Source organism: Mustela nivalis (assembly GCF_964662115.1).
Source record: "Mustela nivalis genome assembly, chromosome: 13".
NCBI lineage: Eukaryota > Metazoa > Chordata > Mammalia > Carnivora > Mustelidae > Mustela > Mustela nivalis.
Window position 1 is genome coordinate 18572859 of NC_139032.1, and position 70851 is coordinate 18643709.

Consider the following 70851-nt stretch of genomic DNA (forward strand, 5'->3'; position numbering starts at 1 on the left):
AGAAACCCAAATGTTAGAAACACTGGGGACGTCAGGAGAGAGACGTTTTCCCCCTCCCTTCTTGGGTCAGCTGAAGTCCGTAAAGCTGAGTGTCTGATTTCTCAGAACTTCTAGGCTCTCAGCGTTCATTCTCCTTGTCAGGCGCCCTTCCTTCTCCCAAGATGGAGGGCCTTATTCTGCCTGTTTGAGGTCAGCAGGGGGGTTGTTCATCACACAGCTCAGCTTCCTCCTTCTGGATATCTTCTGGATCCTGCCTGTCCCCATAGCCTGCCATTGCCTGGTAAGTCCATTCCATCCCGTGAAGGAAGAAGGCGCTATCCAAAGATAGTTTGGATTTGGCCCTCCTTCCTAGGCTGCAGCTCCCCTTGAAAAGTACTCAAGTGGCTACTTTAATCCCCTTTAGGGCCTATTGGGATTCCGTGAATAGGTTTCAGCTGGGTTCAGAACTTGGAAGAACAGTAGAATTAATTAGCATCCCCGAAACAACAGAGGCTGTGTTCCTTCATGTGTCAAGAAAATATAATACTTAACTCTGGAGTCCCACCACCATGGCTTCTGTCCTTGGAGAGAATGACCATCTTCCTCAGTTCCAGTTAGAAATCCTAGGGAAACCACCTCACACCCATTAGGATGGCTACTCTAACAAACCAACAAACTCCAGAAAGTACCAACGGTTGGTCAGGACGTGGAGAAAGAGGAAGCCTTGTGCCCTGTTCGTGGGAATATGACATGGTACAGCCACTACTAAAAACAGTATGGAGTTTGCCCCAAAATTACAAATAGAACTATTATATGACCCAGCAACTCCACTTCTGAATATATACCTCAAAGAACTGAAAGCTGGGTCTCAAATATGTACTTGCACACCCATGTTCATGGCAATATTAGTCACAGTAGCCAAAATGTGGAAGGCACCCAAGCATCCACTGATGGGTGAATGGATAAACAGAATGTGGTATATACATATATGAGGTAATAGAAAATAGATATATTAGTCTTTAAAATACATATATTTAAAATCTGTATACATGGGCTCCTGAATCTTGGCATCGGGCTCCTAAAACCCTTGTGATTTTCTAAGTGATAAGAGCACTAGAAGCATCTCTTGTTCTGATGAGGTGTCTCTGGGGGTGGGCTTCCAGATGGCTCCTGGTTGGGGGCTGGTCACCAAAGAAACAAGACATAATTAGTAGCTTGGAGTTTTCAGCTCGGCTCCTCCTTCTCTAAAGAGAAGAGAGGGGCTGGAAATGGAGTTAATAATTGATCATGCCTACGTGAGAAAACCTCAAAATAAGTTCCAGTAGTATAGGCTTCTGAGAACTTCCAGGTCGATGAACACATCCATGTACCAGGAGGGTGTCGTGGGCCATACAGGGGACAGGATCTCCTGCCCTTAGAACCCTCCCAGACCTCGCCCTATGTATTTTTTTAATCTGGCTGTTCTTCCATATCCTTTGTTATATCCTGGTAGATAGAAGTAAGTGTCCCTGAGTTCTGTGAGCTGTTCCAGCAAACCATTGAATCCAGTGGGGGAGAAGGTCATGCAAACCTCTAGCTATAGCCAAGTCAGACAGAAGACGTGGGTAAACTGGGGACCTACTTCTTGCTGTTGGCATCGAAAGTCTTGAGGGACTGAGCCCTTGCCCTGTGGGATCTGACGCTAACATGAGGCAGAGAGGTCAGAAGCAAGTTAAATTGCAGGATCCTCAGCTGGTGTAGCAGAATTGCTTGGTGGGGGAAAGCGCTCACCCCTCCCGTGTCAGAAGTGTGGTGAGCGTGTTAGTCCTGTGGGAGTAAATACTGGTTTTTTTCTTATGCGATGTACAAGAGAGTAGTCACATGCACAGAGACAGGAAGTAGAATGACAGCAGCCAGAGCTGGGAGGAGGGGAAGTTGTTTAACGGGGTAAAGAGTTGCAGTTTTGCAAGCTGGACACCTTCTGGTGGTTGGTTGCACAACAGTATGAATGTACTTAATACTACTGAACTGTCCATATAAAAATGAGTAAGATGGTAGAGTTTTTGGTTATTTGTATTTTACCACAATTTTTTTTAAGATTGTGATGAACGCCCCTTGCATCGGGGGCTAACTCTCGAAGCCATCAATTGTGGCCAGTGGGCAGTGTCCGCGCAGAACATCTGAGCCTCCACTCCTATGAAGAAAGGAGCCCTGAGTGTCCGCTGCTGCTGCCGCCGGCCTTCATATAATTTGAGACCAGTGAGATTCTGGAAAGCTCTGGAATCCTGTGGCTGAAAAATGTCTGTGGTAAAGAAAATCATAAATGAAACTGAAGAGTCATTGGAATTTTTGCAGAAGAAACAATTCTGTATTTTTTTTTTTTTTAACCAGTAAAAGAAAGAGGTGTCAACTCTCTGAGTTGTCTAAGCCGAGAAGAATGAAATTAATAAATCTCCGAAGTTCAATCTGAGATGCCAGGACAGGAAGGGCAAGAGAGATAGAGTCTTTATTTTTTTTTCTTTTTTTGCTGAAGCCCTAGGATACAGTGTTCTTACATGATCAGTATTTCCCAATGATATATGATCTTCTGAGCTCATTTAAGGTCATGTGCAATTTGCAGCAGTAAGGATTTAGTGATTTTAAAATAAAAATGTCTTTCTTTTGTAATGTCACCTAGCACATTGGTTCAGGATAAAAATGTTAATCATTGATTTTCTGTTGAAACTTGGTTTTCCACTGGGCCAATACCTCATACTGAGTAGTCTTACCTGCATAGGTGATGAACTGGAATGTCTGACAGACAGTGTACATCAGCAAAACAGCTAAGAGTTCTGATTATTGACAGAATTTGAATGAGGTCATCAAGCCAAACTATGCAAAGGAGGGGAAGGAGAGGGGATATATAGTGTTCGCTTTCTCAGCCCTCTGCCTTTCCTCTGTGAAGACTGTCCCACTGTGGGATTAAGCTGATCCTACCTCACTTCAGTATTGGGGTGCTGCCAGTTCTACTGCTCCACACCCCTGGGTGCAGGAGTAGGTGTGTGACCCAAAGGCCCCAGAGTCCTTTCAAGGTGATTTTGAACTAGAAGCAAGGGAAGACAGTCCCTTCTCTCATGGCAAAGACGGGACAGTCCCTGGCCATGGTTTCAGGCCTGAGGAGAAAGCCAGTCTGAGAGAACAAAATGGTGTGAAAAGAAAAACAAAAATGGGGGACAAAAACATGTGCAAAATCACAGCTTACAGTGCGTGGGGGTTTTGTCCAGGTTGTCCTTGAAGCAAAGCCTCACCCTTGCCCACCGCCTTGGGGTTTGGCTCCCAGTTCCATGAAAGGATTCATTTCTCCTCTGCCTGAGTTGGTCAGAGTTGAGTTTCTGTCATTTTCAGTGGAGAGTCCAGGGATGCAGCCCAGCACATATCTGCATGGGACACCCAGCACCACAGGACAAGGAGAGTCCCTCGAAGATAAATCAGTGCAACGTTAGGCTACTGACTTCCCTTCCTGAGAAAACAGGGAGTCGCAGGAAGTAGGCTTGAACACTGGACTCTGCCTTCTGCTCCATCATTAACTGCACCATCTAAATGATTTATCTTCTAGAATTCCATAAAACGAGGGAGCTAGACAATACCATCCAAAGGGCATTTCAGCTTATATTCTTTCAACTATCGAAATGTCAGTTTGATTTATGCTACTGAGTCTTCTCTTGGTTTTGACCCCAACTCTGCCTTTAACTCTTTGCCTAAGTCTTGCTCATTTTTAAAAAAGATTTTATTTATTTGTCAGCAAGAAGGAGAGAGAGAGAGAGCATACAAGCAGGCAGAGAGGCAAGCAGAGGCGGAGAGAGAAGCAAGCTCCCTGTCGAGCAAGGAGCCCAATGTGGGACTCAATCTCGCAGGACCCTGGGATCATAACCTGAGCCGAAGGCAGCGGCTTAACCCACTGAGCCACCCAGGCATCCCAAGTCTTGCTCATTTTAACAGGGTTTAAACGTTAGTCCTTCCTGTGTTGGCTAGAGGGAGTAAGACACGAAGAGATGGTGTACCCTGTATCTCCCCAGCTGAAATATCAGATATTTAATAAAGAGAGGATACCTGTTATTGACATTATAGGGCATAAAAAGAAGGCAGAAGAAAGAAGAATCACCAACTGTCCTTGGCATTTTCTGCTCCTGAGGCTCAATGCTACTATGCACGGGCTCATGTTTTCTTGCAGGACAGAAGTGGTTGAAAATGCAGGGGATATGCAGATAGAGTTGAGTTCTGCTGTTTGGGCAGTGGTTGGAGTTGCTACTTTGGAAGGCTTGGAAAAACTCCTGGTGTAGGTGTGATTTCCCCCAACCTAACTATGTAAGAGCCTCTCAACAGCCTGGGATTGTTGTTCTTAAACAAAACACTTTGGGATTTCTCTGTTCTTTTCAGGAAATATCTCGTCTGTGTGGTGAGGAAGGGGAGTAGTGTCGTGTCTCTTGAATAGGATATGTCCCTCTGCAAAATATGCTTGCTTGTTCCTTTGAAGCATGTGTGTGTGCGCGCGCGTGTGTGTGTGCGCGCGCGCTCAAAAAGTCAAAGATTATCATTGGTTGACCCATTAACTTTCAGTTTTTGTTTGTGCTGGGAGAAATTAAAAAATGGGTCAGAGGATTCCTTACAATAATTCTGCTTTCAGAGAGTTGGCTGAACTTCATAGCAAAAAGCCTTTGTTGGCTGCCTGCTAAGGAGTGAGCTCTACCAGTTCCGGGCCTGAGGCTACCTGGACTGTGGGGACGTCTTATTCTCAGACAGATGGGGGAGGTCTGCATTTATGTTGACATTGTATTTAGTAAAGAGTAGAGAAGAAGAAGCCCATTCTCTACTTTCTCTCTCTTGGTGTACTCTCATTTTCCTTTTCTGGTGATAGAATCAAAGGGTGGAATGGTTCCAAGTAGAGAGACAGCTACAAATTTGGTTGTCCCTAAAGTAGCTGATCTCACAGTTTCTTCTGAGCAAGCCAGACAGGAACTTGAGCAGTTCTGGCCCCTCCATGGGCTCACCTACTCCCACCTTCTGCTACAACCCATCAAATAGAATCTTCTCGTCAGATCTTATCCCTGGTATATTTCTTCCTCTGGCCCATGGAGAGGAGTAGGTTGAACAATCATCAGCTTAATTCGTTTATCTTGCTTAGTTATACAAAAGAAAGAAAGAAAAGGAGAACAAAAGTGTGTGTGTTTGTTTGTGTGTGTGTGTGTGTGTGTGTATGCGCGTGCACGCACGCACGCACGTGTGCATGCCCAGGCACACACACAGACCCGTGTGTATGCATGTGCACATATATTCATATGGCTTTTATTTCTGTTTGTTTTTTTTTACATTCTTAATCAAAATTTGCTTAATATCTATTATGTACAATAAAAAAGCAAGATGTAAAACAGTGCTTATGTTACCTTATGTGTAATAGGGAGAAAGGGAATAATTATATATTTCTATTTGCCTGTATTTGCTGAAGAAACTTGAAAAGACACAAAAGGAAATGACAAAGGTATCTACTAGTGGAGTTGAGATAGGAGCTAGCTGGGTGGAGGATGAGGAACTGTTCACTGTACATCTTTTATATGTTTGATTTTGAACCATCTGAATGTATTACCAATTCAAAAAATAGACTCAGTACCTAAAGTAAAAGTGTCTCAAAGTTGGACATTCTCTGCCTGTGCTCTGAATTTCTATAATGTTTGAACACTTTATTTTTATTTTTAAAAATATTTTATTTTTTTATTTGAGAGAAACAGAGAGCATGAGCAGGGGTAGGGGCAGAGGGAGAAGCAGGCTCCTCGCTGGACAGGGAACCCAACAAGGGGTCGATCCCAGGATCTTGGGATCCTGACCTGAGCATAAGGCAGATTCTTAACTGACTGAGCCACTCAGGTGCCCATGTTTGAACATTTTAAAAGCAATCATGTTTAAATATGCCTCGGGAAAATTTCACATGCTGTTAACATTTTTCCTAGGTACAGAGATCCAAGAAGACAAAGGCAAAGTGCCAGATATTTCCCTGAGGACCAAGACTGTGTATAAATGCACCGAGTTCAAAAAGTAGGGAAGAAGAGGGACTCTTCCAGCCACTGGGTTTCTAACACAAACGTCTCTACATTTAGATCACCGGTGCTTCTCCTCTGAGTCAACCTCTGCCACCCTGCTCCTATACTCGCAATTCCAGAAGGACTGAAGACCAGCCTAACGGCAGCAGCTAACTTGCTGGTAAGTGGATGAAAGCAGGTGATAATGAGCTTGGGATGGAAAGGGACCACAGATCTACAGAAAAAAATGAGGGAAGGGTAACCAAGGCTGTCGGAGGTACCTTGGATCAGTTCCGCAGAACAGAGCTGGCAGAACAGGGGAGCAATGCCTGTCAAAAGGCACGGGAACACTCTATGAAGTTCTTGCCTGCACTTTGGAGAGGAGCCTGCACTTTCCTGGAGGAGCAGAGATGGAGCTGTGGGGCGAGCGCAACTCCCTCCCCAGCCCATGCCCTTTCCTTTCTAGATCTCAGATTGCCCAGGGTTCAGTTTGTATTTTCTGAGCTCGTGCTCTTCTGGGAGAATTTAAATAATCTTGCTGACACCTCGAAGTGATCTTTATTTATTTATTTTTAATTTTAATTTTTAAAAATTTACTTCTATTATCGTATAATGTATTCTTTCAAGAATACATCAGATTCAAGAATCAAGATTCATCAGTCTTCTGTAATACCCAGTGCTCGTTAGAACACCTACCCTCCCCAATGTCCATCACCCAGTATTTTTGAAGTTTTTCTTTATTTATTTGCGAGAGAGGGAGAGAGTGCACAAACAGGAGCAGCAGGAGGCAGAGGCAGAGGGAGAAGCAGACTCCCTGCTGAACAGGGAGCCCAAAGTGAGGCTTGATCCCAGGAGCCTGAGATCATGACCCTAACTGAAGTCAGACATTTCACCAACTGAGCCACCCAGGTGCCTCCTGAAGTCATTTTTGAAAGCAAGGAAGTGTGTATAAGACAAAGGGTATGTTCTGGGGACTCAGAACGCAATGGTCTGTTATCTTCTTGGCTTGATTGACCAGATTCTTGGTGACCCTAAACAAATCCTTGATCTGGGTTTCGGTTCTCCTTCTGCCAGGTGGGACCAGGTGTTAGTCCTCAGCAAGAGGTAGCAGCCGTGGAGCCATGAGGGCAGGACCAGCCCTAACCATCCCTTTTCCTCATCACAAGCTGGAGGCGTTGCAATAAATGCCTGAGATCTATGATGTGAATGCTGTAAACAGTCCAGGACAGATGTAAGACACACCAGAAGTAGTTCAGTTTAATACCTGAGAAGCATCCTTTGGTGTTTGAAAGAGGACAGGTGCTTTTCATTTTATTCTTCAGAAGCACACTTGGGGGGCGCCTGGGTGGCTCAGTGGGTTAAGCCGCTGCCTTCGGCTCGGGTCATGATCTCAGGGTCCTGGGATCGAGTTCTGCATCGGGCTCTCTGCTCAGCAGGGAGCCTGCTTCCTCCTCTCTCTCTCTCTCTGCCTGCCTCTCTGCCTACTTGTGATCTCTGTCTGTCAAATAAATAAATAAAATCTTTAAAAAAAAAAAAAAAAAAGAATCACACTTGGTCATTTTCTTCCATCTGTAACCTTGGCGTTTAGAGTGCAGACAGTTTCCTGCGACCCCTGAGTTCCAAAGGGTCAGTCTACCTGGTTAGTAATGCAAGGAAGTTTAGTCATGTTTAGAGATTTGAGACTCGGGGCCAGCCTGGCACCAGGTCATCCCGTGTAACCTGAGGATTTTTGGCGATATGAGTTACAGGGATGCCAGGACCAACATCATCAATATAAAGATGGTTATCAATGAAAAAGTCTTCAATCTTTCATCCGCTTCCTCAGTTCTGTAAACTTCCACTCCAATCCTCAGGCAGTCAAAGGGGAGGGACTTCATGGGATTATATGGGATTTCCTCCCTGCTGCCCCAGGACAATGCTGGGAGAGGCCAGCTCTGAGAATGTGTAGGTGGATGATTCCAGATGACGTTCCAAGATTCCTTGTGGCTCTACAGGCACTCTGTCTCCACCCCCTGCCCCCTGCTCCTCTATCGACCCCTTCTTCCCTGACAAAATGCATCATTTCCACAACCTGCAACTCACCGAGGGCTGCCGTGAACTCTGGGGGTTGCACCAGGTCAGGGTAGTGCGGACAGGTCCAGTGCCAGTGAGAGGTTTGCTGAATCCCCCTTGCAGCCTCCCTTACCAGTGAAAACATGTGCCTAGAATTCTAATTGCACGGCGACGTGTTCATACTTGATGCAGAAGGAAGCCTTCCAGTCTCGGCACATGCCCTGGGCAGGACGGGCCCCAGCAGTCCCCATGTGGCAAAGTGGTAGGCCAGGATCACCAGACTTTCTCAGGGTCGAATGCCAGTCCCCACCTACTCTTTAAAAATAATCAACTTTAAAAAAAATTAATTTATCTATTTGAGAGAGAGAGAGCGTACATATGAGCATTCGGGAGGGGTGGGGGAGGGGCAGAGGCCAAAGCAGACTCCCTGCTGAGCAAGGAGCCCGATGTAGGACTCGATCCCAGGACCCTGAGATCATGACCTGAGCCAAAGGCAGATGCTTAACCAACTGAGCCACCCAGATACCCCTAAAAATAACCGACTTTTAAAAAATGATTATTGTTTTTAATATTCACTATAGAAAATGCTGGAGCATTAGGAGATGCAAGTTCTTTTTCCTAGCAACAAAGACTGTCAGCCTTGTTAATTCCTTCTTCCTGCCCTGGACATTCGCTCAAAAAGTATTACCAAGCGCGTACGGTGCTGATGCTCGGGGGACAGCGTGAATAGGGCAGGTGTGGTCTCAGTTCTCAGAGCACGTGTGTTCTAGTGAGAGGGTGGACAGTGACTAAGTATACGAGTATTTCAGAGACTGGCAAGTTCTGAGAGAAATAGCGTAGGAAATATGGTAAGGGGCCGAAGGGTCTGCTGGGGCCACTGTGGCTGAGGTAACCAGGCAAGACGTGGGAGGTGGTGTGAACTGTGGGATGGGCAGGGCCAGCCTTTGGGAGGCCAGAGAATGCCAGGAAGGGAAAGAGCTTGAGAGGCTTCCAGGACTGATGGAGTAAAAAGGAGCCAAGAGGGGGACCAAGGGCCAGGCCAGGTATTATCCTGTGGGCCTATTAGGAATTTGGGTCTTTTTCTAAAGGTAGTGGCCCAATGTTAAAGGCTTTAAGCAGCAGTTATAAGATCTAATTCATGTGTGTTTTTTCCTGTGTGTTTTTTCAACTGTTGCTCTGTTTGAAGAATGGATTCTAAGAGGGCAAAGTGAAAGCAAGGGGGCCAGGTCTAGGAGTCTGGGAAGAGAGAGACCATGGGAACTTGGCTAGGCAAGCAGAGACAGAGAGAAGTGATGGGGTGGAGAAAAGTTCTGAGGTTTAATAGACTTGCTAAGAGATTAAATAGGATGGTGAGGGAAGTTGTGGTGTACCCTCCTCTGAAACCTTGCAGAATGGGGTGGGGAATCATTTATTACTAAAGGCAAGCAGCAAGACACCTGTGTGGTTCAGTCATTCGAGTGTCTGACTCTTGATTTCAGCTCAGGTCATGATCTCAGGGTCATGAGATCGAGTCTCTCATCAGGCTCCGCTCTCGGGGAGAGTCTGCTTGAGATTCTCCTGCTCCCTCTGCCCCTCCCCCATGCTTGCACGCCTGGGCACGGGCTCTGTCTGTCTCTCAAATAAATAAATAAACCTTAAAAAAAAAATAAAGGCAAGCAGCTTTCTGTCCCTAGAGGAAGAGAGTTCAACATTGGGACAGACCTCTTTGGTATAGGAAAATTATCATAGTAGATCTAGTATTTATTTATTAATTAAAAGATTTTTATTTATCTATTTGAGAGACAGAGTGTGAGAGAGAGCGTGAGAGGAGAGAAGGTCAGAGGGAGAAGCAGACTCCCCGTGGAGCTGGGAGCCCAATGCGGGATTTGATCCTGAGACTCCGGGATCATGATCTGAGCCGAAGGTAGTTGTTTAACCAACTACCACGCCTGGCGCCTGGGAGCCACCCAGGCGCCCAGATCTAGTATTTATAATCTCAGTCTTTCTCAGTCAACAGATCCTTGTGAGCTTACCCTGGACTAGACATTCATCTAGGTGTACCAGCAAATCCACAGACTCTGAATTCTACCACACAGGTGGAGGGGCCAAGGACAGGCTTCCCTGAAATGTTCCACTTTGGCATATTGATTATTAAAAATAAAATTTTCTTGTGCAAGAAGGACACTCAGCCCCTCCCCCATCCCCCTGAAAGCAGGAAATAACACTCTCCTCTGAAAAGTCCCCTCCCCTACCAGGCCGTAAAGAGACATCCTTTTCACCAGAGATGGAAAATTTAGAGCAGAGAAGCCTGAATAAACAACCCTTGTTACTTTTTACTAATCTAATTTACTACCCTAGCCCAAACTCAGCTGAGAATTCCTTTGTAAGTGAAGCTCCCAGTTAACTTCTCTTTGTCCTGTCAATTTCTCACAGGTTTATTGTCTCTTTGTCTAAGAAGTATGAAATCTGCCTGCTTTGGTCATTTCTTGGGTCCCCATTTCATTACTGAACCTCCATGAGCATGTAATAAAACTCTGCTTTTTCCTCCTGGGAATGGGTCTCATGTCAATTTAATTCTTAGTCCAGCTGGAAGACCCTGAAGGATAGAGAAGAATTTCTCTTTCCCTTCATACACATGAATAAATAATAAGTGGATGAATTCTATTGCATGTGCAAGATGATTCATGCTTTGGAAAAAAGAGAAATGGTAGCAGGGTAAGAGTAATCAGGAGCCCCAGGTGTTGAGGGCGAGGTTTTGATATTATCAAGGTGATCATGGCAGGCCTCACTGGGCTGATGACATCTGCAAAATAGGAAAAGATTCTCTATAAACGTATCAAACCGCAGACGCTGTGGGAGGGCAAGGACCATGCCTGCAGTCTTTGAGGTACATGGTAGGAATGCAGTATTTGTGGAATGAATAAATGGGACTGAATGAATGCATTTGTTAATGTTCTGGTTTGGGACTATAAATTGTTGCCTAAGTTGTGAGTAGGAGCTGTGACCCCAACGAGGGGACCCTTTTAATTTAAGTGGCTGAATCATTGTTATGTTTGCAGAACGGAGCTGGTTCATGGTTGCAGTGATGGAAAGCGGCTTTTGTTTTCATTTGATTTTTTCATACTGAGCATATTCCTATGTCATTAAAAGTCTTTGTAGGAGGGCGCCTGGATGGTTCTTTAGGTTGAGAGTTTGAATCTTGATTTGGCTCAGGTCCTGCTCCCAAGGTCCTGGGATCGAATCCTGTGTCTGACTCTACGCTCAGCAGGGAGTCTGCTAGATTCTTTTTCCCCCTGACTCTCCTGCTCATGTTCTCCCTCTGTCTCTAGTAAATAAATCTTAAAAAAAATAATAAAGGTCTTCGCATGCATCACCTGTAATAGCGGTACAGCAGTTCAGCACGTGCATAAATCATGACGTATTGAGCTCGTCTCCCCAAGCTTCTCAGTCACTGCCCTCCAGCCTGCCTTTCCTCCATTTCATCTCTAGGATTGCAGAAATGGCTCTCATTTGCAGCTCTGAATCCTTGCTATTTTTTATTGATCTTCGCTGCCTTTCTGTACCAAACGTAAGCTAGTCAATCAGTTAGGTAAAACCACCGTCTGTTTCTGAAGCAGTGTGTGTTGGAGTTGGGATTTAGTTTGGGGGATGAGAAAAAGAAGGAGCAGGAACGGGAAGTTCTGAGTCCTACACGGGCTCTATCCCCTGGCTTTGCTCTATCTCCTTCCTTTGTCTGGTATTTGCTCTGGCCCCCAGAAAGAAAATAAAAGGAGAGGCACCCACCTGGCTCAGTGGGTAGAGTGCATGACTCTTGATCTCGGGGTCGTGAGTTTGAGCCCTATGCTGGATGTAGAGCTTACTTAAAAATAAAATCCTAAAAACAAGTAAATAAATAAAAGGAAAAAATAAAATCACCACCACATCACTAACTCTACAGTAGTCATTCTGAGACTTGATGATTTAGACTTTGGGCTTTTTTTTTTTTTTTTTAAATTTATTTGATACAATGAGAGAAAGAGAGAGAGAGGTCAACAGCGCACAAGCAGGGGGAGTCGCAGAGGGAGAAGCAGGCTTCCCGCTGAACAGGGAGCCCAATTCAGGGCTTGATCCTAGGACCCTGAGATCACGACCTGAGCGGAAGGCAGACACTTAATCCACCGAGCCGCCCAGGCACTCTGACACATATAGACCCGGACAGGTGATTAAACAAGCACTCTGCAGCCATCTTCATGCCTCTGTGAAACCCTGGCGTGAGGTAGCCCAGATGAAGAATGCTGATCCAAAAATGCACCTGTGAGTCCGGCTGGGTGTGGCGAACACCATGTCTACACACCAGATGGATGGTGGCAAGCAGTTTTGCTCCTTTCCTTAAAAAACAGTACTGAAATAAGTATATTCTCAGGTTAAAAAAGAAATCCTAATGCCTTTACCATACCAGAATCTTTTCAGGCTGTCAAAGTGGTGTGCAGTCCCCTGTGTAATTTTGCCCACTAGTCCACAGAGAATATTTCTCTTAAAATGATTCCCTTAGAGCTTTTACTTGTGCAAAGCTTGCAATAGAATGCTCTCTATACTGATCATATAAAAAGGGAGACAGAGGACACCTGAGTGGCTCAGTCAGTTAAGCATCTGCCTTTGGCTCAGGTCATGATCCTGGGATCTTGGGATAAAGCCCCACTTTGGGCTCCCTGCTCAAAAAATGGATGCACCTTGAGGACATTGTGCTAAGTGACATAAGCCAGTCACAGAAGACAAGTTCTGTATGTTCCACTTACAGGAGATACTCGGAGCCATTGAGTGCATAGGGACAGAAAGCAGAATGGTGGTTTATAGGGGTTGGGGGAAGAGGAGTGGGGACCTACTGTTCAATAGGTATAGTCAGAGTTTCAGTGGGGAAGATGAAAAAGTCTGGCGGTGGAGGGTGGTGATGGTTGCCCAACACTGGATGTACTCATGCCACTGAACTACCCTTAAAAATGGTTAAAATGGGGGGCGCCTGGGTGGCTCAGTGGGTTAAAACCTCTGCCTTCGGCTCAGGTCATGATCTCAGGGTCCTAGGATCGAGCCCCATATCGGGCTCTCTGCTCAACAGGGAGACTGCTTCCCTTCCTCTCTCTCTGCCTGCCTCTCTGCCCACTTGTGATCTCTGTCTGTCAAAGAAAAAAATAAAATCTTAAAAAAAAAGGAAATATATCTAAAAATGGTTAAAATGGTAAATTTCATGTTATGTATATTTTATCACAATATTTTTTAAATGAAGCAAAGTAGGGGACAAAAATAAACTGAGGTAAGCAAAATGAGTAGGATGAGTAACTTTTTCTGTCTTTTGGGGTCCGAATGAAGAATGTTATAGGATTTTGACTTTTTGTTTCTTTTTTGCTACTTAAACTACAATGACTCCCTTGTCCATCTCTCATTTCCTCTGGGAATAATGAATGATACAGAAGAAGGATCTTCAGCTCCAGCTACAAAACGGGCAACAGAAATAATCTCAGCTCATTCCAAATGGGATTCTTCTCTCTTCAGTTGCCTTCTCTCCTCATGCCTCTGGAAATGGAATGGCCAATCTGACGGGAAACAGCGGCATTTTCACGTGTGTATAATAAGGGCCCAATAAAAACTCTTCTGGAAATTAACATTTACAACACATGTCTTTCATAAAGAAGCTTCTTTTTACCTACTCAACACAGCCCACTAAAAGGGAATAGGGACCTTCCTAAAATGCAGGAATTCCCCGGGCTGTCCTTGTACATCTGTATTGAAAAATCAGCAGGAGAGACTTAGAACCAGTTACCAAAGGTATTTGTGCACAGAGTGTGAGGAAGAAACAGAAAGAAGTGGATTCTCTCTAGGATGAAAAAGAGGTTCCCTTGTGCTGGGAGGAAGAGAGACATTGAGGCAGAGGTCTACAAGTCTGTAGAGGGCAAAACAGAGTCTCTCACGTCAAGCAGGAGCCTGTGTCAAGTAAGGACCCATGTTCAGCAAAGACGCAGACAGTTAAGGCACTACAGCTAGGAGATATCACCGGGACCAGTGTCAGCTGACACCCCAGAACTGAGAAGCAGCAGGACCAGAGGAGGTCTGCAGAGACCCAAAACTGATTAAATCCCTTTGAAAAGGGGAGGATTTGGGAGTAAACTGTCAGAATCTTCAGACTTGACACCTCTATGTCTGACCACTTAAAAAAGGCAGTTGTTGCCAAAGGCTCTGCCTGATTGATCTCCGAACAGAACTGGAAGCCTTCCCTGCTTGAACATCAGAAGCAGTAAGTGCCAAGAATTGACCTGGACCAGGCTGTGGCCTTATCTCAGCTTCACACCCACAGACTGACTTCGCATTTGGTTCATTAACTTCCTGCTCCCTTCTGTTATCCTGTTTGTTGTGTGGTTTGTCTTCTGTCCTACTCTGTGCACTGTGTAAGAAGCCAAGTTGATTCACATGGTGAACTGTCACTGAGTTTGGAATCCTGAACCCACCTTCTAATTGTGTTTTAACTTTGCTTTATCGTTGAATAAATCTGACATTGTGGAAAGACGCAAGTTGTGTGTGCGCCTTTCTAACAAGCACACTCACAACGACGTTCCTGAGTTGAGGGTCTGTGTGCCTCACTTCCCTGTAATATCATGTCAGAAACTGTAAGGCCCTAGGTGGAATGACTGAATGTGACAGGTAGTGGCTGGTGAGATGACAGCCGCCCCAACCCCCCACGCAAATTTCCTGTGTCCCTTTGATGAGGGAAACAAAGGCAAGAGAAATCCAGCCTGAACTAAATCTCCTAATCGCTGACAGTCCACTGAGGGGACAGCCCACTGATGGATACCTGAGACATGCAGAGCCTCCCTCAAGGAACTCACGGCTGCCTTGGTGCCTTAATGTTTATGTTTTATGAAAGACTAAAAATAACCTTATCTTAATGGCACTGAGCCCCTCAAGGACCAGAAAGCCTTGTTTCCACATTCATTGGAGACATACACTATCCCTAAACCCCTCTCATTAAAACGTGTGTGTGTGTGTGTATTATATATAATATATATATAGATAAATTATATATATATATATATATATATATATATATATATATATATATATATTCTCCTCATAATCCTGGTATAACTCTTTCTACCCATGGGTTCTGTCTCTGTGCTATAAGACAATCACCTTTTTGGACCCAAAAAGCTCTCAAGAATTCGTTCTTCACTCACAAACCCAAAAACATCCACATTTCATCACCTTGTGAGACACGGGAGTGGTAGAGAGCTAATTGGCTGAATCCGCCATATAAACCTGGATGGCGGACACAACTCAGTCATATTTTCTGGGGATGGAGGACTAGGTGGATGCCTGCTTTCCTCTCCATCCCAAACCTTAGGACCATGTAAATCCCCGTAGTTAGGGACTCCAGGAAGGAGGACAGCCAGTTCCCCCACTTCCCCAGGGGACGAGCTGCTAAGGGTCTACAGATAAGTCATGATATAAAATAAGGGATAAGTGAGGATTCTTGCAATCTTAGTTTATGGACTGAGATTCATATCCTCTGCTCAATTTTGCAATTTTTTAACAGAAGGTGCTATGGAAAGCAGTGACCTTGTTCACTTCAGCTTCTTCTAGAAACTTTGCCCTCCAACTTACAAATCCAAAGCAGGACCTCTGCCCCCTGCCCTATCCGACCCACATACCACAAAAAAACAAGCAAAAGCCCCAAATCCTGCTAGCTTACAAGCCTTTTCACACTGGGATAATTGACGCTGTGGAGGGTGTTAAGAAAGTCCCAGGATGGGCACTGTTTATATTCCTGGAACATCAATTTTGCTCAAAGATTTGGTACAATATTTTTATGTTCAAAGTAACTAGGTTACATGATGGAGTAGAAAGCAAACTTTGTAGTTTAAAAAATGATGAAATTCCAGACTTCAAAGAAATGTCTTTCCTATAGGGAAGGGGGCCTCTTGGTTTCAGAACCCCATGGGGGTTCTTTTGAGAGGGATGCATCTGTGTAAAAGTTTGAGCAGCTCTGGCCCTGCGCCCGGCCTGGCTCAGGGCCTCTCCCCAGGCTTGCGCCGAGTCCCTAGGGATATTGCATTGCAGTTAATACCTCCTCACATTTCTAAACTCACAGCTTGTCGGCGGTGGAGCAAACTGAGAGCTAAAGTCTAATTCTAGCTCGCTCTTTTCATAGGAGTAAAGGGAGAATCAGCAACCTACAAGGACTCCCGGGAAGGGGAAGGGCGGGGGTGCAATCCAGGTGTCCCGGGCTAGTGCCCCTCCCAGAGTCCTTGGCTGCCTCCATCCTTTCATCCTGCTGGAACTCCTGGCCGCCGGGCACGTGCGGAGAACCTCATTCCCCACCCACCACTCCCGGCCCATCCTTCACACGCCAGTTCCTTTCTTGGGAGCCCTGCCTCTCCACTAGAGTATCTGGGGTCCGCGGGGGAGCTCAGAAAAGCTTGGTGAATTAATAACTGCTGGCTCTGAAATACGCATCAGAACCCAGGGGTTAGTGAAGGAGAGGTGGTTGGATTGGGGAGCGATTTCCTCCACATCTTCCGGTGCGACCGAGAGAGAGGGGCTGGGGTCAAGGTTGGAGGGCGGAAACAGACTTGATCCGGGATGCAGAGGCACTAACTCACGTTAGCAGGGGCAGCCTTTTCCCGCCGCCCACGATGCTAGGGCGGGCACTCTGCGGAGTCCCAAGGCTGGCGCAATCTCCCGCGCGCCTTGCATTCATCAGAAAAGAGTTGAAACAGTACACGAGAGGAGGAGCAACTGCTCCTGGGCCTTGGCTGTTGAGCACGACCAATGGGGATGCGAGCCCCGTAGCGCGAACCAATTAGCGCAGGGCCTGCTCCTGCGCGGGCCAATGGTGGCGCCGGCTGGGCGCTGGGAGAAGACAGATGGTCTGCGCCCGCAGCAGACTCGCGCCGCGCACGCTTCTCTCCGTTGTCCTTGTCGCCTACGCTGCCGCACCATGAGCGCCCCGACACAGGTGGTCAACTTCGGGCCCGGGCCTGCCAAGCTACCGCGCTCGGTAAGTCCCCACGGGCGCGCGCCGGGAGTGGGGTCCGAGCGGGAGCCCGTGCTCGGGTGGCTCCCGCTCGGACCCCATCTTTGCACGGGGTCTTAGGATCCCTCCTCCCCGGTCGGAGCCCTCCGAACCCTCTGCGCCAGCGTGCACGCCCAGTTCGGGACCCTTCGCAAGTGGGTTTCTGGAAGAATGCGCTTGGGAGAAGGAAACTGGGCAACAGGACTGTGCAGCTGCCCCTGGCGCCGACTGCCGGCGAGCGGCTTGCACGACGTGACTCACCCGCGCAGCGCAGCGCACCTGCAGACTCCGGGTCTGCCTCCTCCGGTCCTGGGCCCGGGCGCGGCGCAAAGCAAAAAGCTCTCATCGCTGGGTTCGCCTTGCAGGGCACCGCTGCGAGCCAGGCAGTATTGAGTGGATCCGTGAATGGACACTGAGTGAATGGTGAATGGGGATCGCGCGTTAAACTGGAGGGGATTGCAGACTGGAGTCCCGCGCCTGACCTCTCGTAAGGAGTGTTTGGTTTAGCCAGCACTTGGGAACATTGCTTTTCAGAAATGTAAATCTGAAAGCCTTCAGTCTCGGCTTTCCTTCCTTGTTTTCCAAGAGAACCTTCCCTTCCCCCGCCCTTTTCAGTCGTGCTTTTAATTTTTTTTTTTTAATATTTTATTTATTTATTTGACAGAGAGATCACAAGGAGGCAGAGAGGCAGGCAGAGAGAGAGAGAGGAGGAAGCAGGCTCCTGGCTGAGCAGAGAGCCCGATGTGGGGCTCGATCCCAGGACCCTGAGACCATGACCTGAGCTGAAGGCAGAGGCTTTAACCCACTGAGCCACCCAGGTGCCCCCGTGCTTTTAATTTTTTAATTATTATTATTATTATTTTAAATTTTAACTGGCTTGACTCCTAAAGGCATTCGAGTATTCAAATTCTGGTAGGCTGTGGGCGGCTAGCCCAGTTTGCTTCACTTTGTTTCGGAGGAAATGGAATGATTAAATTCTCCCCGGGGCCACGACCAGACTTTTCTAGTGCAAGTGGAACTCACTCCCTGCCTTCCTAGGCCCCTAGCCAGGTTTCAGCTCCTCCCCCCAAACGCCCATTCTCCTTCCCACATCATCTTCAGTCCGCCCCCGCCCCCACCAACTGTGAAGAAGGCAGTTTGTGGTGTGCCTTGATTGACAAGCTGCTATCTCTGTTGTTATATTTTCATTTTTCTAACCACATTGACTCTGATACTATGTTGTAGCAACATGGGGCTTAGCCAAGTGCTTTACAATTATCTATTGTTGAACAGAGTAGAAATCTCCCTGGGATAGAGCCTCTTCTGTGTTGTAAGAACAGAGAATCTTAACAATTTTAGAAGGGAAAGGACTTCGTGCTTTCCTAGGGGCAGAGCTCATAGTAGTGGAAAGAGCAAGGCTTGGTTTTTCCCACTTACTGCAGCCTGTTTTAGGCGAAATTCCTTCCCTGCTTAGAGCTGTGCAAGTGTTTTTTGTACCCTCCTCAACTTTGTCTTTTCTCCGTGGTTTGGAGCCTTCTGAGTATTTGTTCCCTGTGCAATTTTTCTTTTTTTTTTTCCTTTAAAAGTACTCTCTCCCCTGTGGGGCTCGAACTCAGGACCTGGGGATCAAGAATCTCAACTTAGCCAGCCAGGCGTCCCTCTCTGTGCAATTTTGTATGCCTTTCTTATAATGGAAGTTGACAGTTATTTCTTACTTTCTTGGGAAGATTTTTCTCCTCAGATGCCTTCTCTGAGGGGTGAAGGGGTAGGAGGAAGTGGCAGATGTTGCTTTTTATGAGTTTTGATTTGATTTGATTTGATTGTAAGGATTAGAGAAGCTTTTCAAACTTTATTGCTGACCGAGACCACAATGAGAAATATATTTTACAAAATGACGAAGTGTATGTATAATTAAAGCCTTATGAAATATTTAGCCTAAATAACTATGACATACATACTTTTTGTACTGTGTTCAATGCTAGTCTGTTCTATTTAGTATTGTGACCCATAAGAACGATTGCATTCTGCAGTTTGAAAAAATAAACTCCACTGGACTAGAGGGGCATGCTTTTTGGGTAGAAGTCTTTAAAACTCTTTGTAATGATTTGGATCCTAAACTCATTTCAAGGGATACTGCCTGTAAGAGAAATCCTGTCTTAAACGGGTTCAAAGATGCCTTTACTATCTGTGTTCACCAAAGAAAGGATTCGTTAAGTGTGTTTAATCCGCTAGTGCTGATAATAATAATCATCAATAATAATAATCATCCCATAGTTTGCAAAACCAATGACAAATACTTTTTTTTAATGCTAGCTTTTAATATTATTATTGTTTTTAAAGATTTTGTGTATTTATTTGAGAGAGAGCGGGAACATGAGAGGGGTGAGGGTCAAAAGGAGAAGCAGGCTCCCTGCTGAGCGGGGAGACCCAAGCAGGACTCCATCCTGGGACGCCAGGATCATGACCTGCACCAAAGGCAGTCGCTTAAATAACTGAGCCACCCAGGTGCCCTATTATTATTTTTAATTAATTTCTACACCCAACATGGGGCTTGAACTCACTACCCCAAGGTCAAGAGTCACATGCTCCACAGACTGAGCTCACCAGGTGCCCCAACAATGACAAATTCTTAAACTACCCCCCCCCCACCTTGCCAGGAAATCTTTTGTCTAATTCTTTATTGTTAAATGTTGTATTTCAGACAAGTTGCCATCCAGTTTAGATTGTTTTGTGACATCTGATTTAGTCTGTCTTCCAAGGAAATCTGATGGCAGGATGCTTCTACAGAGAGCTTGTCTCACCTGTTTCATGTATATTTTTAGAGCTTCCCCCCCTCTCTTTGCATGTTACGGCAGTTCTCACAGACACAAAGGTAAGGCAGGGGAATCCGTGCACACATCTCTGAGGATTTTAACTTGCAGCACCTATCAACACCCTCTTTTTCCCTATCTGCCCCTCAATTTTTTTTTTCTTTTTTTGAGGGAGAGAGAGAAGCAGATTCCCTGCTGAGCAGGGAGCCAGACCCTGAGATCATGACCTGAGCCTAGGGCAGATGCTTAGTCGACTGAGCCACCCTGGTGCCCCTGGGTTATTTTAAAGCCAATCACAGATGTCAGGTCATTTCAAAAAAAAAATTTTAGCATTCATCTCTGATAAGACTTTCTATCTGTCTTCTTTAAAAACAAATAAATAGGGTGTCTGGGTGGCTCAGTGAGTTAAGCCGCTGCCTTCGGCTCAGGTCATGATCTCAGAGTCCTGGGATTGAGTCCCACATGGGGCTCTCTGCTCAGCGGGGAGCCTGCTTCCCTCTCTGTCTCTCTCTGCCTGCCTCTCTGCCTACTTGTGATCTCTCTCTGTCAAATAAATAAATAAAATCTTTTAAATAAATAAATAAATAAATAAAGGATTGGTGTTGTTTTTTGTTTTTTTCCCCATCACGTAGTTACTTGCGTTCTTTGCACTTTGGGGGACAAAACGGCCATGGGGCTCCTCCCAGGTCAGCTGTGTTTTGCAAGGGGTGGTGAGCCGTGCCCCTGTTTCCTGACTCTTTGGGATTGCCAGTATACTGGGTCCCACCTGCCCATGTGTCCCTGTAAGGTAGAACGTGCTTGAGGGGCTGCAGTCATCTTAGTAGAGGGGTCAAGAGACTGGCTAGGTGCCTACCCTTCAGAGCCTCTGCTGATCTCTCTTCTGCAAACTGGGGACAAGAGTATCACCCGCATGGCTCTGTTGGCAAGAGGGATCAGTATGTCATTATTCCTGGACTGATCTTATTCAAGGCCAAGCTTCCTAATTTCTGTACACCCAACCTGTCCCAATTGAGCACCTTAGACTGGCAAGATGGGAAATTGATTTATCTGCTTAATTTCAGCCCAGTTGATCTTTTTGTTGTTCCCTGAACCCAGGATTCAATGCATTTTGTTGCACTTTTGCTTTCAGAGAGTGGTAAGTGTAACTGTGTAGCAGACTTGTCTGGGGAATCTGGTTTTTCCTAATGGTTTTATCTTGATCGTTAAGGGTTGTCTTAAGAAAAATTCTCTATTTTTTTTTTTTTTTTTTGAATCTAGGTGAATTCTTTTATCTAAGTAAATTCATTTTGGGAAAATTGTATTTTAATATCAATCACATGACATAATTTCACACTTAACTTGTGTGTAAGTTGCATCAGCAGGGCTCTGTGGACTGGCTGGAAGGAAGGGGATTGGCTGTGGGGGGTACAGAAGTTTCCAGACCTCACAGGCTCTGTGGGTAGACTCCCTCCCTGATCTGATGTCCAGAGGCAGAGCTCTGGGCTGAATATTCAAATCATTTTATTTTCTCTTATTTCTTCTAGGTATTGTTAGAGATCCAAAAAGAACTATTAGACTACAAAGGAATTGGGATTAGTGTTCTTGGTAAGATTCACTTTTTGACTTTAAATATCCAGGTTCCAACGAGAACTGATGAAAATCCATCTGCCTTGAATTTTCACCTCTGTCTCCTTTAGGCCTTTGTAAATATATTTTTAAATATTAGTATGTTTGATAGAAACCTTTTAAAATTTTTTTCTAAAGGTTTTATTTAATTATTTGAGTGAGATAGAGCATGAGGGTGGGGGCAGCAGAAGAGGGAGAGAGAGAAGCAGGCCCTCCACTGAGCTGGAGCAGGGAGCCTGATGTGGGGCTTGATCCCAGGACCCCAGGATCACGACCTGGGCTGAAGGCAGACACTCAACTGACTGAGCCACCCATGTTCTCCTAGAAGCAGTTTTGAAATCAGCATACATGCTGGTGAGGGGTTCTTGCTTGTCCGTTTACCACTTCATGATTGTCCGAGATCAGAGGATGCTGAACATACGCATCCCAGGACTCCAGCCCTCTTTTACTGAACTTGAAAATGAACCTAGTAAAAGTTTAAAAGTCTATAAGCCTTTGCTCACATCTTGCACCTTAATAATTGCATTAAGTTTCTCCTTTATCATTGAGGAAGGGGCCCTTTGAATTTAAAAAATTTTAAATTTTAATTTCCTTTTTTTGGGGGGTGGTAACTCCCAAGGATGCACAATATGGAGAGATTATAGGGTTAACTGTAGGATCACTGCTATTAAATTTTGTTCCTGTGGGTTTGGTCCCAGCCACGCTGGGGTTTCTGTGCAGTGAGAGCCACAGAGTGGAATTTTGTGCTATTATTTCTATGGGGCAGTCCTTGTACACGGATTCATAATTGTGAGAAGGATGTTGAGAAATCACAGAGACAGAAGGATGAATTAGTAAATGGCTCATTCAATGAGTATGCCGCTTGAAAATCATTCTGTGACTAGAAGTCTCCAATGTTTGCAATTTGAAAATTAGTTTGGATTTTCCCCATAGACGAAGCGAGATTTGGCCCACAATTTGAGTGCAGAATAACTGAGTTTTCCCTTTATCATCTTATTTGCAAAGTGTGTATCTACTTCTTTTTCTTTTTTTTTTTTTAAGATTTTATTTATTTATCTGACAGACAGAGATCACAAGTAGGCAGAGAGGCAGGCAGAGAGAGGAGGAAGTAGGCTCCAGGCTGAGCAAAGAGCCCGATGCGGGCCTCGATCCCAGGACCCTGGGATCATGACCTGAGCCGAAGACAAAGGCTTTAACCCACTGAGCTACTGAGGCGCCCTGTGTAGCTACTTCTAACGTTACTTCTGTGTGATTGGTTTTAAACAGGAACTTTTTTTTCTTGTTATTTATCTTTCCTTCCACAGAAATGAGCCACAGGTCGTCGGATTTTGCCAAGATTATTAACAACGCAGAGAATCTTGTGCGGGAATTGTTGTAAGTTTAAAATTTTAAACAGAGTCATTACTCTTGGTTGATAATCTGTATATGTGAATATCTGTTAACAATATTTACTTGGCTGTGTGTTAAGAATATTTTATAGTTAAAAATAATCTTTTGAAGAGTTTTCCCAAACTCACTGAATTAGTATATGCTTTTTACTTGTTTCCCATCCTGCGTTTGTGTTTTTATTTTAATTTGTTTGTTTATTTATTTATATTTTTATTTATTTTATTTTATTTTTTAAGATTTTATTTATTTATTTGACAGAGAGAGATTACAAGTAGGTAGAGAGGCAGGCAGAGAGAGAGAGGCGGAAGCAAGCTCCCCGCTGAGCAGAGAGCCCGATGCGGGACTCGATCCCAGGACCCTGAGATCATGACATGAGCTGAAGGCAGAGGCTCAACCCACTGAGCCACCCAGGCACCCCTATTTATTTATTTTTAGAGGGAGAGAGGGGGAGTGAGAATCCTAAGCAGGCTCCAAGCCCAGTATGGGCTCCCTGCCAAGCAGAGAGCCCGATGTGAGGCTCGATGCCACAACCCTGAGATCATGACCTAAGTGGAAATCAAGAGTCAGATGCTTAACTGACTGAGCCACCCAAGCACCCCTGTGTGTTTTTATTTTAAATGGTGTTTCCAATGATTTGAAATCATTATATCTAAGAAAGATTTTTCAGGATTAAAAGGGATTTAAATAACAGAGAAATGGTCATCTTGGTCAGTGTACTGGTTCTTAAAGCAAGAGCCTCATAGTACCTGTTCAGTCACCTGCCTGTGGGCGGGTATTAAAAAATTCAAGTACAGGGCCGACCATGCCCAGCTGAATCAGAATCTCTGTAGAAACTTCAACTTTAACAGACTCTGGGTAATTTTAAGAGCTCTTCACTCCAGGAACTTCTCAAATGATCCCTCTTAGCTTATCTGCACTACTCTCCTTACCCAGAGGAAACCTTACTCTTAAATAGATTACTGTTTAAGGGATAGATTTATGTACTATCTAAGTATAGTCACATAAATGTTACAAATGCGGTAATCTTAAAAAAAAAAAACAAAACAGGGGTGCCTGGGTGGCTCAGTGGTTTAAAGCCTCTGCCTTCGGCTCAGGTCATGATCTCAGGGTCCGGGATCGAGCCCCACATCAGGCTCTGCTTGGCGGGAAGCCTGTTTCCCCTCTCTCTTTGCCTGCCTCTCTGCCTACTTGTGATCTCTGTCTGTCAAATAAATAAATAAAATCTTAAAAAAAAAAAAAAATAAACGTTTCCTGCTCATAAAACTAGTATATATTCATGGTAGAAAGTTTAGAAAAAACTGAATGTCACAAACTAAACTGAAATTTTCCATAACCCCATCCGTCAGAAGTAATTATTGTTAACATTTTAAGGGTGCAAGTTTGCATGATTTCATTAACACGATTGGAATTGTACTGACTATTACTTTCCTTTTGAACTGCCTTGATAAAAGTCTTCAGGTGGGGCGGGCTGGTGCCTTTTTTTTTTTTTTTTTAAGATTTTATTTATTTGACAGAGATCACAAGTAGGCAGAGAGGCAGGCAGAGGGAGAGAGGGAAGCAGGCTCCCTGCCGAGCAGAGAGCCTGATGCGGGGCTCGATCCCAGGACCCTGAGATCATGACCTGAGCTGAAGGCAGAGGCTTAACCCACTGAGCCACCCAGGCGCCCCGGCTGGTGCCATTTTTGTGAGGAGGGAGCACTAGAGCCCAGTGCATTGTGGGTGGCCAGAACCGGTCATCATTTGATTGGCGCCTCACATGGGTTGTGCCTGTTGGGTTCCATGTCATGTTCACAGCATGAAGGCCATCCTTCATGGAACAGGTATTTGGATATTTGGAGCCCCGGCCCAGAAGATGTGGCATTTGACCCGTATGGCTGCAAGCCTCTTGGGACCGGACTTCCAGTTCACTTTCTGGGCCTATCCTTTATTTTCCTAACCAAGTGCCTGTCTTGTGTCCCTGTACCTGGGGCCTGTGTCTCGTGTCCTTCCATCCAGGTGTTGGCCTGCTTATCTGTCTGGTGTCTGAATAACATAAACCTGGAACAGTGCCTTGGGCTGCCAGTCCTCAAGGCTGCCGAGAACCTCGTGTTTTAGAGCCTCCCAGTGCGAGCTGCCTGCTAGCCTACATGATCGTGGGCAGATGGGGTTCAGGACCAGATACTTACTTGCATACCACCCATTCAAACCCTCTCACATTGCCCTGCCCTTTGGTACTCAGGCCTCTGTGCTGGACCTCTGTCCCCAGCCATCTGCCTTTGTTCCTAAGCTCTGAGCTTCCTCAAGGCTGGGGTCCAGTTTCCATGGCCTAGTGCCTCTGGGGCTGGCCTTCTACTGCCTGCAGCTATTCCAGAAAACATCTTAATTTTGTACGCTGGAGTAAAAAGATTTTCACTGGTAATCTCGATGTTCATCAATATGTGATGACATGCTTAAGCCTAACACATTATCTCAGATCCTTTGCTAGGGTCCACTTGGTTCCTGTAAGGGACCAGCACATGTCTGTTTTTAGGACTTCTGGTTGCAGAAGCCCAACTCTCAGCGGAAGAGGAAATGTATTACCTCGTGTAACTAGACAGTGCAGGAGCGATTAAGGAGGAGCTCAGGTGATGTCCAGGAATGTCTTTTCCTCCATCTCCTGGCTTTGCTTTTGGATGTGTCGGCCTCACCAGATGGCCACCAGTGGTTGCAGGATTAGCTAGTTTATTCGTTCCCTCAATAGAGACCATTCATCTTTTCCAGAAGTTTGAGTGAAGATCTCAGAACTGAACTCCACTGGCCATCTTAGCTTGTGGGCTCATCCTCTGGAGTCAGGGTTGGCCACCTTAGAACCGTGGGGACTGAGTGATAGCAAGGTGATTCCCTAAAGGAACAGCAGGGTGTGACTAGCTTCCCTCCAAAAAGTACCCATAGGCTTACACAGGGAGCCCGAGGAAGGGCTTTGGGGAAGGCGAAGCAGGGCTGGGACTTTACCACATTTCTTGTAGTATATCCACCCAAAGTAAAGTGCTGGTAGAGCCTCGCTCATTCTTTCTTTGACCTTGTGTGTCTCTGTTTACTGTCTCCCACGCTTCTGCCCAGAGCCATTCCAGATAACTACAAGGTGATTTTTGTGCAAGGAGGTGGGTCTGGCCAGTTCAGTGCTGTCCCCTTAAACCTGATTGGCCGGAAAGCAGGAAGGTGTGCTGACTACGTGGTAACGGGCTCTTGGTCAGCTAAGGCTGCAGAAGAAGCCAAGAAGTTCGGGACTGTGAATATCGTCCACCCCAAACTTGGGAGTTACACGAGTAAGTGCTGGGATCTGAGCTCTACAGTGATAATAGAATGTGAACAAATGCTGCCGAGTGGGTGGTCCCTTTTCAGATACCTGGTTATCCCTGCCCAGGGCAACATGCAGTTTTTAATTCCTTCTGGTTGGTAGCTGATTTGATACCATTTAGAGTGGATAGTCTCCCTTGTTAAGATTACTAACTGGCTGCTACAGAATGAATATTCTTTTTTTTTTTTTTAGTATTTTATTTATTTATTTGACAGAGAGAGATCACAAGTAGACAGAGAGGCAGGCAGAGAGGAGGGGGGAGCAGGCTCCCCGCTGAGCGGAGAGCCAGATGCAGGACTCAATCCCAGGACCCTGAGATCATGACCTGAGCCGAAGGCAGCGGCTTAACCAACTGAGCCACCCAGCCACCCCAGAATGAATATTCTTTGATTTACTCAGCTGAAAAACCTATGGCTGATTTGGCTTTAGGTATGGCTTGATCAAGGGCCCCAGTAATGTCTGCAGGTCCTGATGTCTCTCCCGGTCTCCTCTGTGATGGCTCCACAGTCCCTTCCCTTTTAGAGGATGCTCCTGGCCTTATATTCTCCCAAGTGTCAACGCCTTCGTGCAAGCATTCCCAATCATAGCCTCACATGTCCTGTGCCCCATTCCCATTCAGTCATGTGGCTGCGGGTGAAACTGACTGCACCCGAATTACATGGACTGATTTGGGGCGACTGGAGCCCCAAGAAGGAACTCAGTGGACATAGGGTGGATGGATACTGGGTAATAGGAAAAATTTCTACCATATCATTCTTGAAGATTTAGTTGCCCCCAACAACTGTCAAGAAGATGGGATGAATCATCCTTTTAGGTTGTTGATGGGGATTATTATATAAGACGGATAGGGTGGTTTCCCTTGGGAGGACTTTGGAATCAGCTTTTCACAGCTAGGGGAGGGCTGTCCTGCCTGGCCATTCCCATCTACATGAGCAAAGAGGAATGAAAGCACAGACTCTCCACCTTTTCTTCTGTGATAGAAATCCCAGATCCAAGCACCTGGAACCTCAGCCCGGACGCTTCCTATGTGTATTACTGCGCTAACGAGACCGTGCACGGAGTGGAGTTTGACTTTATCCCTGACGTCAAGGGGGCAGTGCTGGTTTGCGACATGTCCTCAAACTTCCTCTCCAAGCCAGTGGATGTTTCCAAGGTAGAGTGTAAAGGGGCCAGGTGGGGGAACCCCTGTGTCTTGGATTTCATGAGGGCATTTTAAGAAATAGGAGAACAAGGAAAGGCCCAGAATGTCTTGGGCCAACAGAGACCCTGAAGCCAAGACAACTCACGATGCCCTGGCTGCAAGTTCCTTGTTTATAGTAGTTTGTCGGGACGTGTAAGTCTTGATGGGTTCCACCTTGTGTTAATGATGGCCTCACAGAGTCACAGGGAGTCCTTGGGAACTTCATCTGCCTTTGAGGGTGCCTCTTAGGAAATGTTTTGGTCAATACACTGGGAGTAGCTCACTGACTTCTGGGGAAGCTGCAGATGATCCAAGCTCGGGGGATTTGGGAAGGGGCTCCCCCTTACCTTGAGCCCACCTCAACTCCAAGAGCATCCACAGGACACGTGGGCTTTCCAGGCGGCACGTCAAGGCGGGCAGGGGAGCAGTGCCTTCAGGTGCGTGCCATGAGGGCGTGTAATAACTGTAAAGCATTTAGAAACAAACACACTCAATGGTAGCCTGCCTTTTAAAAAAATATATTGTGGTATAATACATATAACATAAAATATACCGTTTTAACCATTTTTGCATGTACAGTTCAGGGGAATTAGGTATATGAACACTGTTGTGCAAATATCACCTCCACCCGTCTCCAGAACTGTTTATCTTCCCAAACTGGGACTTTTGCCCCTAAAACAGTAAGTCCTTAGGGCTCCCTCAGGCCCCGGGAGCCTCCACTCTCCACATTGGACTTCTCCAGCTCCCTCATAAAATGGGACTCATGCAGTATTTGTCCTTCTGTGTCAAGTTCATTTCACTTAGAGTATGGCTCAGGGATAGCCATGCAGTGGCTGGTGTCAGAACATCATTCCTTTTTAAGGCTGAATAATATTCCATGGGGTGGTTCTCCCACGTTCTCTTTGTAGCTTGCTTTTTATTACCAGATCTGTGCATTGGCAATTCTCAACAATGCTAACTGTGACATGCTCCCTTCCGGGCCAGACCCTCTTCCCTCGGACTTGGGATGCCATTCGCTGTTTAGAAGGATTTCATGGGGGGAGGTGGGAGAAGGCTGTGTGTCTTATAGGACAGTATTTTCTGAAGTTCCTTTAAGCTAAAGGTTCATTTAGCTTAATTTCTGGTTTGCTAAAATTTCTTCTCAGGTAGCTTGTCTATTATTTCTCCGCATCTTCTGAGTGTCCTTTTATGCAAACATGAATACATTAAGAATGGTTTCTTTTGGTTACCAGGAACAGTTAGCAGCCTCATTTTATTTTGTTTTAAATTTTTAAAAAGATTTTATTTGTTTATTTGAGTGAGAGAGAGCGAGCGAGTGTGCCCACACTAGCAGGGGGAGGGCCAGAGGCAGAGGGAGAAGCAGGCTCCCCGATGCGCAGGGAGCCCCATGTGGACTCGATCCCAGGACGCAGGGATCATGACCTGAGTCGAAGGCAGACGCTTCATTGACAGAGCCACCCAGGTGCCCCAGCAGCCTCATTTTAAATACTGGTTTGGGTGTAGAAAGGAGGTATACAGAGCGAAGGTGAGTATGTATAAGATCTTTATAGAGATGCTCAGACTAGCCCCTTGCTGGTGAGAAGGACCACGCACATACTTAACCCGCAGGCCCCAGACCTGGGGAGGACAGATGTGCTGTCCCAGATGGAGATGCCAGTAGAGAACGGAATGCACTTTGAGCAGAACTGGAATAAAATTGGTTCCTCGTGCTTTGGACAGAGACCAGGAGATGGGGCTACATGTGTGAAAAATGGCCGTGTGTATCTACAATAGCGTGTCTTCTCTTGCTCAGTTCGGCGTGATTTTTGCCGGTGCACAGAAGAACGTGGGCTCTGCTGGGGTCACCGTAGTGATCATCCGCGAGGACCTGCTGGGGTTCGCGCTCCGAGAGTGCCCCTCGATCCTGGAATACAAAGTACAGGCTGCAAACGGCTCCTTGTACAACACGCCCCCGTGCTTCAGGTGAACTCTGGTGGGGGGTTGGGGGGCGGCAGGGGGCAGGGGACTGATGGAAGGGGTCTCACTGTTTCCCATCAAAGCGGAGACAGATAGCTTTTAAGGTAGAGAGTGTTTTCATGAACCAGTGACCTCGTAGTTCAGACATCCTATCAGGCTGCTCTGCCTAGCTCGCCTTTCTCTCTCTGTTAACCTCCTGTGCACTGTCAGATCAGTTTTTCTTGCCCTTTCTTTTTGGGGGTGGTGTTTTGTTTGATCTCCATAGCGTTAGTGGTTCACCATTAACCCAGACGCTCTCTGTAGATGAAGTGGCAGGCTTGTATCTCAAACAACCGGTGAATCTTTGGAAAAGGACTTTGAAAGGCCAGCACACCCCCCCCCCCCCCGCTTTCTTTTCTTGCCCTGCTGGGCCTGCCCGAAGCTGGCCGCCGTGGCAGCAAACATACTGGCTTGGAAAAAACACCATTCTGGTTTTTCACCCAGTCTGCAGGTGCCCTGTAAGCTTGGCTTCCCATTAGCCAAGTGAGAAAATGGGTGTTGAAACACATTCAGGAAGAGCAAGCCTTGCCCCCCTATGCCCCCCATGATCTTTGAACAGCTGGCCTCGGATATTTTGTGAAAATCTTGTGACACCTAGGATTTAACAGTTGCCTGGGGGATTGTAGTGCTCACTGGCTGTGTGACCTTGGGCAAGTCACTTAACCTCTCTGTGCAGCCAGTTCCTCCAGGAGTAATAACAGTACCCTGCCAACTGGGTTGCTGTGAGGAGAGAACATATATGAAAAGCACTTCATGGTTGGCACTGGTGATTATGCAAGCTAGCTGCTGTATTACTATTATTGCTGTTTGTCTCGGTGTTAGTTCCCAGAGGCTTGGCAGGGGAGGGGAGAGCCACAGGGCAGATAATGGTGTAGAATGCCCACACTTTATGTGTGTGACCCTTTTCATCCTCCCAAGCACCCTAGGAAGTAGCATCCATTTTGCAAGCAAAGAAGCAGAGGCCATACTTGGAGGACACAGCAGAGCTGGGATTTGAACCCAGGTAGTCTGGCTCCAGATCCGGGGCCTGTATACCTTGTACCTTCATGCTCGCCACAAGCGCAGTTATCAGAGTGCATTTATTTGTGTCTGCAGGATCCCATGTGAGGAGACTAGGTCACTGGTAGAATCTAGCTCTTCCACTCATGGATTTTTTCTGTGGTGGGTGGAAGTGTGGGCTCAGGCTGGGTCAGGCCGTGGTTCCATCCAGGTTGGGATTTGGTCAGAGCTCTCCCCCACGGGGCTGCCTCTAGAAAAATCTCCCAACTACTTGGCTCTAGCAAAGGAAGGTGTTGTTTTTTTCAAAGTTAGATTTCTGCTGGAACTTTCTGCTGGATTTCTGCACAGCGGACGGGGATGCACAGCAGCTCATTTGTGTCTCCTGCTTTCCTCAGGGAATGGGGTGTTCTGGTGCTGACTCTCTCTGTCAGCTGTAAACCCCACTCTGTTTCACCATGGTTGAAAGGGTCTCTGAAATGCCTATTAAGGGTGGGGCAGCGGCACTTGGGTGGCTCAGAGGGTTAAAGCCTCTGCCTTGGGCTTAGGTCATGATCCCAGGGTCCTGGGATCAAGCCCCGCATCGGGGCTCTCTGCTCAGTGGGGAGCCTGCTTCCTCCTCTCTCTCTGCCTGCCTCTCTGCCTACTTGTGATCTCTGTCTGTCACATAAGTAAAACCTTAAAAAAAGGGGGGGGTGGGGCACTGGGGCTGAATCACGACCCCATCTGTCCTGTCTCTGGAGGTTCCAGCCAGTGAAACAACCAGGGATCACTGGCCAGCTTGGACACGGGAACGGGTTGTGCTGAGCCGTGATGGCACAGGAGCAGGGACCCTGGGGAAGCGGCTTAGATGCCAAGTTGCACAGTGACGGGGTGTTTTGTCCCCACCCTGGGGCCAGTTAGGAGAGGCCTTCAGGGCAAGGCAGGGGCCACCATGGGCTCCAGGAGGAGGCAAGGAGAATGTTGTCCCTGAAATGTGTCTTGAGAGCTGGCAAGTTCGGATTGGAGGAAGGCCCGGAGGAGCTGGGGGAGGGGCACACCCTCTGCTACCTTCTGTGGTAACTACGAGTTGCTGGGAAGCAAATTCTGAACGAGGCAATGAATATGTTAAAATGCTGTTTGTTAATCTTAGAGTCAAAAGTCAGCGGTGAAAAGTCAGTGAGAAAGCAGGTCCGTCTGTCTAATAAATATGACAATGATAAGAGATAACAAGGTCTGGAGTCAGACCTAGACATGCAGAGAGAAAGGGCTCCTTCCAGTGGCTCTCATGGAGGGACAGTCCCCTCCCAGCCCCTCGCAGGCATCAGCCCCAGGCCTGGACCAGTCAGGTCAGCTGGTCACCTGGTCGCCTGGGGGACGGTGGTGTGGTGGGCGGTAGGGGAGGGGAGGGCGGGCACTGCCTCCCCAGAGCTTTCCTGCCCTAGGGGGGTTGCTGAGCCAGAAACAAAGGCAGAAAAGGAGCAAACATTTTCCCCTAGGCAGACCAGAATAGTGTTCACTGAGACCACCCCAGGGCAGGATTGTTAAATGTTGATTAGAATGGTCGAAATGGAGCCGATGAAAGAGTCTGGGTTAAATGCTTGCCTACCAAGACCCCCACTGGGTGTCGCTTTTGCTTTCTTTAACCCTGAAAGAAAAATAAAAGTGTGTACAATTGAGCAATTACCCTAAATCTATGATTCGAAAAACTTCAGATTCATTCGTGGTACTTAAACACTCAAGATTAGAAAATTACAGCTTGTCCAGTGAGAATAAGCTCCAAGGTAGAGAGGGGAAGATTCGAGCCACATTCTCTCCTGAGTTCTTGACGGTGAGCTGATAAGGCAGCCCAAAGGCTTCCGAACTTTGTGTGACACAGAAGTCCTTGAAAAGGCCCCATATTTGAAAAGAAGCCTTGATTTACTTATGCATTTTCTTTTAAAACCAGAGCTGAATGACCACAGGCTCTGGGCATTTTGTGCGAACTGGGCTGGGTTAACGGGCCTTCACGTAATGGGCCGTAGCCCTGAGCAGTGAATTGGGGTGGAAGAAAGGAACACGTGGTCATTCTGTTTTCCCCCTTTAGTAGATCACACTGGAGCCCAGGAATGAACAGGCAATAAGATGCCTAAGCTTCCCTTCTGTCCCCACAAAACAGTTATTTACCACAACTAACTGAACCTGTGAGTATTAATTTGTTTTTGCTCTAGTAGGAAGTAAGTAAAGTAATCAAGAAGAAACAAAATAACCCTATCATCTCTCAAGCCCACGTTTCTCAGCAGAGTAGGATCGTGGGGCTGCCTCAGGGCCTTAACCTCACTCACCATGAACCCCAGAGGCAGATATGCCTCTGCAGTTAGATTCTTCAGAACAAACAGCTAGGAAGAGTTTTTCCCAAGGACTTCCTGGTATGCTTTTCTTTCTTTTCTTTCCTTTCCTTTCCCTTTCTTTCTTTCTTTCTTTCTTTCTTCCTTCCTTCCTTCCTTTTTTTCTTTCTTTCTTTTTCTTTTCTTTTTTTAAGATTTATTTATTTGAGAGAGAGAGAGTGTGCACACTTGTGGGAGTGTGTGTGAGCGCGGGAGGGGCAGCTGGAGAGGGGAAGCAGACTCCCCGCTGAGCATGGAGCCCCACGGGGGCTCAATCTCATAACCCCAAGATCATGACCGTGAGTCCGATGTTTAACCAACTGAGCACCCCCCGGGCACCCCTCTGCTCTCCTTCTGTGAGCCTCAGCACACAGAGTACATTGTATTACTTAAGAAAATTAATGTGTTCTAGGGGCGCCTGGGTGGCTTAGTGGTTTAAGCCTCTGCCTTCAGCTCAGGTCATGATCTCAGGGTCCTGGGATCGAGCCCCACATCGGGCTCTCTGCTCAGCGGGGAGACTGCTTCCCCCTCTCTCTCTGCCTACTTGTGATCTCTGTCTATCAAATAAATAAATAAAAATCAAAAAAAAAAAAAAAGAAAATTAACATGTTCTTAACAAAGGTTTCTGGAGCGAGCAGAAACTGCTGGGGTAGCCGCTGTTAACTGCTGTGTGTCTGGGCCTATGCAAGTACCCAGAGCCATGTATTCTGCAAGTGGAAATTTACCATATGGACTGTTCTGTGGATTCCTTTTTTTCTCCCCAGCAATATGCCATGTGCAGTATACTCTTACACTCTAATACAGCTTAAATGTCTGCCTTTTTTCTTTCTTCCCCTTTGAGGTGCTGTATGGTATTCTGTGGATCTCCTGTGGTTTATTGAGTTACTTATCAATAGGTGGCTTTAGATGGTGAACTTGCTGCTGTGTGAAGCCGGTGGCGTTTTAGAAATAAAGGGAGAAATCAGGCATGTTCCACTGATGTGTGGGGAGAATTGAGGTGAAGTTGCACAGCTGTGTAAGCATCAATGTCCCCTGGGTTTTGAAGAGTTTGGATTGTGTGGGGGTAGCAATCTGAGTTAATCATGAATGAGAAGCCTCAGGGAGAACCTGCTTCCTTCTGAGGGGTCAGCCTCAGGCTGAGGCCTCATAGGAGGCCCAGGGCGTGGGCAGCCAGCGAGTGAAGCAGGGCGGGGGCAGGGGTGGGGGTGGGGGGTGCTTTTTGCTCATCGGCTGTTCAGATCCCCAAGATCAGCAGGGCCGGGGCGCCTGCAGAACAGAGAGCCTGGGTGACTCAGTGGGTTAAAGCCTCTGCCTTCGGCTCAGGTCATGATCCCAGAGTCCTGGGATCAAGCCCCGAGTCGGGCTCTCTGCTCAGCGGGGAGCCTGCTTCCTCCTCTCTCTCTGCTTGCCTCTCTGCCTACCTGTAATCTCTGTCTGTCAAATAAATAAAGTCTTAAAAAAAAAATCAGCAGGGCGTGTGAGCGTGAGTCTGAGCTCAACAGCCACAGAGAGGGAGGTGTGTTGGGGCTGAGGACTGGCTGGGTTTGGGGGCCTGCCCTGGGCCTTGCTGCAGCCTTGAACTTGAGTAGTGAGAAAGCAGTAAGGGAATTCAGGGTCACAGGGCTATGGGTGGAAGCACAATGTGGCCTCTGAAGAGTAATGAACAGGCACACATGGCTCTGCTTGGATCACGGGGCAGGGTTTGTGGGGGAGTGAGCAGTTTGGGGTTAGACGGGAATTCCAGAGCATCTTCCTGAACAGAGCGGTGGGCGGGCAGCATCCTGTCTGGAACACACATGCACACGCGTGTGCCATGAAGCTGTTGTAGCCCCTGCACTTGGCAGCTGTTTCTGGGAGGTTTGGTGCCAGCCGGGCTGCCCCACGAGCAGGGGAGGTCGTGGTGGGGGGTCCTGGAGCCCTTCCTGAACCAGATGCCTTGGTTACTGTGGAAGGAGCTTGGGCTTTGGAGTCAGAGCAACCCGGTTGTAATCTTGGCTTTATCGGCCACTTAATGGGTGATCTTGGCCAAATTAAGCTCCCCAAAGCTCAGTTTCCTCATCTGTAAAATGGGCTGTTGGTAGCTCTGACCTCAGGATTATTGTGATGAGCGAAAGGGAGAACAGCTAGCAGGGCGCCTGGCCCTATAACAGATGTTAGGAAATACTCTGGCCTCTTTCTTTCTCGTTGTCTCTCTGATTCTCAGTCTCGATCCAGAGAGCTACAGCTGTGGCCCCAAATTACTCAGGGACTCTTCTCTGCTTCCTTCCTTCCTTTTCTGCCACTAGCTACTGTTTCTCATTCCTCAAGCAGGGAAGCCTCCGGAACGCCTTTTTTTTTCTTTTTTTTTTAAAGATTTTATTTATTTATTTGACAGACAGAGATCACAAGTAGGCAGACAGGCAGGCAGAGAGAGGGAGAGGAGGAAGCAGGCTCCCTGCAGAGCAGAGAGCCCTATGCGGGACTCGATCCCAGGACCCTGAGATCATGGCCTGAGCTGAAGGTAGCAGCTTAACCCACTGAGCCCCCCAGTCACCCTCCAGAAAGCCTTTTACATGGCTTTGGGTGCCCATTGCCTACTGAGCAGCCTGGCATTGACTTCCGCTTAACTTCTGGGTGTGGAAACACCAGAATCCTCTACCTACCAGGTTGAGACAGTGAATGAACTGGCCAGAGCCTCAGACTTCCCCTGACACCAGCTTCTGGCTGTTAGAGTGTTTTCCAGATCCAGTGATCTCCTGCTTCAACTTGTCATGGTGGAAAGAGCCCCGTGGTGTTAATAAACAAGGTAGCTCTTGTCCAGGGTTTAGCATCCTGGATCGTCGCTGGGCATTGACTCCTGGCAACTCAGTTTGCACAGATTCCCATGAGGGGACTGGCTTTGTCCCATCTCTGGAGAGTGCCTAGCTGAGAGCTGGTCTTCATATTCCCAGCTCAAGAGGATGGAGTCTCTTCCCTTGGACACCTGTGTTCCTGTCCCTACAGACTTTCAGGCAGGTGCACTCGGAGCCCTTGGTACCTTTTTAAGAGACGAGCTTTCAGAAGACCATTGGGAAACCACTCACCGCGCTTCAACACTGTGTGTGTTTGGTTTAGTTTTGGGGGCTTCGTAATGAAGATGGCACTATCTACACTTGTGTGACCTAGCTACCAGGTGCTGGACCCTGCACTAAGCACTTTCCCCAACCCATCTCCTAGTCTCTCTTCTCTAGTCCTCTCGGGCCCCGAGGGCTCAGAAAGGAACCCTCCCAAGTTTCACGAGCAGCCGAGGGGCCGTGGCTCCTGGAACCAGGGACCCAGATCCCCCCCCACCCCTTTTCCCATCTGCTCTCTGTTTCTTTTTTTTTTTTAAAGATTTTATTTATTTATTTGACAGAGAGAAATCACAAGTAGGCAGAGAGGCAGGCAGAGAGAGAGAGAGGAGGAAGCAGGCTCCCTGCTGAGCAGAGAGCCCGATGCGGAACTCGATCCCAGGACCCTGAGATCATGACCTGAGCCGAAGGCAGCGGCTTAACCACTGAGCCACCCAGGCGCCCTGCTCTCTGTTTCTGATCATTGCTTCTTTCTGCTGGAATATTGACTTCTTTTTCTCAGATGAGTCTCCTTCAGAGACTCACAATGTCACCAACACACAGGTCTGCGTCTCTGTGCTCACTCCCAAGTCAGAGAGTCCCAGGGAGGGCTCTAATTGTCCCAATTAGGTCCCCAGCCCTGCTGTGAGACCAGGGGACAAGGGACCCAGCTGGCTCTGCCTGTTGGGTGGGGATGGGGTTAGGAGGATCAGGGCAGCTAAAATGCCAGGTATCCCCCAAAGGGAGGTAGGCCTCCCTCTTTGCAGGTGGGAAAGCCAAGGTTGGGATTCCCAAGGTGAATAACCCTGAGTGGTCTTCTTAGTTAGTGGCAGCAGCCATGGAACTAGAGTCAGGACTGACTCTGAGCCTGGGCTCCTAGCGTCTTGCCACACTGCCTCCCGCCAAGTAGAGGGCCTCATATGGGAGGGCTCAGGGGTAGAAAAGCTGAACGCTGCTTCAGGTCTCCCACAGCCATGGAGTCCAAGTCATGGACACAGAGAAATAGAAAGTAAGTGAGTGAATGGTACAAACTATGGGATGGATGGGCAGAGGGCTCTATGAGTGTAGGAAGTGAAGGGGTTAACTGGGTGGGAATGGGGAGCCAGGGTCCTGAGGACACCTGGTGCAACTTGAGAGAGGAGGATTTGCATTAGGGCTGGGGCTGGACAGGTAGGGATTGGTGTGAGCTCGAGAGGAGTCTATAATTAAAACATTTTTTCTGAATGTCTTATGCAAAGCAGAGCTAGATGGATTTTTAATCTTTATTTCAGCATCTACGTCATGGGCTTGGTCCTGGAGTGGATTAAGAACAATGGCGGGGCCGCAGCCATGGAGAAGCTCAGCGCCATCAAATCGCAGATGATTTATGATATTATTGATAATTCTCAAGGATTCTATGTGTAAGTTGATGCGCTTTCATCTCACAGTTGGCCTCTTGTGCATTTTAAAATGTGTATATATTGTGTGCCTTTGAGGAGTCGACATCGTCCCTTTACTTGAGCTCTTAGAAGTGCGGTGATCTGGGAAGTCCAGGGCCCCAGGATTACGGGGCAGGTGAGCTCTTCCCTTGTGCATCCCCACCTGGGGAACCCCAGGGGTGGTGATGTTTCTCACACCAAAGATCTCACCTTCCTCCCAGCGTAGACCCCTTCTCCCACTGTCTGCTTCCTCTGTAGGGCTCCTGGGAAAAAACACGTGTACTTGCTAAAAGCTCTCAGCATTACTCAGGGACTCCGCTGGAGAACCTTGTATAAATACCCATTCCTGGGCCCCTCAGCTGGGTCACTTCACTTTTTTTTAAGTTTTATTTGTTTGAGAGAGAGAGAGAATCTAAAGCAGACTCCACTTTGAGCTCAGAGCCCTACCCGGGGCTCGATCCCACAACCCTGGGATCATAACCGGAGCTGAAATCAAGAATTGGACACTCAAGCAACTGAGCCGCCTAGGCACCCCAGGTCACTTACCTTTTTTAGGAAAGTTCACTGCTTCCCTTCTAGGACGGATGTCACCATCCCAGGCCTGCCATCTGTGAATGGTATTGGCTATGAGGAGAGTTCTAGTTAAACATTGTTGTGACCAGATGAATCATGAATGTGCGTTGACCGCTGGACGAGAGTGTATGGGTCTTGCATTAGCCTCGTAGGACTGCTGGAACAAAGACGCAGGAACTTGGTGGCTTAAAACAACAGAAACCTGTTCACACTCCTCTGGAGGCCAGAAGGGCAGGGCGTTGGCAAGACCCTGCTCCCTCCAGAGGCTCTAGGGAGGAATCCCTTCTTGGTCTCTTCCAGTTTCCGGTGGCTCCAGGTAGCTCTTGGCTTGTTGGTGTTGTCAGCCTGGTCTCTGGCTTCACTTTTGTTGGGTGTCTTCATTTCTGGTTGTTGGATTTAGGGCCTCCCCAGATATCCAGGATGATTGATCACAACTAGAGGCCTGTAACTTAATGACATCTGCAAAGACCCCTTTTCCAAATAGGTCACATCCACAAGTTCTGGGGGTTGTCCAGTCCCCTAATAGAGACCTCTCACCAAAATGCTGGGTGTGACGCACCCAGTACATTGCCTGGCACACGGGGAGCTTGATAGATGGCTCTTTTCATTAACGTTGCCCTGCCTTCAAAGTGTCAGATGTATGAGGCTTTATGCTGTGTGTGTGTGTGTGCGTGCGCATGCTACACATAGGTGTTTGTACACGTTTGCACGCATATATGTAAACGCATACTCATTTTCCAAGCCTGGGACCTCCTCCTCAAGGACCACTACTCTTTTGGGGTCAATGATAGTAACTGACCAATAGTAACAGGAGAGTGTACACTCTTCTTTGAGAATTCATGTGCCCCACGGGATGGATAAAATGGTACTTTAACCCTGACTTCTAATATGTCCCTGTGACCACCCAAGGGTGGGGGTTGGGGGGTTATTTTCGGAGCAGATAGGATAAAGCAGCATGTTTCTGCTACCTCTGCCCTTAAAATGCTTGTTGCCTGTTCCCCTGAGTTCTTGCCGTGCAGTGACCCTCCAGCCATAGGCCCTAGGGGAGTTGAGTTTGGCTACATGCCTTAGCCTCTAGGCTCCTTTCCCGGTGGGGAGAAGGGGTGCACACTGTGCTTTCTGCCTGCTCTGGGTCTGTGCCACAGCCAAGTGCAGACTGGGGGCTTGGCAGATGGTCTAAGAAGTTCCCAGCCAAGGGCTAAATAGTAGTTAGAAGGTTGGAGCAGTAAGAGGATAGGACGACTTAGCCTGTAGGGGGTGTAGGCTTGTTGTTGGTTTTTTAGGTTTTTTTGTTTGTTTGTTTGTTTGTTTGTTTGTTTTTAATGAGTTTTACTAGAGTTAGTCAGAGGAGGGCAAAACTACTGTTAGGGATTTTTTGGAAGGCAGGGAATGATCCCTGCAAAGGTACTGAGGGAAGAAAGGATATTGTGCTTGGGGGTGGGTTTTCTGGAGGTGATGATTATGCTGACTTAGAAGGAAGGTAGGGAAAAGTCTGAAGACATGTTTCGTCCACCTGTTCAGTCCTTTGTTCACCTTTCTACCTGTCTACCCACCATCCACGTTTCTATCTGTGATCTATCCAGCCACCCAGGACATCGCCCATCTCTCTGGCAGCCACCCACACCCCTGTGCACCCATGCGTCCACCCATCCACTCACACCCATCCGTCCGTTCATCCATCCACCGTCCGACCATCCAGCCCATGTTCCTGAGCACCTACTCTCGGCTAACTGTTCTAGGCTCTGGGATGCCCAGAAGAACAGGCATCTCTCCTGACTCCCCAAAAGTGCTCAGAACCTGAACGTGAGGAAAAGCACTTGGTTATTGTGGAGGCCCAATTTTCTAGTAGCTTTTGATTCCATTTATTTCTTAGGAGATGTGTAGGAACAAAATGGGGAGACAGAAAGAAATAATGATGCCTCTGGAAAAATCCAGGAATTAGAAACAAAACAGAACATAGGAGGAAGCCCGGGAATCCCTGGATTTCCTTTCCCCCAAGCTTTAAACTCCAAGCACCCAATCCGGCATTTCTCAGAAGGTAGCCTGCTGTGGCCAGCACGGCGGGTGGGTTGTCTCCTGGGCAATCAGGTCACCTTCCCTCCCACCGCCCCCAAACTTCTCATTTTCTTATGTACAGCCTTGACCCAGAATTTTCATCTCCTTCAGAGTAAACCTCTTTCTGGGAACTTCCATCCGCCCTGGGCTGCCGGCCCAGAAAATGTCAGCCTGGTGCCCGAGCTCACACGGGACGCTGTTACTGGAGTCCGCAGGCCTTTGCTTGCTCCCTGCTCCGCGTTCCCTGTGGAGTGCTTGATAGCGGTTTCTGGGATCATTGGATTTTCAGGAAATGCTCCACTTCTCTTTCGAACTATAGAAATACGGCGCCAAAAGGGAGGTGAACAGTTTTTTTTTTTTTAAAGATTTTATTTATTTGAGAGAGAGAGGGAGAGCACAAGCAGGGGGAGCTGCAGGCAGAGGGAGGGGGGAAGCAGCCTCCCCGATGAGCAAGGATACTGATGTCCAGCTGGATGCCAGGACCCTGGGGTCATGACCTGCGCCGAAGGCAGACCCTTAACGACTGAGCCACCCAGGCGCTCTGGAGGTGAACAGTTTTAAAGAGAAATACCAAGGAATCTAGAAATACGAGACTGAACCGAGTTCTGGGCAGTTTCCTGGGGGCTGTGAGCCTCGTAGAGATGCCGAGACTGGATGAAACAGCCGTCGAAGTCCCTCTCTTCCTCATATGGCCTAACCACCCTCGTGGTGCTGGTCGACCCTGACTTAAGCCCACGTGGACAGTGTAGCATTCTGGGTAGAGAACCCCCTCTTCGCCATTTATTAGCATGTGACCTTGAGCCAACGACCTAACTGCTCCAGACTCGGATACAATGGGCATACTCCTTATGACTGCCTTGAGAACTTAAGTGAAAATCCATGTGAAGAAAGAATATACAACAGGGCTTAAGAACATGGGCTCCCTTGTGGGTTAATTTGCATAAAGCGCTAGAAGCAGTATTTGGCATCTAAGGAACATTCCTTAAGAGTTAGTTCCTAATATTATTTTGGGTTACAATGGAAAGCACTCAGAATGCTGACTTCTGATATTCAAAAGATGTCCAAGTGATAGTGTCCATATCCAGACCCGAGGTCACCTTTCTCGCTACCTTCATGTGGGGACCAGACCCTGGGAAAGAGAGGAGTGTGTGACGGGTCTAGCGATAACCCTAACATAAAGGGAAGCAGGCAGAGCCCTAGTCTTTACAGATACTAACCCTTTGTCAGCACAGCCTGTGAAGCAGACACTGAAGGCTTTTTTCCGGAGGCACAGACAGGTGAAGGGGCAGCTGGGAAATGGGAACAAGCCAGGATATGCACAGGAGGGGTGACACGGGGGGCTGCTTCCAGGGTCCTTTTTTTTTTTTTTTTTTTCAAGATTTTATTTCTTTACTTGCCGGAGACAGAGAAACAGTATAAGCAGGGGGAGTGGCAGGCAGAGGGAGAAGCAAGCAGGCTCCCTGCTGAACAAGGAGCTGGATGTGGGACTCGATCCCAGGACCCTGAGATCATGACCTAAGCTGAAGGCAGAGGCTTAACCCACTGAGCCACCCAGGTGCTCCCTGACCAGGACACGTCTTTGTAAGAGCTTTCTAGCAGGTCGCTCCACTTTTTGGTGTTCCACACTCCATTCTCTCCTCTGTGTGCTAGTGTTCCTTTTCTAAAATTCACATTTCATGTTGTTGCAACCTGATTGTTCCTTGTGGCTCAAGGACCCAGTCTAGTTCCCCTCAGTGTATCTGCAGCCCCCCCCCCCCCCCCCCCCCCCGTCCGGGCCCAGCCCCTGGCCAGGAAGCCCAAGCCTGCAGTTCCCGGAGTTCTTGCTGGGGGTCCCCCAGGGCTTTGTAGATGCAGTTTTGCCAGAATGGCCTTCCTTCCGGCTTACCCCATCCTAACCTTGCCATGTCGCTCTGAAACATTTCAGCTTTCTCTTGGGCAGAATTCCTTGCTCGGCTGTGTGCTACTTGACCTCTGACGTGGCATGTTAACTCCCTACACAGCCATCTCGCTAGATCGGGAGCAGTGAATCCCCTAGAATCCTTGTTTCCCTTCCTGATCCTTCTCCCAGAGACTGTCTCAGGCACCATGTAAATCATTTGTTGTGTGCTGACTCATGGCTCCCGTGATACCATCCACTTTCGTGTTAGGATGGGTCCATTTAGGGTGCTGGACTGTAAATAAGTCTTCCTCCTTTTAATTTTTTTTCCCCTTAAATTAGACGTGCTCTTTGCCTGGCACTTCTATAATTAGACCTTCCTTCGGGGAGCCGGAGGCAGCAGGATATCAGGAGGGTAGCCAGAATTTTTAATTTAAATGTCAGCCACGAAACCTACCACCTCGTGGAAGGGTGGTGCGCAGAATTCAGGCTCAAAGACCATTCCAGAAACTTGTTTTCCCTGCTTGGCATCTCTTTTCCTGTAGGTGCGCACTTGACTCCTATTAACTTTAGCAGGAATTATGTATGTGCCCTTAGGGGAGAGCATGACTTTTCACGGGGGGCTTCCTCACACTGCTTTTATTTGCTGTTTAATTTTAATGAATCACATCCTGTACAAGTGTGAAAATAAAACAGGGTGAGCTTAAAAATGGAGAAGGGGTGATTACATGTTCTCCTACTTTTATTCTGGAGTGGATGCCCGCTCCTCCCTTTGTCTCCTTTGACTGTCAATGGACCATAATTTTGGCTGCTGATTTTTCAAATCAGAAACTGAAGTCAAAATACTAACCTCTCCTAGATAAAAACTCACACATCTTTCATTTTTTGAGAGTTTGGAGAAGCCTTCTGCAAAATGCTGGGACCAAAAAGATGAATTTGTTGAATTTAACTGATACTTAGCTTGTTTTACTATGTTCTAGACACTGTTTTATTTTTATTTAAAAAAATTTTTTTAAACATTTTAATTATTTATTTGACAGAGAGAGCACAAGCAGGGGGAGCAGCAGAGGGAGAGGAAGAAGCAGACTCCCCCACTAGGCAGGGAGCCTGAAGCAGGGCTCGATCCCAGGACCCCAAGATCATGACCTGAACTGAAAGCAGACGCTTAACTGACTGAGCCACCCAGGCGCCCCCTCAGACACTGTTTTTGCATCACAGAACACACAAGCCAGTTTTTGTTAAAGCAACAACTTACTAATAATTTTTTTGCTTTTGACTTTGGGTCAGCAGGCTGGGCTGGACTTCGCTGGGTGGTTCTTCGGCTGTTCTCACGTGGAGTATGTATTTAGAGTCCACGGTGATTCACCTGCAGCCGGCCATCGACAGTGACCTCACAGACCTGTCTGGGAGTTGGTGCTGGCTGTTGCTGGTCTCCTGTTACCAGCAGTCTGGCTCAGGCTTGCTCACGTGGCAGCCATGTTTTAAGAGGGCAGATATAGAGGCTGTATTCCCCTTGAGGCTTGGGCTTGGAGGTTGCATAGCAACCTTGATGGTGCAGTTTCTTGGTTAAAGCAAGTCACAAGGCCAGCCGGATTCAAAAGGTGTGGAGAAGAGTGCCTGGGTTTCTTAGTCAGTTAAGTGGCTGCTTTTGGCTCAGGTCATGATCTCAGGGTCCTCGGATCAGCAGGGAGTCTGCTTCTCTTTCTCCCTTTGCCCCTCTCCCTGCTCATGCTCACTTTCTCTAATCAAACAACCAATCAATCAATCAATCTTAAAAAAAAAAATGTGAAGAACTAGACCCCACTTCTTGCCTGGAGGGCTGTAGCGAATTTGTGGCCACTTAGAAGCCACAAACTCCCCCTATAAATACTGGCTCACTTAAATCTTACATCAACCTTAGTAGGTAGGTTCCATTAATCTTCCCAGAATACACGAGGAAAGTGAGACACAACAGAGAGGTTCAGTAAGTTGCTCAGGGTCACACAGCTTGGGGCAGTGCAGTGTGACAAGGGCTTTGAAAGCTGTTAATGGCTGAGTCCCTCAGCCACTGTTAGGACCAGCATATATATGTATTTTTTTCTCTAGCCTTATAGAGAGAGGGTCACTCACATCTCCATGTGGTTGCCATGAAAGGTTCCTATATGTTGTGCCTCTGAGCTCTCACAGCTGGTCTGAAATGAAGGTATTATTTCCATTATTCAGGTGAGGGAACTGAGGCTCATGGAAATTAAGTACAAGTCATACAAGAGAATGCTAACTCACTGTTCCATATGCAAGAGAGTTCTCCCTAAAAATTATCCATGTCCTGGGGCAGATTTTTTTTTTTAAACTTCTGTTTGTATTGACAAAATGTTTAAAGCGGTGTTTCTGTTGATTTGTTAGTGGCTGTTGCACATTTCAGAAAAGTAGCTGGAATAATCATGTTTTTCAGATGTCCAGTGGAGCCCAAGTATAGAAGCAAGATGAATATTCCATTCCGCATTGGCAATGCCAAAGGAGACGATGCTTTAGAAAAAAGATTTCTCGATAAAGCTCTTGAACTCAATATGATCTCCTTGAAAGGACATAGGTGAGTGAGTACACATCAATCCAAAAACTCACCAAAGAATTGGTTTAGTGGGTTTTTTTTTCTTTTCCTTTTTGTTTTTTTTTTGTTGTTGTTGTTGTTTTTGTTTTTGAGAGATAGAGCACCCACATAGTGGGAGTGGGGCTTGATCTCTGACCCTGAGATTATGATCTGAGCAGGAATCAGGGGTTGGATGCTTAAGCGACTGAGCCACCCAGGTGCCCCATAGTTTTTCAAATGTAGAACAAAACCTATCTACCCATCTAGGAGTCTCCAAGCTGGGAGTAGCTGCTGTTGTAACTGTTGGAAAGACCAGTTGTCACAGGATAATCCTTTTAAAAAAATATCTTATTATTTATTTATTTGAGAGAGAGAATACGTGAGTGAGAATGGGGGTAAGGGAAGGAGAGGGAGAGAGAGACTCTTAAGCCGGCTCCATGCCGAGCACAGAGCCCAACATGGGGCTTGATCTCATGAGCCTGAGATCATAACTTGAGCTGAAATCAAGAGCTGGATTCTCTAACAATGGAGCCACCCAGGTGCCCCTTGGATTTTATTTTTAAGTGATCTCCACACCCAACAGGGGGCTTGAACTTACAACCCTGAGACCGGGAGTCACATGCTCCACCAGCTGAGCCAGGCAGGCGCCCTTCTCCTTTTGCCTGCGAAACCCTTAGCATGGTTCCCTGGCTGAGCGTGCAGTGGGGCCACCTCTGCAGGCTTTTGTCATAATTCCCTTTGACAAATCTCTGAAATGGCTTTTACGGCCCTGAGGCTTCCATCCCTTGACTGGAGAGAACAGATCCCTGTTGCTCTGGCTGAACATCAAATAGTTAATCCTGCATGCTCTATGAAAAGTGTGTGTCCTTACCACAGGGGAGGCGAGACACTGGCCCCCAGTGGTTGCCTGCTCCTGCCTTCCTCCGAGCAGGCCCATCAGATACCTGACTGAGTTAATCCAGGTTACGTGTGGGCATGATGGTCTGTCGCTACATTAGGGAGAATTTTCTTGTGATGAGAATTTTCTTGTGATGTGCTGGCCACCTGGGGGCTTTCAGGTGACAGGTTGGATATGATGGCCTCAGGTGCTGTGTCTCTCTTAGGAGTGGGTGACTGGAAAGGCCGTCGTCTCGATGCTCAATTAGATGCTTTTGTTCTCACTGGCTGCATCTTTGGTCGCTCTAGGTCTGTGGGAGGCATCCGGGCCTCTCTGTATAATGCTGTCACGATTGAGGATGTTCAAAAGCTGGCGGCCTTCATGAAGAACTTTCTGGAGATGCATCAACTATGAACACATCTTGACCAGTATATACTCTGCCCTTGAACAGTGTATAAAATCTAAAGTAACTTGGGAATGAGGACAGAAACCTAGCAAACATGGTATTTTTCTCGAGTGAACGTGCTTATTACAGATCTCAGTTTTTTTTTAAAGGATGATAGCAGAACATCCACAGCTCTGCAAAGCTGGTGGGTTTAACGGCCTTCACCTTAATTCTCACGTGAACTGGAAGCATTTTAAAAAAAAAAAAATCTCCCTTTAGCTTTTCTAGCGAATTCTGGCTAACTTTGTCTTTGCTGCTACTTTTTCTAGTTAGATCTCAATATTCAAATCTGCCTGTGGCCTTAATGATGCAAATTGAAGATACTGATTTCTGGAGACACTCAGGCAGGGCACGGAGGCTGGGTGAGGACCAGGATTCAACAGGTGCTGAGTCTTGATCCTTTACAAAATGACATGGTGGCGTCTCCTGGGTTCTGCACCTGGTAATTCGGGTCCACACTGCCTGTGTGGTGATGTTTAGGGGTTCCAGGCTCAAGGGCAAGCTGGGGGATCTTTCTTTATCCTGTTACTCTCGTTAAAGAGATAAAAGTGACATACTGTATGTTCACATGGCAAAGTCTGTTTTTAATACCAAATAGTTTATATCTCTGTGCAGTCTGTTGCTAATAATACGGTTCTTGGGGATGCACATAGAGACTAAAGAAAATTTGTTAGAATCCTTAACCTCACGTATTACGGGTTAACGCTTGCAACAGTGTGTCCCTTCTCTCTCCAAAATACCTGCTTCACAGGGTTTAGAAGTTCTCTGATTTCCTTTTATGTTCCTTTTAGTGGATAGAAGAGAAGGTTGCTTGGTTGCTATGTTCTTTTTTGTTTTCAGTTAAGCTGTTAAATTAAAATTCTCTGTTAAGCTCCCTTCTCGTTGGTTCACTTGACAGTTTTTTATAGTGTTGGACCAGTGATGCTGTGAGTTCTGGAGAACCTTCGCTGAAGAGTTTTTTCCCTGTTGTTTGTCCATTGTCAGTATTTCTCTTGACTGTGTGGAAGACATGAAAGTCCTAAAACATCTAAACGTTTGTCAATAAATTTCCTTACCTGCTATTTATTAATGTATGTGTGTATGTTAAGAAACCTCTACACCCAGTGTGGGGCTTGAACTTACAACCTGGAGAGATCAAGAATCATGTGTTCGGGCGCCTGGGTGGCTTAGTGGGTTAAGCCGTTGCCTTCGGCTCAGGTCATGATCTCAGGGTCCTGGGATCAAGTCCCACCCACATCGGGCTCTCTGCTCAGCAGGGAGCCTGCTTCCTCCTCTCTCTCTCTGCCTGCCTCTCTGCCTACTTGTGATCTCTCTCTGTCAAATAAATAAATAAAATCTTAAAAAAAAAAAAAAATCATGTGCTCTACTGACTGAGCTAGCCAGGCACCCCACCTTACCTGCTTTTAAACAGATTGTTCTGTTAAAAACTTTGTGATGGAAAAACTTGAGTCTGAAAGTAGGATCTGATAAGGGTAATTTAGTTCCACCAAAGGTGTAAGTCTTGAGTCCTGTGCATCCATTTTTTTTTTTTAATGACTTGGTATACCATGGTGGCTTTCCATGGGCTCTTGGAATGGACATTATCAAGAAACCACCTTCCAGCACAGCTCATGGTATAAAGGTCTATGAACTCTGTCCCACCTAGGCCAGAAACATGCCCATAGGACACTTCTGAGCTATCTCTCTATTTTGTTGGATTATGTAACAAGGACTGTGCTGATCTCTTATTCTAGCTCAGCATCAATTAATTGGGTTATTTGCATTCCCCTGGTCAGTGCTACACTTCCCTTGTCTTTGTTCTCATCTGTAAAAAGAAGGATTGAAGTAACTCCCCCACTTGTCCCAGAGATGTTTAAGAGCTTCAAGCAAGGAGTCAAGGCAGGATATGAATAATAACTACAATCAATGTTTATACAGCAAAGCCAGCCGGTCTATGGAATCCTCCTCAGTGTTTACATGAAACAGTGCTCAGAGTCAACCTAGCTTTTCTCATCCTTTCCTGGTGGTTGCAAGCCCCTGTGCTTTGTACCAACCCTAAGTCTCAAACTTCCACTTACTTCCATTCCCGTCTCCAGGGTCTGCTCTGATGTTGGCCCTTGGCGGATTATTTCTACAGCCTGGTCTCCCCTAGGCCCCCTCCCTTGCACAGCTAGTAGGCCTGGAGTTCCCGCCTCATTTGAGCCTCCATCAAAACGGTGTTCTTTTTTTTTTTTTTTAAGATCTTATTTATTTGACAGAGATCACAAGTAGGGGGAGAAGCAGGCAGAGAGAGGAGGAAGCAGGCTCCCTGTTGAGCAGACAGCCTGATGCGGGGCTCAATCCCAGGACCCTGGGACCATGACCGGAGCCGAAGGCAGAGGCTTTAACCCACTGAGCCACCCAGGTGCCCCTGGAATGGTGTTCTTACGGGGTGACCCTTTCGCCCCTCACAGGCCTGCATTCCCTACCAAGGTGTCTGCTTCTCTGCCCCTCCCCTTAGAGCGTCATGGAAGGAGCCTTGTTTCTCCACTTCTGGTACCCGGCATCCTTGCCTTTCAGGGGTACTCAATAGTCGTCTGTTCGAGGAATGAGGAGTCTTACGCAGGTCGTATTGGTCTTCCTGAGTTTTATGAACTGAACCTGGAATAGAGGCAGATGCACAATCTTACCAGATATGGATTTTTTTAAAAATTTTTAAAACCTTAGTGTATGGTACAATTTCACTTTCCACTACAATGGTCAACTAGGACTCCGTGGTTGAACAGGGATATTGAAAGTCTTGGAGAGCTCCCTGACTCATCGTTATAAATCTGTGAAAATGGTCAGTGGACAGCATCCATACAAGTACAAAGGGGAGTCACTTGTTGGGACACAGATTGCTGGAAAATGCTTGTCAAGTGAAAACCTTGGCCTTTGTGTGTCTCAGGTGAATGAACTGATGCCAGTCTGCTGACCACAGGGAGAGAAATGTGAGGGAAGATAAGTGTACAGGCTCCCGGTCAGCAGGCTGCGAGAGCCAGAACCAGCCAGCCTTCCCTTGAAGATAAGCAGAGCAGACAAAATCAGTGTCTTTCAGGCCTCGGGGAGTCTAAGGCACAACGGCCTCACGTTCCTCCAGATACTCCCAAATCCCCCGCCAACCCCCCGCAAGCTGAATTTGAGGTTTTATTTTTCTCCTTCAAAATTGTTCCCAGTACATAGTCATTCTAATGCTGCTTGGGTGAGAAAAAACAAAATTGTTTCCATATTCCTTCTTTTTCTTTTTTTTTTAAGATTTTATTTATTTATTTGACAGAGATCACAAGTAGGCAGAGAGGCAGACAGAGAGAGAGGGAAGCAGTCTCCCTGCCAAGCAGAGAGCCCGACGTGAGACTTGATCCCAGGACCCTGAGATTATGACCTGAGCCAAAGGCGGTGGCTTAACCCACTGAGCCACCCAGGCGCCACCAGATTCCTTACGTTTACCTCCACACGCTACTTGGTCTCCCAACACGGTGGTTCTGTTCTTTGCACAAGAAACAAACCGTGTTCTGTCTCCAAGTCTTCATTCCCCACTGGTCTGTGTTTATCTGTCCAATGAGCCTTCATCACCATTTAGCCGATGCTGGAAGGTTTGACAAGCCCTTTGGTGAACTAGGTGATGTAACAAATAATTATTCCTTTCCCCCCAGTTCCGAGCTGAAGGAACCACTAAGACCCATAAAAGGGACAAGACCCACTGATAGATTAGATGTTCATTTCCGCTGAAGGCATTAGCAGGTCTGGCCTTGTATCACTTCGTGATTAATGTTTGTTGTAACGTGTTCTTTGGAAGGAAAATAAAATGAGGAAGAATTTTCTCACATTTGATCAGAATGAACATAATTAAAAAGTGAAATGCTACTGGGTTTGGGAAGAAATCAATCACTGTAATTGGAAAGAAGATTCCTTGCCTCCGTCGGTAATTGGACTCTTGGTAATTTAGATTCGGAATTCATGACAGTTTGTGATAAATTGGCTCCTGTTGGGCTAAAGAAGGTAAGAAGTTCTAATTACCCCTGGATTATTCCAGAGTGGATGGAAAAGCTTAATCACAGAAGGAGGTGCTGGGCAAGAGATAGAAAAGCCAACAGCGAGCAAAGATTTATTGAATTTCTTTTTAAGAAGGGTAAAGAATAAAATGGTTCATTTGATGTGACAAAAACAAGAGCATGGTATTTTTGGTATCTGGCATCCTGGGGATGTAAATTGGATTTTCTCGGAAAGTAGGGAACTGGGCATAATAGAAAAAGTTTATGTACACAGAAGTTCTACATTTGGGTTATACCAAGTAGCCTTGCTTACTTGTTAGGGCGTGAGAATATTGACAACCTTGGGCCTCACTGGGGGGAAAAGTATGGAATTTGTATTTTGAGTGTTTAAGCGTGTAAGTCATCAGTACTAAGTTTAAGGAAGTCTGATACATTTTATTCAAATGAAACATAATTGAAGCTAGTAGAAATGTAGACAGACTAATTAGTGAGCCTGCTGACCTGGTCGCCGTGGGTATCCCAGCCTTGGTTCTGTACAGATTGCTTGAGAACACCCGAGGAATAGGCTGGATTCTAGGTTGATGCCCTGGGTGGTGAATGTATTTTGAATTTGTGTGGTTTATTTTATTTATCTATCTAGTTGCTGATGTATAGATGTAGATCTGATTTCAAACTTACAGGGAAGTCGCAAGATTAGTACAAAGAGCTCTTTTATTTGCTTGGCTTACATTCATCAATTATTAACATTTAGCTTCACATGCTATGGTAGTCACTCTATCTATACTTTTTCTCCCCCCCAGAACCATTTAAGGATAAGCTGGAGACACTGTGCTCCTTTACCTCCAAATAGTGACAATTTCCAGAGAATAAGGGCATTTTCCTATGTAACCACAGTGATGATCTAAATCAAAAATGTAATGTTGATACCGTTGACTCATCTGCAGTCCGTATTCAAATTTTGCCGGTTATTATAGTAACATCCTTCATAGCTATTTATTTTAGTCCAAGAACCAGTCTACAAGCATGTATGGTACTTAGTTCTTATGTCTCCTTTTTAAAAAAAAATTTATTTATTTGAGAGAGAGAGAGAGAGAGAGAGAGCACGGGCAGGGGGAGGCTCAGAGGGAGAAGCAGACTCCCTGATGAGCAGGGAGCCCGATGTGGGACTTGATCCTGGGACTCTGGGATCATGACCTGAGCTGAAGGCAGACATTTAATTGACGGAGCCACCCATGTGCCTGGCTCTCATGTCTCCTTAAGTTAAATATGAAATAGTTCTTCAACCTTTTAGTCTTTCACGTCATTGACCATGGCAGAACACAGGCTGCTTGTAGTAGAAAATCATGGAGTGGGTTTGAGTTGGTCCTGTTTCCTGTTTTGGCAGGGGTACCACAGAAGTGATGTCCTTCTCTGTGTACCCTGACAGGAGGCACCTGATGTCCGTCTGTCTGACTGGTGTCTTTTTTTTTTTTTTTTTAACTTTTTATTTTTTATAAACATATATTTTTATCCCCAGGGGTACAGGTCTGTGAATCACCAGGTTTACACACTTCACAGCACTCACCAAAGCACATACCCTCCCCAATGTCCATAATCCCACCCCCTTCTCCCAAACCCCCTCCCCCCAGCAACCCTCAGTTTGTTTTGTGAGATTAAGAGTCACTTATGGTTTGTCTCCCTCCCAATCCCATCTTGTTTCATTTATTCTTCTCCTACCCACTTAAGCCTCCATGTTGCATCACCACTTCCTCATATCAGGGAGATCATATGATAGTTGTCTTTCTCTGCTTGACTTATTTCGCTAAGCATGATACGCTCTAGTTCCATCCATGTTGTCGCAAATGGCAAGTGTCTTAAGGTGGTGTCCATGAGGATTCTCCACTGTCAAATTATTATTTGTCCCTTTGTAGTTAATAAGTATTTTATGGAGAGAGATTTCAAGGTTCCGACTATTCTGTTCTTCATCATGAGAAGGTAAAGTGATTTATGGCTAATTTTCCACCAATATTTCTACAACCTGCTCCTCTCTCTCCCAGAGGGAAGAGAAACCCTAACATATAAGCAAAGGTGTGTAAAAAAAAAAAAATACATTGGGGTGTCAAAAGTCAACAGTTGGGGTTATAGATCCCAGGAGCCCTGAGAGTAACAAATGTGTTTTGAGAACGTGAATATTATGAGCAAGTGTGCTTTTTGGTGAAACAGGAAAGAAGGAAAAAAATCTTCTGATCAGGATATAGGGACCAACTTGTAGAATTTTCAATCCCTGTCCAGTCAGGTTTCTTTAATTCTCAACATTTTTAAAAGAACATCCCCTTGGTAACACAGACCCTTAATCTAATAGCCGGATTGTGAACCGCACAGCCTGATTATACTTTGAAAGATGTCCTATAAAAACCTAAAGTTAAGGTTGCTTCTGATGTTTCTATCCTAGCAGAATAGCCCCCAAGAGAAAAATAAAATCTCGGCTTCCACCTAGCCAGGTAAAGAGCTGAAAGCATCTTAAATGTCTGAGAAGTAAAACCTGAAGTTGAAATGTAAGAAACATAAGAGGTTATAGGGCATTCTGGGGGGAAAAATAATGATCTTACCCAGCAGAGTAAAAGTTTTCCTGCTGGCTCAGTATTCCTTCCTGCTCCCTTCCCCCACTTTAAAACCATATTTTCTTTAGGGTGAAAGTCCAGGGGTTGAAACAGAAATCCTCAGAAGTTGTTAGGAAATGACAGGTGAGCAGGTTAATAACCTCAGGTAGCAAGCATTCTGCTATAAACTATATACTGAGAGAAACATTTCTGAATTTTTGATGCATTTAAATCTTGGGTAATCTTACAATTTCCAAAGAAATACACTCAAATTAATGCTCCACCTGGCTTTCACCCAGTCATTTCCCCCATTAAGCCATTTCTGATCTCCCAGTCGCATTGTTCAGCGGATATTTTATTTATTTGAGACAGAGGGTGTGCATGCGAGTGCAAGGGAATGGGCCGAAGGAGAATGATGAACAGACTCTCCAATGACTGGGGAGCCCCACTCCCGAAATCATGACCCGAGCTGAAGGCAGACCCTTAATGAACTGAGCCACTCAGTTATCCCTGTTTAGCAGCTTTTTAAAATTGTCTTCCACGAGCAAGGTTCTTGTAGCCACAGGGGCAAGCAAAGTAACCAAAGCAAAATCCTATCACTTAGGATTTTGTTGGTCACAGTAGATTGAAAACTTGATCTAAACTGACTAAAGCAAAACCACATCAACAAAAGCAGAGGAAGGAATCCATTGGCTGATAGAACTGAACAATTCAAAGGTAGTTCCAGCCCAGGTCTGGTTTGCTCCAGAGGCCCAAGACATGTGGTCTTTGGGTTCACCTTTCTAGGACATTTTGCCCTCCATCCCTGGCTTCACAATAACCGTGGATCCAGCGGTCGACCAGACACTGGTTCTGAATACTTTGCTTGACCAGGGGATGACAAGGGGTCTGTACTTGTGCCTCCCCAATGAGAGAGTCCAGGCTCACTCTGCTTGGGCTGCCCTAGTCAGGTTCTTCTCCTGAGCCAAATATTAGGGCTTGGAAGAGGGGATATGCTCAGTGGCTACAATACATCAGAGCTCGTCCTTGGGGCTGGGTGGGCAGCCAACCCCACCTACACCCTATGGAAGCCTACACAGTTTGCCAAATAAATTCTGCTTTCCGTTGCCCTTATAGAGCTCACAGCCTACTAAGGGGAGGCAGACAGTAAACAAATTGGATCCAAGATAGGAAGTAAAGGAACAGACCTGAGAGACTGCCAGGGGGATGCAGTCCGGACTGGGAAGTGGGAAGTGATGTTTTGGTTGATATCTGAATGGTAGAACAGGAGTTAATCAGGAAAAGAGATTAGGGAGAGACAAGAGCAATTTGGGCATTTGGGGGGACATTTATCATTTTATTTTCTGTTTGAAGAATTGGTCTGTGATGCCACAGTTTGTACAAATGGCCACAGGAGGGCAACTGCAGGAAAGGGCCACCTGGCCACACGTGGCCACAGCCACAGGGGGTGAGATGAGCACCCAGCATTGGCCATTGTGGTGCCTGGGGCCCTCTCCTTCTTGCAGGGATCTGAGGGCCAACAGGGCTGGAGTTCGGATGGGGACAATTAACCAAGTAGGTTGGACATAGATAAACAGGTAAACAGCTGGTAGGGCAACAGAGGTTTGTACCCGCTGGATTTCAGCCCTGAGTGTATCTTGTTCTTCTCAGCCTCTTCCCACAGCCTGAGGACCACCAAACCTTCTGTAGGTGAAATCCAGTAAATGTTGACTGAGCATATCAACGACTATATTGATAGCCATGGGAAAATAATCTATGTTCATATTGATTGATATTGGTAAGATTTCACAAATGCTTTCTTATATTCTCTGAAGTGTCTTTTTTTTTTTTTTTTTTTTTAAAGATTTATTTATTTATTTATTTGACAGAGAGAGATCACAAGTAGGCAGAGAGGCAGGCAGAGAGAGAGAGAGGAGGAAGCAGGCTCCCTGCTGAGCAGAGAGCCCGATGCGGGACTCGATCCCAAGACCCTGAGATCATGACCTGAGCCGAAGGCAGCGGCTTAACCCACTGAGCCACCCAGGCGCCCCTCTCTGAAGTGTCTTAAGCATTGATTCTCTACTAGAGGCTTCTGGAAGTTGGGATCAACATCTGCCAGAGCTTTGCCGAGTGAGGGGATCTTTGCCTGGAGATACACTTTGATTCTGTTGTGCAGTTTTGGAAGCCCGTACTGAGTGATCAGTTCAGTTGTGTTTTGGTTGAACCATCTACTACTTATTATTAAATTAGTGGCCATATTAAAAGATCATGAGATGAAGCCTTAATATCTTGATTCTTGTCTCTTCTTAAAGGGATAGAACATTTGGGCCTGCATTCCGGTGTGGTGACATGTGTCTGGAACCAGCAGGTGCTGCTCTTTAGATGGGGAGAAGGGCTCTAACTTTCCTTTTTCCACCTCGCCCACTTTTTTTTTTTTTTTTTAAGATTTTATTCATGAAAGAGAGAGCCAGCACGAGTGGAGGGAGGGGCAGAGGAGAAGCAGACTCCCCACTGCTCAGGGAACCTGATGACATGGGGCTCAATTCCAGGATCTTGAGGTCATGACCTGAGCTGAAGGCAGACACTTTACTGACTGAGCCACCCAGGTGCCCCCGGGCCGACAGGGCTGGAGTTTTTTGGTCATACTTTTTACCCACCTGACCCTTGGGTATGGGGTCTGCAAAGAGCAAAATCTGAGCTTTCTATTAGAAAACCATCCCAAGGCAAAAGATGGTACCATCTTTCCAGCCTCTTCTGCCATTTTCAGCTCTGCAGAAGCACAGACAAGCTTTAGAGCTGGGCGATGGACTCTCAGAACAGGCTGGGCAAGTCATCCATCCATCCACCCAACGCACTCACACTAATCTATTCATTTAATGAAATGGGGAACAGCGTTGACAAGATCATTATCCCGAAAGGATTGGAGCCTGGTAGGGAAAGGAAATTATGAACACGCAATTGTCATACTCTGGGACAAGTAAACCAGGTCAGGCTGCCAGATAAAACAAGCTGTCCAGTTAAACTTGCATGGTTTATTTGTTAAATCTGGTAACCCCACCACCTGCGGAAGGGTCAGGCGCAAGGGAACGCACACACAGGGGGACGGGGCAAGCCTTCCTAGGAGAATTCCCACGGAGACCCACGAGACAGGGACAGGAGGGAGAGGATCCGGGTGGTAGTGGTGGGGGGGGAGTGTTCCATGAAGAACGTGCTATTCTGCACACGTAAAGACCAGGAGTCAAGCTGCCCCCAGGGAACTCAAGGGCAAACATGAAGTTCAGGATGCGGGTGGAGTTTTGTCACCACAAGAAGACGAAGAGGCAGCCAAGTCCTACCTTGGAATCTGGACTTGATCCTAAGCACAGTGGGTAGCTGCTGTAGGACATGAAGCAGCAGAAGATGTGCACTTGAGAAGAGTCCTGGTGGGTGCAGTGGCTGATCGGAGAGGGGGAGTCTGCAGACAGGAGACAGTGAGTGATGGCGGTGGCGACAGTGAGTGATGGCGGTGGCGACAGTGAGTGATGGCGGTGGCGACAGTGAGTGATGGCGGTGGCTGTGGGGAGCAGAGGGGGATGGATGAGCTCCTTACAGGGTGAATGACCAGATGTGGGAGGTGAGGGCAAGGGAAAGGTCAAGTGTGGTGCAAGTGATGAGTAAAAGATGCTTCCACTCAACGGGGTCAGGGACACAGGGAGACACGTGTACTGTGCTGTCATTTGCCTGTTTGCTACCCGCCTTTCCATGGCTCTGCTGAGAGCCCCTGCAACCCTTGTTGCTCTGATTTCCTTGCCAACTCTTGTCCGGGTAGGCTCAGCCAGTGGAAAGCACTGGCAAGAGTTTGGAGAGTAGGAGGAAGGTCAAAGCCAGGTTTATCTCCTGCCTCCCTCTCTTTTCGCTTCAGGCACCTGCAGCTGGGCCTCTGAGTTCCCGTCCAGTCCCAACCAGGCAGGCCTTCCCAGCTCGCGCCTGGCAGCCTGGCTCTGGCCGTGGCAACGTCATCCCTTTCTCAATCCCTCCAGCCATGGGGCAGCTATGGCTTCTGCTGCTGTGACTCTCTGGGCTGTCTTGCCATCCTGTCCTGCCTTTCAGATTTCTGTCACCATATGAAATTTGCAGTATTTTCCTGAATGGGCCTTGAGTAATAGGGACGTGTTGAGTTTGTGGTGCCTGTATGAGACATTGGAATGAGGGTGTTCAACAGGCAGTTACGTGCATAGGTGGAAAGCCGCAGTGAGTGGGGTGGGGTGGAGAAGGGGGTGGGTGAGATCCTCTGAGAGTCAGCAGAGGGGAAGGAGAGCAGAGACGGTTCAAAGACGAAGTCTCAGAAAGACACCGGCAAGAGAGAACGACTTTGGGAGGATTGGCCAGCACAGAAACTGAAGACAGAAGATACTGCCACGTTAGAAACTGTGTGAGTTGGTGACTTTGCTTAGAAGTCACATAGATGAGGGGGGAGTCTGGGTGGCTCCGATGGTTAAGTGTAGAATTCTCCAGGGTTGTGATTTCGAGCCCCACGTTGGGCTTGGGCATGGAGTCTTCTTTAAATGAATGAATGAGTGAGTGAATGAATGAATGAATGAGGCTTGAGAAGCACTTCTTTGAACTCATCAGCAGAGAAAGCCCTGGGGCGTCAAGGAGACTGCTTTCATGAGGGTCATGGGGCAGAAACCAGCTCTGGTGAGTATTTGTTTGAAAAACGCAAAAGGACAGCCGCGCTGGGCTGGCCCAGTTGGTTGAGTGTCTGCTGTCAGCGCAGGTCCTGATCCCGGAGTCATGGGATCGAGCCCCATTGTGGGCTTCCTGCTCAGTGGGGAGTCGGCTTCTCCCTCTCCCTTTGCCCCTTGCCCTAGCTTGTGCTCTCTCGCTCTCAAATAAACAAATAAATAAATAAGACATTTAAAAGAAAAATACAAAAGGAGAGACACTTTGCAAGGACAAGGCTCCGAGCCCTGAGGCTTCCTGAGAGGACCGAGGGCAGACTCACACCCCCCCATCACCCTCTCTCTCTGGCTGGGAGCTCATGGAGCGCAGTGGGAGGTACAATCACCGACACGGTTTAAAGGATCCTGTTTTCCCCCTTTGGTATTCAGAACGGTTTTAATGGAATTCATATAAAATATAATATGTAAATTAACAGTGTCGTCAGGATCCCCCTTCCATTTGTCGCCCCCCCCCATTAGAAGGGGAGTTCACTGAACGCTGCTTCTTCCTCCCCACCTGGTCCCTGTCGACAACCTGTTTCCTCTCCTGACTCCTGGTGGCCTCACTCCTCCCCCGGCAGCTCTTGGGTCCCCAAGCTGGTTCCCTGCGGGAGGGAAGTGCCACCCACACTGGTGGGCAGAGGTGAGGAGGCCACCGCGTGAGCCAAGCCTGAGGCTGAGCGCCGAGAGGTGGGGATCCAGAGCATGGGGAGAGATCGCAGGTCCGGGGGCTCGGGTTCCGAGACATGCGCCCTCCGATCCACAGATCACTGCACACCTGAACTTGCCTTTCCTTGTTTTCCCTTTTGACCCCATCCAGCTTCCTGCCATCCTTGTCCCTGAGGGGAGGGAGGTCAGTACCAGCCTAGGGCTGGTCCCCGGATGCTTCCTATTTCCAAGCCCTAATGAGACTTGTGTATCTATCTACCCCTTTATGTTGCCCTGGTGTTCGCCATGACGTGGAGAGTGGTTTCTGCCATGGGCTCTCTTTAGTGGTATCTTTCCTTGTTCTTACTGATAAGGTTGGCAGAGGTCATCCAGAGGTCCTGACCCCCAGTTGACCCGCAAGCTGGATCTGGGCAAGCGGGGGCTCCCCACTCCCTCTTGCCTGCTGTTCCCCACAGCGGGAGCTGCTTTCAAGGACACAACCCTGGCAGAGCAGTGGGTCCTCGGGATCGTCTGAAACCATTTGGGGCTTCTGTCCGAACTCCGAAGGTTCTGATGGGTGCAGAGACACTCTGTCTTCGCGTCCACCCAGGACAAGCCTGGTAAGTTCCCTGGCTTAACACTGCCGCCTGCCCCTCTGCAGGACCTGCCTCTCTCTGCCCTCTTCCCCGGCCCTCCGGCAGCCACCAGTTTGCAAACCCATAGATAATCTTAATGCTTGTTTTTCTTCTAAGACGGAACAATCTGATAATGCTTCATGCCTCGGTGATCCGAACAATAGAAGAACCAAACATACACTTTCCAGGACGCCCTTGAGGCCTAGCTGGTGTCACACTGATGTGTTTCCTTACCCTCCTTGTTCTTTGGACCGTTTTCTCATTCGAGTCTGTTTTCCCTCAGACGATTTGTCTGCTCATTTATAAACATCTTCCGTGAGTTTGGGCATGCTAATATATTTTCCTCTCAGCTTCAGTGTGCCTTCTTTGCTCTCCGTTGTCACTGACTTAGAGGGGTGCTTTCAAGATGGCCGTGCAGGGATTCACCACTGCAGCAAAATGCTTTGGAAAAGTAGTATCTCACGTATGCGGAGCACTTTATACAGCCTACTATATATTGTTTCTTCTTCCTCAAAACCCAGTTTATCACAGTGGGGTCAGCTCAGGGCCGGCTGTCCGCAGGGGACGGGGCCGCAGGTTGGTCATCCCCCACACCCCCCACCTCCAGCCGCCAGAGAGCGAGGGCTTCTCCTCATGGGGGTGACAGGGCTCCTGGAGGGAAGGGTAGACGCTGTGTCTTGAGGCCTGGCTCCGAAGTGAGACAGCGTCATCCTTGCTCCATTCCACTGGCTGAGGCCTGTTAAACGGTGAACCCAGATTCCAGGGTTCTGGAAACTGAGTCTGCCTCTCCGTGGGAGAGGCTGTGAAAGTCACCTCACCAAGGGTGAGGATACAAGGAGATTATGTGGACGACAACTTTCTTGCCATGTTGGAAGACAGCAAAGAGGTCTTCGGGAACCTTCATTTTTCAAACGTCTCAGATTCCTGTAATTCTCCATCTCTGGTTTGGTGGTCCCTAGAAATTCCCAGTCACTTTTGGTGAGGAGCCATTTTGGGACCAGTGCTGTCATTCCAAATGAGGAGTTCTAGGATTGACAGTCTATGGCTCCTCATACATATTTATAAGCTTTCCTCTATGCATGTGCAATTATATTTCTGTGTATATTTTGAGAAATAAATTGTACAGGCCTCTTTTCTTTCACACCCCCTAGAGATGTTATAGAGGTAGTAAAAGTGTCCAAATTTGTGAGAAATTGGAATAATCAAGAGTTACCTGTATGGAATGCTATTAACGATAGCAATTCACACTAGAGTACCTTTCATCTGAGACACTCAGGGTCTGTTAACAGATTAAAAGTAGTAAAAGACACCGATCTAGAGAATTTTCATTATCTTGTGCTCTGAAAACTCAGATTTTCATTGGTTTGAATGGGCCTGAAAATACATTTTTATTACTAGGGGCATAGAAGCCTCTAGCAGTGTTCTTAATAAAGCAAGGTGACTTATAAGCAATCATCTGATGAAGGGTAAATGTACCATACTCCATTTTAAGAAAAATACAATATAAAAGTCTTACCATGGAAGAAAATCTTTATATGGTCTTTTAAGAAAACTTCAAGAAAAATAAAGACATGACACTATATTAAATTTAAAGCCGGTGACTTATAAGCAAAGAAAAGCAAAGACGGTCTGATTAAGGCTGTTGTATTGTTCTGCCATTTTTTATGTCTCCCCCATTTCTGTGGCCTTTTTAGATCATAAGCTTTTAGGGCACCGAGAACAACTCCATTTTGATGTAGTGCTGAGCAAATGCACCGAGAGGTTCTCAATAAATAGGCCTTAAATTCTAAGTCCGGAAGGGGCCTGGAGACACCCTCTCTTTACTCCCTGGTAATACTGTTTTAACCAGCCCAGAAAAAGACTTTTTCTTCTCTAAATCTCCGAAGTCAGAGACTCCACAAAAAGAAGTCATGTCTCACCTTTGCCCTGTGCTCTGCTGAGGACCTCCTTGACCCACAGCTTGGGCTGCTGGGCTGAGGCACTGTGCAGAGGGGCTCTTCTGATGGGGGCTTTGGACTGCAGGGGGCCCTCTTCACTTTGGGTGCTTAACCACTCTGACCCTCAGGATCATTTGCAGTCCTGGGGAGGATGCCATGAGCCTGTGCTATATCCAGGTGACTAAGGCATAGCAGGCGTGGAAGGCATAGAATGAATCTTGGCTTCCTTTTCATTAGTTGCAGAGAAGAACTTGGCCCTTGGATGGGATACTTGGACTCCAGCTTCATGCTTCTCGAACTTTGAGATGTGTATGACTCTCCTGTAGATCTTATTAGAACGGGGGACCTGATCGTTCTCCTGTGGTTCTGCATCTGTTTCCAGTGAGCTCCCAGGTGGTGGTCGGGGGCCGCTCTTGAAATACCCAGGTTGTAGCTCTTGCGTTTGCAGCTGCCTCCTGGGAGGGCCAGATGTCTGCTGCTGAAGGAGAAAACTTCTGGAACGGGAATTCTATAACCCACCTCCCTCACAAGCCTGTACCACCAGGTCAAGGGGGAGCAGAGGTAACCTGTAGGCTGTGGGTCTGGTTCCCCACACCTGGAATTGGAGGCAGGTAGTCTGGGTTTAAAAACTGGCTCTCTTGCCCTCTGGCTGTTTGCTCTCAGGTAAATTATTTAAACTTCTGTGTCTGTTTCTCCATCATCGTAATCTCTCAGGGGCCATTATGGGGATTGAATGAGATAAATAGCCCAGGTACATAGTAACCCTCCAGTCTGTGTTACATTAGCTGTGATTTCTACCAGGAGACAAGTATTGTTAGACGATAAGGTGTCAACAGAACTAAGTATTCTCTAGAACAAAATCTCCTACAGCATGTGAGCCTTCTTCTAGGGGAAGTAAATAAGCCCACAGAGAGGTGCCCCTTGCCTCCGGCCACCAGGCCCAAAGGATTGCTTTCAGGGTCAGAATGTCAGTTCCCAGGGCTCCTGGGTGTCTCAGTCAAGCTAAGCATCTGCCTTTGGCTCCGGTCGTGGTCCCGGTGCTCTGGGATCGAGCCCTGCGTCGGACTCCCTGCACAGAGGAGAGAGCCTGCTTTTCCCTCTCCCTCTGCTGCTCCCCATGCTTGGTCTCTCTCTCTCTCGCAAATAAATAAAAAAGGGGCACCCGTGTGGCTCAGATGGTTCAACATCTGCCTTTGGCTCAGGTCATGATCCCAGGGTCCTGGGATCGACCCCTGCACTGGGCTCCCTGCTCTGTGGAGAGCCTGCTTCTCCCTCTTCCTCTGTCTGTTGCTCCCCGTCCTTGCGCGCTCTCTCTCTCTGTCAAATAAATAAATAAAATCTTTAAAATAAATAAATAAATAAAACATTAAAAAAAAAATCAGCCCCCATCATTCCTGTTCTTTCTTGCACTTCTTCCTTCCCCTGATCCCCAGTGGGTAGATTCACCTTTTATTGCAAGACGAGAAAAGGAACATGCATTAAAGCAGACGCATGTTTACTTGGAAACTTCATCACTTTTTTAAATGGAAAAAACTCCTGACCAAGAGAAAGGAGCCGACTTAGGATAGACTTTAATTGGCTATTAGTGTGCGTACTGGGCGGTGGAAATTGCCTGGCCTTTGGCTCCAGACCGTGCAGGGCACCCATGGCAGGCATTAATAGCCCATTAATGCACACCCTGTCACTGCTTTATTTCCTAATTAATACTTCCTGCTTTAGGGATAGGGGAACACAGCTCTAAAATTGTTTTATCTATCGCTGCAGCAATGAGGGAGAAAAAGGATTAGCGCCTCATGCCTGTCACGTTAACGGCTGGACTAGAAAATCAGAAGGATTAGTATAGGTTTTATTTTCTTCATCTTTACCTCAGGGTGGAGAAAGGTCAGTCCCAAACCCAGCCCCGAGCTTAGGTCAGGAAGCAAGGATTTTGACAGTATAGTCAGCCCTTGGGTTCCTTGTCGTATCTCAGAGTCTAGGAAGTGGAGAGGAATGATCAAGTGTATGGCAGATTAGTCTCTTTCTCCTGAGAATGACTTGAGAGGGAGGATTGCCATGGGCATTTGGGCAGGTTGTGCACTATACAATATCATAGATGTAGAACATTTGCATGTATTATTATGAAAGCTTTCTAATAGATGGAAATAAGTGTCTTGAGGAAGTATCTTTTTCTGTTTCTCTTCAAGGATAGAAAATTCTTCTCAGTGGGGGTGATTTTGTCTCTTAGGAGATCTTTGGCAATGTCTAGAGACATTTTTGGTGGTCACCAGTCGGTGGTGTGCTACTGGGATCTAGTTGGTAGGGACCAGGGGTGCTGATAAATACCCTATAGTGTACATGACAACTGTCCCCCCTCCCCAACCCACCCCAGCTCAACAAATAAAGATGTAGCTCGAACCATGACTAGATCCAGGGCTGAGAAACTCTGGTCTGGAGAATGAAGGCAATCCTCCCTGCCTCTCAGTTTGGCATCTTGTCCCTGCTCGTTCTGGAGAAAGAGCTGCTGGAAAGGGAATGAGCCATTTCTGACTCCACCTCTTATGCCTGTCGGGATCCGTGTGCCTGAAGAAAGGCAGGGCTCAGGGCCGTATCCCTGCAGGGCTGTGGGTTGGGACGACAGCCACTGTGGGGAAAACCTCTTGTCCCTCAGTTGACCAGGCCCACGTATCTCCTTCCATCCCATGGGTCTTTTAGAGGAACCAACTTTCCTTGTCTCTCCAAAGCTTTCCAAGTGGGGATTCCTTGCCTCTAAAGAGAGGGAAACAGTATCCTCAGATTTGCCTTCTTTGATGCTTCCTAAACCAGTCTTGGAAGGTATATTTGGATTTTCTGGAAGGTTTTATAGATGATCAGTTGGGGGATACCAGCAGGAATTTGAGGAAAAACAGAACTCCCAGTCTGGTAACTGGGTTCAAATTCTGGTGTTGCCACATACCAGATGTATCGCCTTAGGGAATTCACCGAGCCTCTCTGTGCCTCAGTTTCCACATCTGTAAAATGGGGATGAGAATGATGATGCTCCCTGCACAGCACATGTGTTCAGAACAGTGCTTGTCACATGCCAGATGTTCCGGACCTTCTTCCATGTTCATTTTTGGGGCACTGTATGGGTTTGCTAGGGTTACCATAACAAAACGCCTCGGTCCGGGGTAGTATAAATAACACATTTATTTTCTCTCAGTTCTGGAGGCTGGAAGTCCAAGATGAAGGTGTCAGCGGGGTTGGTTTCTTCTGATGGCTGTAAGAAGGAACTTTCCAGACCTCCCACCTTGGCTATCAGAAAACCACCTTCTCCCCATGTCCTCACAGGGCCTTTCATCTGTGGGTGTCTGTGGTTTCTCTGGCTCCTGATCTCCTCTTCTTAGAGAGACACTAGTCAGATTGGAGCAGGACCCACCCTAATGGCCTAATATTAACTTAATTACCACCTTAAAGTCCCTAACTCTGAATACAGTTCCATTCTGAGGTACCGGGGTTTAGGGCTTAGTATGAATTTTGGGGAGACACGGTTCAGCCCCCCCACACCTGACAAGGGCCTGGTAATAACATGAACATGGTCCTGAAATGTTTGACTGTGATACTGATTGAAAAAGCCAGGATGGGGCGCCTGGGTGGCTCAGTGGGTTAAAGCCTCTGCCTTCGGCTCAGGTCATGATTCCAGAGTCCTGGGATCAAGCCCCGCATCGGGCTCCCTGCTCAGCGGGGAGCCTGCTTCTCCCTCTCTCTCTGCCTGCCTCTCTACCTACTTGTGATCTCTGTCAAATAAATAAATAAATCTTAAAAAAAAGAAAAGAAAAGAAAAGAAAAAGCCACGATGGACCTTGAGAGCATGATGCTAAGTAAAATAGCCTAGAGAAGGAAAAAGTCTATGTGTTTTCACCTAAATGCGAAATCTCAAAAAACAGAACTGCTCTATACAGAGAACAGACTGGTGGTTGTCAGAGGTGTGTGTGTGTGGGTGGGGGGGGGAGGGCTCCACTTATAAAACAAATCCCAGGGATGTAACGTACATCATGATAGCTGTAATTAATACTGTATTGTTTCCTTGAAATTTGTTAAGAGATTAGATCTTAAAAGTTCTCATCCCAAGAAAAGAAAATTGCAGCAATGTGAGGTGATAGATTTTTTTTTTTTAAGATTTTATTTATGTATTTGACAGAGAGAAATCACAAGTAGATGGAGAGGCAGGCAGAGAGAGAGAGGGAAGCAGGCTCCCTGCAGAGCAGAGAGCCCGATGCGGGACTCGATCCCAGGACCATGAGATCATGACCTGAGCCGAAGGCAGCGGCTTAACCCACTGAGCCACCCAGGCGCCCCGAGGTGATAGATTTTTTAAAGTTAATTAATTTATTTAAGCAATCTCTACACCCAGTGTGGGGCTTGAACTCCTCATCCAAGATCAAGAGCTGCAAACTCGTCCAGCTGAGCCAGCCAGGCGCCCCGAGGTGATGGGTATTAACTAGACTTAGTGTGGTGGTCACTTCACAAATATACATATATCAAGTTGTTATGCTGTATAGCTTAAAGTAACGCTATGCATTAGTTATATCTTAACACTGGGAAAAAAGCCAACAGCTCTTCCCTTCTCCCCCTTATGTTTCAGGTAAGACCTCAGACCCAGGTTTTATGCCTGCTTTAAAGATATTCCTGAGTTGGGGCACCTGGGGTGGTGCATTGGATTCTTGGTCATGATCTCAGGATCAGGTCAGGATCTCATGATCGTGAGACTGAGCCCCGCAGGGGTCTCTACACTCAGTGTTCAGTCTGCTGGTGATTCTCTCTCCCTCTCCCCCTCCTGCTCATGCTCTCTTTCTCTCTCAAATAAATAAATACATCTTAAAAAAAAAACTATTCGTATGTCAATAAGGGCAGGTGCTTCCCTCCCACATCTTTTGGTAGCCTTTCGGGGTTATGTTAGAGCCTCGCGATGAGAGTGATCACATATCTTAGATTTTTCTGGGGAGTGATGATTTCAAAAATTCTGTCTTCTTGTCCCTCTAAGAACACTTGTATATTCCACACAACAGTTTCCAAAATTTGGTTCAGGAATTATGGCCACGGTGCCTACCGTGCCAAGATGGCAGCTTGGAGGTTGAGGAGGGAGGGGCTGGTGACAGGGGGCCAAGGCGAGCCAGAAGGGGGAGAGAAAAACAGAGGCAGAAGATCCATAACCCTAGAACCAATCCCCCAATAATAATGCTTTTCTAAGGCATCAAGTATTAGCCTCTAGTTTATTCCTTGAATACTGTACTAGGAGGAACGTTTAAGACAAAATTTCCTGGCTAAAGTGGAAATAGAAATACTTGTTTGTTTGAAGCTTATTTCAAGGAGTAATGCTAATATCAATAAATCCCTTCAAAAATGAACAAAAGGAACTTAGAAAATGTTCCTTTTCCTCTCAATCACTCTTCATAGCTCACCGAGCAATGTTTCTATTTGTACCGACGGGGGAAGGATGCCTGAATCCTGGGTCTGTTGCAATGATCGTCTTCCTGCCTGTGCAATATTCATGCACGGGGCAGGCAAACCATGGCTCAGCTCTTGGGCCTCATCCAAGGGCTGCTGCAGGAGGGAATCCAATCGATATACATTAGGGCATCCTCAAGCATCTTTGGCAAGGGCCTATAGATTATTTTGCTGAAGGCATTTGTTAATTTGACAGCAGACCCGGAGTGGCAAGAACAATGCACTTGTCAGTCAGGAAAAAGCTCCTGAAAAAATCAGCACCTCCAAGCAAGGCGATCTCAGTGTGAAGGCTGATGAGAACATGGCTTGTATTTTGGACAATAAACTCTATCTATGCTGGGCTCCTGGTCGTTAAGTGTCTCTGCTCTAAGAGAAAACAGAGGCTATTAAGTCCTCCAGATAGAACCAGGGGGGAGAGCGATCCTTTCTTTTATAAGCAGAAGGGAAGGTTCTGCTCAATAAAGATCAATTAAACATCTCTGTTAAAAGGTTGCTCGGGAGCTGGTGCCAAGAGAAATTCCACTGTATTAAGCCACACGCTCTCATTTCCTTCTCCTCTCCCACCTCTGTATCTTGCACTAGGGGGACTCTTAAGAGGACATTGGCTATTGGAGGTGGGGTGAGGTGACAGTGGCTCTCACCTTCGTGGCTGAATGATCTGTGATGTTGAGTGACTTTTCATGCCTTTAGGCAGGGGCATCCCCAGAGGACCCCAGACAGATAAAATTCTCCTTTAGATTCAGCTGAGCATCAGTCATTCTGATGGACGAGTACAAATAAATAAATAAATAAAAATAAAGGCTATGACAACAGGTGTCCTGAAAGATTATGTGGTAGTCAGAGCTACTAAATCCCAGGATGCAGGAAGAGATTGGGGGGGGGGTGTCCTTGAGGTCCCTTACAGGAAGAACTTAATCTAAAGCCCACCCCTACCACCGGTCTCCTTTACATGTACAACCAGCTTCTACTTCTTTAAAATACTGTGCACTTCTGTTCGGTGGCTTAGACAGTGGCCTCTCATGTAAATTCCATTTTTGGGGGATCAGAATGAACCGTCCTGCTTTCTAAACACCTGTAATTGAGTCTAAATAAATAGATTTCAATTATAACGCCTGCCTAACAGTTAATTTTTCAAACATCTGTCCCTCACCCAGGATGTAAACTTCTTGTTTATCTTGTCATCCCCTATCAGCCATCCAGTGCCCAATATCTGATTTGATGCTTTGCATAGGGCAGGTGTGTTGAAATAAGCCTGCAAGTTGATCTTGGATAAACATCATTGCAGGAATCATCTTTAACTATATTCCTTTTTCTTTTCTTTTTTTTTTTTAAAGATTTTATTTCTATATTTATTTATCAGAGAGAGAGAGAGAGAGAGAGAGGAGACAAGCACACAAGCAGAGGGAGCAGTAGGCAGAGGGAGAAGCAGGCTCTCCACTGAGCAAGGAGCTTAATGTGGGATTCGAACCCAGGATCCTGGGATCACCACCCAAGCCAAAGGCAGATGCTTAGACAACTGAACCACCCAGGCAGCCCTAACTATATTTCTGAAAGGCGGGCAGTGCACATAGGCCTGGGTCATAGGAGGATCTGGGCACAATGTATGAATGTGGCTATAAAAAGACACCTCCACCTATATTTAAATCCAGAAATGTTTGGACTTAGAAATCTCCAGCAGTAGTGGAGACATGAAAGCCCTGGGTCTCTCTATAAGGTTTCTACTGCTGTGTAACAAATGAGCCTGAACTCAGCAGCCTGCTGTGCTTTCCTTAATTCTCTTGTGGTTCCTGTAGGTCGCAAGTCCAGCCACACAGGCACGGCTGGATCTCTGCTCTGCTGCAGTCTTACCTAGGTGATGTCAAGGTGTTGGCCAGGGCTCAGCGCTCATTTGGGGATCCGTGTTCTCTGCCAAGCTCATGAGTCATTGGAAGAATTCATTTCCTTGAGGTCATAGGGCAGGAGGACCCCTTTTCTGGCTGGCTGTCAGGCAGGTTCTCTCAGTTTCTAGAGGTCACCCAGTGTTCCTGCCTCATGGTCCTCTCTCTATCAGCATTGGAGACTCTACTCTCAAGCTGTTTCTTCCTCTCAGGTTGATTCTGACTCCTCTGTGACTTCTGGACTCAGGTTTAAAGAGCTTCATTGATTTGATCAGGCCCACTAGGATGATGTCCCTATCCCAAGGTCACCTGGTTTGGTGCCTTAAAAACTTCTGCAAAATCCCTGCAGAGTGGCCCTGGAATGCATGCATGATTGGATAATTGGAAGAAGGGGTGAATCCACAGGGGTTGGAAAACTTGGAGACCATCTCAGAATTCTGCCTACCACACATCCCGCTAGGCGGAAGCGAAAGCTTTGTTTATGGGCCTGTGCCTGACCCCGAATGTCCTCCCCTACTGTCTTGAGTTGTGTCGACAGAGTTAGTCGCTAACCCACCTCCAACATTAAAAGTACAGCTCCCTGAAGAGTGAGAGAAGACCAAACCCTGTCTTTATCCCTTGCCATAGGTGATGTGTTATGGCGTTGGGGAGATTTCCATTGGATCAGCTGCCATTTGAGAAACAACCTTAGTAAGGTGACAGATAGCAAGCATTCATGTGTCTTTTTAATGGTGTTATGAAGGGTCTATGATAGGCGACAGCAAACTAGAGCCAGCCATCTGCTTTGGGCAAATAAAATACTGCACCCCAGCCATGCCCTTCATTGATGACGTTTCTCTGGTTACTTTGATTACGGCGACAGAACCAAAGTATTGTGACAGAGACCATGGGTTCAACAGAACCAGAAATACTCTCTCGCCCTCTAACTTGCTGACCACTGGTCTAAGGCCACTCCCATAGTTCTCTGAGGATAAGAATCACCTGGCTCATTTGTTCAAAGCACAATTTCTGGGCTGAACACAGACTTCCTGAGCCAGAATCTGTAGGGTAAGGAGTTTGGGGAGGGAAGCAAACAAGCTTCACAGGTGATTGTTATCCCTGGAGAAATACTGGTCTCAGGTAGGCCTTCTTGCTACGTCAGAGCTGTTAAAAGGCCGTAGGTGTTGCCGTCGAGAGCTTAGATGTTGAGTTTCTGTCGATCGGCGTTGTGGCTCTGCCTCTCCCCTAACCTGCCACCTCAGGTAAGTTCCTTTACTTATTTATTTATTAAAAGATTTTATTTATTTATTTGAGAGAGAGAGAGAGCACGAGAAGGGGAGGGTCAAAGGGAGAAGCAGACTCCCTGCTGAGCAGGGGTCCTGATGCAGGACTAGTTCCCTGGACTCCAGGACCATGACCAGAGCTGAAGACAGTCGTTTAATCAACTGAGCCATCCACATGCCCTGGTAAGTTCCTTTATATTCTATTTCTTAACCCGAGAAACAAAGATAATCATAACTCGTTGTATATATGCACAGTGCCTAACACAATGCTCGCTATGGTCCTTCTTCTGGGGGACCCCACCGTGGATATAGCTCATCATTAAGTGGCAGGGGCCCCTGCAGAATCTTCTAGTAGTCCATGGTGTACTGGCATCTTCCCCAGAAAGAAAAACTCCCTTAAACGAATCTGCCATTACGTTCTGCAAAGTAGGAGGCCCTTTATAAAGTCAGGCTGCCCTGTATATCACTGAATATCTCAAGAGGTCGTAATTGCAAAAGAATTAATTCATTACTGAGATTTCTCGTACTCAGCAGGAAACTTGAATCTTTTTTACCCCCTATTTGTGAGTTAATGCTTTTAAAAATCATTGCCTGATGAGATCATGCAAATTCAGCCATTGGTAGAGCTGTTGAAAGAATGCTATGCCTTTGCCACGTAAATTCCTACAATATACTGGACTCCAGTAGTACACTGGGTTACCAGGGAATTTTGTATTTTCCTAAAAGGGGGAGAAAAATCAATCTTGAACCTTTTAGTCTGGTGATCAAGAAGTCTCTGCATCGATTTTGTTCAATGACTCAGGTAGTGTACCATTTATCCTAATTTGATCTGATTTAAAGGATATTTTTTCTGGGAAGTATTAATCTGAGTGTTCTGTGGGTAACACTAATACCCCACTTCCTTTAAATACACTTTACACTGCTTATGTAAACATCCTGGGGTAGAGTTTCCTTCTAAGTTTTCTCAGATACGAAATTTGAATTGGCGGCATGTTATTTCTGTTCTCAACAGAAGAGGGAGGCAAAGACCTGACTAAACACCTTACCTACACCCTAGGCCAGAGAGAAATGTATCCATTTTCTTAGAGGGGGAGGTCAACAAGAACAGGACGAACTCTGCCAGGGATGACAGAGCCTCCGCCAATGAATAAAAAAACACACACAATTAGCAAGCCAGAGTGTTTTTTTCAGTTTCTTAATTTTGTTTTTGTTGTTGTTGACTTCAGTTTTAAAAGACAGTACCAGTTGGGAACCCAGAAAAACAAATCCTCAGAGGGCAAGGCAAGGGATGGTCTTCAGTTTTATCCAATGCAGTGTTGAGATCTTCAGTCCTCCACGATGCAGCGGGAAGGACAGTGTGGTTCAGCATCTACCCGAAACCACTCCCTAAGCAAACGTACAGGTAGCCAGGCCACCCGGCTGAGCTTCTGGGTTAGCAGCTACTGGTGCTATATTATCCCTTTTGCTCATTTTGAGGAGAAAAGTAACAACTGCTGACCCCAGTAGTAGCATACATTCCTGTTAGCTTTTTCTAAGTCCCAGATTTCTCTTAGGTTCATGTCTTCTGTGCAGATGCACCCCTCCCCCAGACTTTCAGAGTGTTTCTATGGCTCACACCTGGTGCCAACCAACAGCCACAGATCTGCCTGAAGGCCCTCGTGGAAGGCGGCTCTGATGGAGAACTCAGGGGCTGCACCCGGGGTTGGGGGGGGTAGGGCGGCCATCTTGGCGGGAGGGTGCCTTGGTCTCCAGTGGGCTTCTTCCTGCTGTGGTTTGGAAGGGGGCAAGAATGGGCACACAGCCTTATTTGATGGAAGACAAGAGTATTTGCTTTAGGATCACTTCAGAGGTTCATATTTCTCTGATGGAAGAACAATATCAATTTGTGTGTGTGCTTGTTATCATGGAAACACTAGGGATGGGCAATCGTTGGCATGAGTCAGCTGAACTGCGTTGAATTTACCACGACTTGAGCTGACCTTGGACAGGTGCCTTAACCTTTCTAGTCTTGCATCTATAGAATGGGAATTCTCACATCTATCTTGTTTTCCTCCAAGATTGTTGTGAAGAATCAGGGAAATATGTATGTGAAAATACTTTTGAAAATAACAACCTCCTCTGTGTGTCATGGTGTGGCAGATGGCATCCAGCTTGAGTTGAGATTCAGAACTATGAGTGTGAACTAGAAGAGAGGTGAGCAGGGCCAGGAC

At 46.9% G+C, this 70851-nt stretch overlaps 1 protein-coding gene and 1 long non-coding RNA gene across 2 annotated transcripts; both read left to right on the forward strand.

Annotated features, from left to right (window-relative positions):
* The first annotated feature begins 4587 nt into the window (after positions 1 to 4587).
* On the forward strand, positions 4588 to 14562 carry LOC309847169. Its single transcript, XR_014302353.1, has 3 exons — positions 4588 to 4746; positions 5940 to 6189; positions 13484 to 14562. It is a non-coding gene; the product is annotated as an uncharacterized lncRNA (long non-coding RNA).
* Positions 14563 to 16674: 2112 nt separating this feature from the next.
* Positions 16675 to 46633, forward strand: PSAT1 (phosphoserine aminotransferase 1). The gene is made up of 9 exons (XM_082696758.1): positions 16675 to 17064; positions 21392 to 21452; positions 22778 to 22847; positions 25941 to 26146; positions 27159 to 27331; positions 29151 to 29320; positions 37034 to 37162; positions 44116 to 44253; positions 45436 to 46633. The coding sequence occupies exons 1-9, from the start codon at positions 16897 to 16899 to the stop codon at positions 45539 to 45541; spliced, it is 1221 nt and encodes a 406-aa protein (XP_082552884.1). The 5' UTR covers positions 16675 to 16896; the 3' UTR covers positions 45542 to 46633.
* The last annotated feature ends 24218 nt before the right edge of the window (positions 46634 to 70851 follow it).

What these genes read in the sequence shown, in the direction of transcription:
- PSAT1 (XM_082696758.1), top strand. Translation starts at nt 16,897, where the DNA reads ATGGTGGCGCCGGCTGGGCGCTGGGAGAAGACAGATGGTCTGCGCCCG. An exon ending in AATTGGGATTAGTGTTCTTG is followed by an intron (nt 21,453 to 22,777) that starts GTAAGATTCACT and finishes TTCCTTCCACAG; the next exon opens with AAATGAGCCACAGGTCGTCG. An exon ending in AACACGCCCCCGTGCTTCAG is followed by an intron (nt 29,321 to 37,033) that starts GTGAACTCTGGT and finishes TCTTTATTTCAG; the next exon opens with CATCTACGTCATGGGCTTGG.